The following is a 72,089-nucleotide window of genomic DNA, read 5'->3' as shown; positions in this document are numbered from 1 at the left end:
TCCCAGTGTAATCTTTACGTGCCTTAACTAAAGCACTCCTTCTGCTGAATCACCTCTAAATTATTTACACATTATTCACTTTGCTTGTTTTTAGGAATCCGCTAGCTTAGCGTAGCTACTAGCTCTTAGCCGATTTAGCATGGCGGCTTCTCCTGTCTCTCCCGCACTTTTCTGCTCTGGGTGTGAAATGTTTAGTTATTCCTCGGCCTCCTTTAGCAGTAACGGTACTTGTAATAAGTGTAGCTTATTCGTAGCTTTGGAGGCCAGGCTTGGCTACAGCCTGCAGCTAGCCAGGCCCCTGTAGTCGGTGCGGACCAAGGTAGCTTAGCCGCCGTTAGTTACCCCCTGGCAGATCCCGAGCAGCCGGGAAAGCAGGCTGACTGGGTGACTGTGAGGAGGAGGCGTAGCCCTAAACAGAAGCCCCGTGTACACCGCCAACCCGTTCACATCTCTAACCGTTTTTCCCCACTCGGCGACACACCCGCCGAGGATCAAACTCTGGTTATTGGCGACTCTGTTTTGAGAAATGTGAAGTTAGCGACACCAGCAACCATAGTCAATTGTCTTCCGGGGGCCAGAGCAGGCGACATTGAAGGAAATTTGAAACTGCTGGCTAAGGCTAAGCGTAAATTTGGTAAGATTGTAATTCACGTCGGCAGTAATGACACCCGGTTACGCCAATCGGAGGTCACTAAAATTAACATTAAATTGGTGTGTAACTTTGCAAAAACAATGTCGGACTCTGTAGTTTTCTCTGGGCCCCTCCCCAATCGGACCGGGAGTGACATGTTTAGCCGCATGTTCTCCTTGAATTGCTGGCTGTCTGAGTGGTGTCCAAAAAATGAGGTGGGCTTCATAGATAATTGGCAAAGCTTCTGGGGAAAACCTGGTCTTGTTAGGAGAGACGGCATCCATCCCACTTTGGATGGAGCAGCTCTCATTTCTAGAAATCTGGCCAATTTTCTTAAATCCTCCAAACCGTGACTATCCAGGGTTGGGACCAGGAAGCAGAGTTGTAGTCTTACACACCTCTCTGCAGCTTCTCTCCCCCTGCCATCCCCTCATTACCCCATCCCCGTAGAGACGGTGCCTGCTCCCAGACTACCAATAACCAGCAAAAATCTATTTAAGCATAAAAATTCAAAAAGAAAAAATAATATAGCACCTTCAACTGCACCATAGACTAAAACAGTTAAATGTGGTCTATTAAACATTAGGTCTCTCTCTTCTAAGTCCCTGTTGGTAAATGATATAATAATTGATCAACATATTGATTTATTCTGCCTTACAGAAACCTGGTTACAGCAGGATGAATATGTTAGTTTAAATGAGTCAACACCCCCGAGTCACACTAACTGTCAGAATGCTCGTAGCACGGGCCGGGGCGGAGGATTAGCAGCAATCTTCCATTCCAGCTTATTAATTAATCAAAAACCCAGACAGAGTTTTAATTCATTTGAAAGCTTGACTCTTAGTCTTGTCCATCCAAATTGGAAGTCCCAAAAACCAGTTTTATTTGTTATTATCTATCGTCCACCTGGTCGTTACTGTGAGTTTCTCTGTGAATTTTCAGACCTTTTGTCTGACTTAGTGCTTAGCTCAGATAAGATAATTATAGTGGGCGATTTTAACATCCACACAGATGCTGAGAATGACAGCCTCAACACTGCATTTAATCTATTATTAGACTCTATTGGCTTTGCTCAAAAAGTAAATGAGTCCACCCACCACTTTAATCATATCTTAGATCTTGTTCTGACTTATGGTATGGAAATAGAAGACTTAACAGTATTCCCTGAAAACTCCCTTCTGTCTGATCATTTCTTAATAACATTTACATTTACTCTGATGGACTACCCAGCAGTGGGGAATAAGTTTCATTACACTAGAAGTCTTTCAGAAAGCGCTGTAACTAGGTTTAAGGATATGATTCCTTCTTTATGTTCTCTAATGCCATATACCAACACAGTGCAGAGTAGCTACCTAAACTCTGTAAGTGAGATAGAGTATCTCGTCAATAGTTTTACATCCTCATTGAAGACAACTTTGGATGCTGTAGCTCCTCTAAAAAAGAGAGCTTTAAATCAGAAGTGCCTGACTCCGTGGTATAACTCACAAACTCGTAGCTTAAAGCAGATAACCCGTAAGTTGGAGAGGAAATGGCGTCTCACTAATTTAGAAGATCTTCACTTAGCCTGGAAAAAGAGTCTGTTGCTCTATAAAAAAGCCCTCCGTAAAGCTAGGACATCTTTCTACTCATCACTAATTGAAGAAAATAAGAACAACCCCAGGTTTCTTTTCAGCACTGTAGCCAGGCTGACAAAGAGTCAGAGCTCTATTGAGCTGAGTATTCCATTAACTTTAACTAGTAATGACTTCATGACTTTCTTTGCTAACAAAATTTTAACTATTAGAGAAAAAATTACTCATAACCATCCCAAAGACGTATCGTTATCTTTGGCTGCTTTCAGTGATGCCGGTATTTGGTTAGACTCTTTCTCTCCGATTGTTCTGTCTGAGTTATTTTTATTAGTTACTTCATCCAAACCATCAACATGTTTATTAGACCCCATTCCTACCAGGCTGCTCAAGGAAGCCCTACCATTATTTAATGCTTCGATCTTAAATATGATCAATCTATCTTGTTAGTTGGCTATGTACCACAGGCTTTTAAGGTGGCAGTAATTAAACCATTACTTAAAAAGCCATCACTTGACCCAGCTATCTTAGCTAATTATAGGCCAATCTCCAACCTTCCTTTTCTCTCAAAAATTCTTGAAAGGGTAGTTGTAAAACAGCTAACTGATCATCTGCAGAGGAATGGTCTATTTGAAGAGTTTCAGTCAGGTTTTAGAATTCATCATAGTACAGAAACAGCATTAGTGAAGGTTACAAATGATCTTCTTATGGCCTCGGACAGTGGACTCATCTCTGTGCTTGTTCTGTTAGACCTCAGTGCTGCTTTTGATACTGTTGACCATAAAATTTTATTACAGAGATTAGAGCATGCCATAGGTATTAAAGGCACTGCGCTGCGGTGGTTTGAATCATATTTGTCTAATAGATTACAATTTGTTCATGTAAATGGGGAATCTTCTTCACAGACTAAAGTTAATTATGGAATTCCACAAGGTTCTGTGCTAGGACCAATTTTATTCACTTTATACATGCTTCCCTTAGGCAGTATTATTAGACGGTATTGCTTAAATTTTCATTGTTACGCAGATGATACCCAGCTTTATCTATCCATGAAGCCAGAGGACACACACCAATTAGCTAAACTGCAGTATTGTCTTACAGACATAAAGACATGGATGACCTCTAATTTCCTGCTTTTAAACTCAGATAAAACTGAAGTTATTGTACTTGGCCCCACAAATCTTAGAAACATGGTGTCTAACCAGATCCTTACTCTGGATGGCATTACCCTGACCTCTAGTAATACTGTGAGAAATCTTGGAGTCATTTTTGATCAGGATATGTCATTCAAAGTGCATATTAAACAAATATGTAGGACTGCTTTTTTGCATTTACGCAATATCTCTAAAATCTGAAAGGTCTTGTCTCAGAGTGATGCTGAAAAACTAATTCATGCATTTATTTCCTCTAGGCTGGACTATTGTAATTCATTATTATCAGGTTGTCCTAAAAGTTCCCTAAAAAGCCTTCAGTTAATTCAAAATGCTGCAGCTAGAGTACTGACGGGGACTAGAAGGAGAGAGCATATCTCACCCATATTGGCCTCTCTTCATTGGCTTCCTGTTAATTCTAGAATAGAATTTAAAATTCTTCTTCTTACTTATAAGGTTTTGAATAATCAGGTCCCATCTTATCTTAGGGACCTCGTAGTACCATATCACCCCAATAGAGCGCTTCGCTCTCAGACTGCAGGCTTACTTGTAGTTCCTAGGGTTTGTAAGAGTAGAATGGGAGGCAGAGCCTTCAGCTTTCAGGCTCCTCTCCTGTGGAACCAGCTCCCAATTCAGATCAGGGAGACAGACACCCTCTCTACTTTTAAGATTAGGCTTAAAACTTTCCTTTTTGCTAAAGCTTATAGTTAGGGCTGGATCAGGTGACCCTGAACCATCCCTTAGTTATGCTGCTATAGACATAGACTGCTGGGGGGTTCCCATGATGCACTGTTTCTTTCTCTTTTTGCTCTATATGCACCACTCTGCATTTAATCATTAGTGATCGATCTCTGCTCCCCTCCACAGCATGTCTTTTTCCTGGTTCTCTCCCTCAGCCCCAACCAGTCCCAGCAGAAGACTGCCCCTCCCTGAGCCTGGTTCTGCTGGAGGTTTCTTCCTGTTAAAAGGGAGTTTTTCCTTCCCACTGTAGCCAAGTGCTTGCTCACAGGGGGTCGTTTTGACCGTTGGGGTTTTACATAATTATTGTATGGCCTTGCCTTACAATATAAAGCGCCTTGGGACAACTGTTTGTTGTGATTTGGCGCTATATAAAAAATTGATTGATTGATTGATTGATAATTATTATTATTATTATCATTTCAGCTGATTTCTCGTTCTCTCTCTCTCGCTGTGTATCTCTGCTCCTGGTGGAAAATGATGAGTGAAAAACATGAATTTGCAAAACCATTATCGTCGTACACACAGGTGGAAATGACACAAGCACAAACAGTTTGAGCATCTTTAATTCTGTTCTGGTTAAACAGAAAAGAAAAACAGCAAGACTCATTTCCTGTTATAGTATTTTGTGGAAATAAACATTTCACATCCTTTCAAAGTGCCAGCAGGATGTGCTCAGTGCAATTATTATGCCAATGTTATAAAAAGGAGATAGAGGCTTAAAATGATCTCTGTTTTTCCCCCTTTTGGACATTGTGTTGTGATGTTATTAATTTATGTCCTGCTGAGGAAAAAGGTTGCTTCACTGTCAAGTTATCATCATGTTTTCTAGCTCACTAGCTGCTCTGCAGGTCTCTCCTCCTGGCCATTAGCAAATCTATGTGAAAGGAACACATTTTCCATTTTATAATTGTTTAGCTTTTGTTTTTTGTGAGATGCACTCAGTACATGTTGTCGGGGAAGGTGCGCCATCTAGCGTTCAGGAGATGAAACTTCAGTCAATGGGTCTGTCTGCTCCATTTCGTTACGTTTTACCCCCATTTCATTATCAGTCCCCATTTTGTCCAATTTAGCTAAAAAAAAAAACCTTAATAAAAGTACTTAATTGAAGCATATTTGGAGTCAGTCTACTCCATTTCGCTACGTTTAAGCCCCGTTTTTTTAAATTATCAGTCCCCATTTTGCTCCATTTCGCTTAAAAATAATGAAATAAAAGTGATTAATTGAATCATATTTAATCATATTTGGAGTCAGTCTGCTCCATTTCATTACTTTCGACCCCCATTTCATGATTATTAGGCTTCATTTTGCCCCATTTCGTATTTTAGTATAGCGGACAAACTCTGCCATGAAAATGTCCTGTTTCCCTACTTGTATTTTCATGCTGACTCACATCGACTGCCAATACAAGTGAATAGTCAACGTAACGTCAGGTCGTCACTCAGACAAAATAATCCAAGATGGCGGAATATTGTAATATTATTCTCATATATTTTGTAGAAGTAAAATAAATAAATACACCTCTAAAGTGATTTACAAGACATCTTACGGAGATGAAGTGTGCACGTCACCGCCTGGAAACAGCCTTCAAGAGACAACGCTAACTGCGTGCTGCCATAGACTTTACCTGAGCCCCCTCTGGTGGCCATATTGGCCGACAAAAACATCACCGAACAATAGTCAATGCAGCCCGAGCTTGTTTTCATCGGGTGGCCAGTCACAGAAGTACGAAATCTCGCCTTTGGATTTGCCACTTTGCCCGAAGTGACGTGTCTCCACACCAACCCTCTCAGATAGTGTTATGTGTCGGACGCAGCTCGGAGAACCGACCAGCGTTTGAAGGACCCAGTATGAAATAAGCAGAGCACGGTACAAAGGCTAACTGAATTTAATACATAACAGTGAAATATAATAAAAAGGTGCGGCCTGGCGTGGTGCGCTCCCAGCAGCGCTAACGGTCCGGAGCCAGAAGCTGTTTCGGACCCAAGGACCCCGCCGACACCCCCCAGGTGGCCGCAACAACCGAGTCTGTGAAAGAAGGAACCATTATGTGAGTCCACACTCTACACACAGAACACTTAAGGGTGTACAAACAGCAAACACTTCCTGGCTTGATTACTGATCAGCTTCCCAACCTGCAGGCATGGAACCTCCCGTTCACAAAACTCCACTGCAGTGGAAGCTGATACATGACTAACAAACAGCTCAATACAATAAGGTGTGAGGGACACCACATTTACTGACTGTATAACTGTTAGTCACAAAATCTAACGTACCTCAGGAAGTGTGCTGACGAGCGTGAGACCTCACCCCCTCCTCTTTCACAGACTGTGCATCAAACCTGGACGTTCTCAGCATCCGCTGCTGATGAGATGGCTCCCGAGACGACGATCTCACCCGTCTGGTCACAAGGTCGAGTCTCTGGCAAATACACACTGTGCACTCCAGTCTTAAATGCCAACATGTTCCAATCCATCCAGATGCACTACAGCTGTGAGTCCTGACGAGTCGCAGGTGATCAGGGTGAGGTCCTGACAGCCTCAGCAACACAGCCACTCAGTCCCAAACGCACGCCACCTGGGAGGAAACCAAAAGACAAACAAACCGGCAGCCAGGCCCCCCCAGCCATATAACAGATAGTCTCCCATGTAACATGAGATCATCCCTGTCCCAAGAGACTTTTAAATCTTCTTTACAAACCTTTCTCAAGTGTTTCCTAAATAAGCGATTACATCTCTATTTCCTACTAATTTTACTCTTTAGTTTTACTTAGACTTTTATTTGTTTTATTGCCGATTGCAAATTGTTATTTTAAATGTTTTTATGTACGACTGGGGTAACTCGGTTCCCATTTTTAAATTTTTAATTATGTACAGCAATTTGGTCGACTGCTGTCATTTTAAATAAAGGTTGAGTTGAGTTGCTAATGTGACCGTAGCTTTACTAAAAATAAGTTTATCCAAATTTACAAACAGTATATCTCTCTTAAATAACAAATAAGCATGTGTACATTGAGTTTACGTATCATGTACACCACAGATTACGTTCCCCCCCCCAAAAAAAAACAAAACAAAAAAAAAAACAAATGTTTTGATGATTGGAGTATACTGAAATGTATGGAGAGAATTCTCTGTATACTTGCCGTATACTGACAAATATACGTACTTGTAGCTATAAGAAATAACTGTGTTCAGGTAACAGAGACATCATGTGCAGTAAAGCTGGACTTAATGATCTCATGTAAAATGTGACCAGAGAGTCCTTGGATTAAATTCAGATCAGACTGGAATGTCATTAAAATCCTTTGTATACAGGGTACTTTCATAACCAAAAAGGTGATCTAACAAGCAACTACAGTAGCACAGAGATGTTCACGTGCACTGTAAAAAAAACCACAAACACCTCCTCAGCAAAGCTCAGTAAAAACAAAACTGTACTCAAACTGTACTAGTCTCAGATTAAAGTATGATTTTATAAATTTAAGAGTTTGCAAATTTAGTTTGAAGGTATACTGAAATAGTACACTTATACTATGAAATAGTACAATTACACTATAATGTGTACTTCGGAAGTAAACTTATTGCTGCTTTTACAACCCCAATTCCAGTGAAGTTGGGACGTTGTGTAAAATGTAAACAAAAACAGAATACAATGATTTGCAAATCCTCTTCAACCTATATTCAATTGAATACACCACAAAGACAAGATATTTAATGTTCAAACTGATAAACTTTTTGTTTTTGTGCAAATATTTTTTATGTTTACCACTGTGTTACATCACCTTCTTACAACAATTAATAAGCTTTTGGGAACTGAGGACACTAATTGTTGAAGCTTTGTAGGTGGAATTCTTTCCCATTCTTGCTTGATGTACAACTTCAGTTTTTCAACAGTCAGGGGTCTCTGTTGTCATATTTTGCGCTTCATATTACGCCACACATTTTCAATGGGTGACAGGTCTGGACTGCAGGCAGGTCAGTCTAGTACCTGCACTCTTTTACTACGAAGCCACGCTGTTGTAACACGTGCAGAATGTGGCTTGGCATTGTCTTGCTGAAATAAACAGGGACGTCCCTGAAAAAGACATTGCTTGAATGGCAGCATGTGTTGCTCCATCTGTGATGGCACCATCAATGCTGAATAATTAAAAATATTAATGCAGTTCTTCTCAAATGTGAATTTGTATTTTATTGTTGACAGATAAAACTGCACATTTAAAAATGGAAGTACGAGGTCTGTTAGAAAAGTATCTGACCTTTTAATTTTTTTCAAAAACCTGATGGATTTGAATCACGTGTGCTTGCATGAGCCAACCTTGAACCTTCGTGCGCATGCGTGAGTTTTTTCACGCCTGTCGATTGCATCATTTGCTTGTAAGCAGCCTTTGTGTGAGGATGGGTGGAGTCTCTCTGTGTTTTTTCTTTGCAAGGAAACGACTGGAGCAGCGCGACTGCATCAAATTTTGGCAGAAACTGGGCGACAGCCAGGTGGAAACCATTCGGATTATTCAGACGGCTTTTGGTGACAATGCTATGGGCATCACACAGATTAAGGAGCGGTACAACCGGTTTAAAGACAGCCGCACAACGGTGCAGAGCAAGTCGCGCTCCAGTCGGCCATCAACATGCTGAAATGACCGGATCATTTCCAAAGTGAACGCTGTGATGATGTGGGACCATCGTGTGATTATCCGAGAAATTGTGGAAGAGGTGGACATCGGCACTTTTTTGGCACATTCCACTGTGACAGAAGATTTGGCCATGAAAAGAGCTGCAGCGAAATTCATCGGCACGAAGCTGATGGCGTAGCAAAAGCGCCACTGTGTTGAAGCCTCACACGACATGCTGTGACATGCCCAGCTCGTCCACAATTTCTCGGATAGTCACACGACTGAAAAGCCACCGAAAGCCGTCTGAATCTTCCGAATGGTGGAAGAGGTGGGCATGTCACAACATGTCCTGTCACACTGTTCCAGTTCGTCCGCCATTTCCTTGCAAAGAAAAAACGACGAGAGACTACACCCATCCTCACACAAAGGCTGCTTACAAGCAAATGAAGCAACCGACAGGCGTGAAAAAAATCACGCATGCGCACGAAGGTTCAAGGTTTGCTCATGCAAGCACATGTGATTCAAATCCATCAGGTTTTTGAAAAAAATAAAAAGGTCTGATACTTTTCTAACAGACCTCGTATATCAGTTTTCCTCTTTCTCAACATAATTTCTACACTTCTGCAGTTACAGTGACTTTATGAATTTTCACTGAAATCTTTCTGTTCAATCTGCAAATCATCATGAAACAAACTCTCTAAGTGGGTTGAGAATAAAAGGTCACCAACAGGTTAAGTTGGAGTTAAGGTGAAAACAAATGGTTCAAAAGGATGAATAAAGTATCAAGCGTACATCATTATTATAAGACATTACAGTGTCATAGACCTGTATGCGTTCACAATGTCTTTGTCTTGACATTTTTGACCCCCCCTTCCCCCCCCCTGTAGAATATTGCAAACCCACAGTAATACACTCAAGATTTAAATGTTTCTTTTCCATATAAGTTCCTTTAGCTTCTCCCTTTTTTTTCACTCGTGGTCACCACAACAGATCCTTCTCGGATCTGTTGTGGTGATTGAGCAGAAGTTTTCCACTGGATCCCTTTTCTGACACAACTCCACATTCCATGAAGAATGGGCACAAGTGGTCCCTTGAATCACAGGAGATCATGTGGTGACAGCATGAAATAACTGTCTCATCCTTTCAACCCTCTCAGATGTTCCTTGCACCAAAGACGGATTCACTGATGTCTTTGATTTCATTGATGGAATTCCCAGTGATTGGGGGTGAGTGTAAATCCAGTTTTTTGGAAACAGATACAGCAACAGCTTGACTGAGAACTTGCCAAAAGATTATTACAAATTCTGGTCATCAGATCAGGTCTTGGAATGCAGAAGAAGAGAAAAGCCTTTGGTCCTACATGTTATCAACCCAGGCAGACAAATGTTCCATCCACACCTGTTTAAAGTAACCATTTATCGACTGCAGCGATGAGAACAGTGGGCGTGTCCTTGGTCTTCTCCAGTTGGTGGAGAGTCTCCTGAAGTAAACATTCAGTTGACACATTACATTTCAGCTGTACCCAAATATCCCCTGAACACACCTAACACCAAAGAAAACACCAGGACACGAAAGAGTTGAACCTTCATTCCTCTGAGAAGATAACATCATCAAACACCTCTTGGCCTCTTGGCACTGACCTCATGACGCCTTAAGTTCTTCCCAGGCATCTGCTGATCTCAAAGTCTGAGAACCCAAAGACATGAATGTGACTGCAGGGAAACGTGAATGTCTCTACGAGTTCACCACTGTCACATGTGCTCAGATTGAACTACCAATTGAACCTACCAATTCTGGTGTTCTATGGCAAATGCCAATTGAGCTTGGTGCCGGCCAGTGAGCACAGGGCCCACTATAGAACATCAGACTCTCAGGCCACCCTCATGAAGTCTGTTTCTGATTGTTTGATTGGTCAGAAACATTCACACCAGTGGCCCGTGGAGGTTATTTTGCAGGACTCTGGCAGATCTCCTCCTGGTACTCATTTGAGAAAAGAGGAGATTCCAGTCCTGGTGATGGGTTAAGGACCTTCGACAGCCCTGTCCAGCTCCCCTAGAGTAGCTACCTGTCTACTGGAATATCCTCCATGCTCTTGAGACTGTGCTGGAAGATGCAGCAAACATTCTGGTAAGGACACATATTGATGTGTCATCCTGGAAAAGTTGGACTAACTGTGCAGCCTCTGTAGGGTCCAGGTATCACTCCATGCTACCAGCAGTGACACAGACTCAAGCCAAATGAAAAACCCATGAAAAATCAGACAAGATGAGGAGGGAAAAATATCAGTGGCCTCAAAACCATTCCTGTTTTGGGGGTCATCTCATTGTTGTCCCTCTAGTGCAAATATTGTTAATTTTATTAACACCAAAGCAGCTGGAACTGATCAGCCCCGCCCCCGCTATTTAACTGACCAGATCCATATCCCAAAAGTTGAATATACTCAGTGGTATACTATGATTTAAAAGTGTTCCTATAATTTTTTATAGTAGTGTATAATATGTAAGATAAGTCTGTCAAACACATAAATAAAATCAAAGGAAAAGCAATGGAAGTTCAAGTTCATGATGGATTTTCAAACACATCTTGAAAACAATTGTTTGTTAAAATAAAGCTCTGTAATTTGTGGAACTGACGGGTGTGAATAATCCAACAGATGAAAAAATGAATACAGTGAAATCATATGACTAAAGGAGTGAAATTGTTTATTGAAAACGCCAACTTAAGAACTGATATTTGTACTCCAATTTAAAAGTGAACACTCCCCATTTTTCCATTGTGTGATCCACCGCTGGACTGTTAGTATTGCGCACCGGTCATTTGCCCGCTGGCCTGATGGCCTACTGGCCTGCGGATTTTTATTTTTATTTTTTTTTTAATGCTATAGGTGGATACCGGTATATAAACCCTCCTATTGGTTCATAAACTGGTAGATTGGCCCTTTAGTCATGATTGATTGTGGCCTGGACCAATGAGGTGAGGGGCAGGCCAATTACCCCTCCATCTTGGGCCTCGGTTGGGCTACACAGTGCCTGCCAGACAGGGATAACGAACGATATGGATGGTGGCAAGAAGAGGAAAGGTGGCGCTGAAAGAGCCAGGGATCAGAAGAGAGTAGCCCTTCAGGCAGATGCTGCAAAATGTCTTAAAATAACAGACGTTTGCTTCACGTGGACGCGGAGCATCCACATCTGCGGCAGGCAGCCTCAGCAAGTGGCGGAGAAGAAGTTCAACAGGTGGATGAGACGGGGACCACTACGGCCATGACAGTAAGTGAAAGTTAACTTCAGCTATTAATTGATGAACAGCAACCTAACTTGTTCATAAATCAGACATCTGTGTGTGAGAGAGACATTCTGATCTTCTGGTCCAAAGTAAAGTGCTGTCTAACTGGGTCACTCAGATATGAATTAAGGTTGGATATTATTTTCGTTCGTGCTAACTCTGCCAGTCACGTAACCTAGCCTAGCAATGTAACCTGTGCAAATGGTGTGCACAATGTCTGCAAACAAGCTGGACACGTTTATGCTGATGGCCACTGAAAAGGACTTTCTCATGTCTCTGGATACTGATGTGGTCATTGACAGAGTAGCTGAGAAGAGTGAGCTGATGAAAAAGCTGCTTTTGTAGCCTGATGAGGTAAAATAAGACACTGACTTAAAACACTCATAATGTATCAGATCAGATTAAATTAAACTCTGTCATTGCACAAAATACATTGCAAAGAAAATGTTAAGCAGCATCTACCTTTAGTGCAAACGAGACCTTATATTAGAATCACTGTAATTTAGAATTAAAACATATTACGTCTGCACACACATTTATGTGTCACTGTCTTAGAACGTTTTTCTAGAGTAGAAATGCAATTACTATGATCACCTGTGTCATTTTTCCTCACCTTTCTATCTATCTTCTGTCTTTTCATTTTTTGAAGGTTCCCATGTTTAAGGAGTTCTGAGTGTTGCTGCTGGGAAGAGGCAGGATGGGACAGAATCTCTCTCACTTGTTGGTTTGTGTGTGTGTGTGTGTTTCACTGTCCATTTTATCTCATTGGTCTGCATGTAAGTTACCAGTTCCTGTTGCATTTTAATGTTTGTTTTATTGATATTCATATTCTTAATATATAATTGTGTATTTAATTTAGTATTTTATTTTGTACAAAGTAATTATTGATTCATTACAAAAATAAATGATAATCATATCTACAGATCTCTGTTGAACTTCTATTATTATGTGAATCATCCCTTTTTATTTTATACTCTAAATTAAATGGATGAAACAAATCCTATTCTTTCCAAGTCCTGGCATAATTTCACACACCTAACATTTTACTTTAAATTGAGAGTCATTCTCTAAGTTGATTAGCAATACAAATTGGTAATAAAAGAAATCCTTGATGTTACTTGTGGCTTGTAGTGAGACAGACAACTGTCTCCATCTTGTGGGCATTTTGCGTATTGCAGTTTCAAAAGTTCAACCTTTGTATCCAGTCATTGGTCCAGTCTTGCTTTATATGATGAATTGTATCACACAAGTAATGATATATTATTTGTCAATCAATCAATCAATCAATCAATCAATCAATCAATCAATCAATCAATTAATCAATCAATCAATCAATCAATCAATCAACATTTATTTATAAAGCGCTTTACAGCACTGACTGGTGTCCAAAGTGCTTAACATTAAAAACACAAATTCACAAAAATAAAACACATATAGAATTCTTCTTTGTCTTTCGGCTGTTCCCGTTAGGGGTCACCACAGCAGATCAATCATTTCCATCTCACCCTGCCCTCTGTATCTTCCTCTGTCACACCAACCACCTGCATGTCCTCTCTCAGCACATCCATGAACCTCCTCTTTGGTCTCCCTCTTCTCCTCCTGCCTGGTGGCTCCATTCTCAGCATCGTTCTACCTATATACCCTGGGTCCCTCCTCTGCACATGTCCAAACCATCTCAATCTCGCCTCTCAACTTGCTCTCTACTCTCACTACAGATCACAATGTCATCTGCAAACATCATAGTCCATGGGGACTCCTGTCTGATCTCATCTGTCAACCTGTCTATCACCACTGCAAACAAGAAAGGACTCAGAGCTGATCCTTGGTGTAATCCCACCTCCACCTTGAATGAGTCTGTCATTCTGACTGCGCATCTCACCACTGTCACACTATTCTTGTACATGTCCTGCACTACCCTAACATACTTCTCTGCCACTCCAGACTTCCTCATACAGTGCCACAACTCTTCTCTTGGCACCCTATCATAAGCTTTTTCTAAGTCCACAAACACACAATATAACTCTTTCTGTCCTTCTCTGTACTTTTCCAACAGTATTCTCAGAGCAAACATTGCATCTGTAGTGCTCTTTCTCGGCATGAAACCATATTGCTGCTCACAGATCTTCACCTGTTTTCTAAGCCTAGCTTCTACTACTCTTTCCCATAACTTCATGCTGTGGCTGATCAGCTTTATGCCTCTGTAGTTACTGCAGCTCTGCACATCACCCTTGTTCTTGAAAATAGGAACCAGCACACTTCGTCTCCACTCCTCAGGCATCCTCTCACTTTCCAAGATTTTATTAAACAATCTGGCTAGAAACTCTACTGCCATCTCTCCTAGACATTTCCATGCCTCCATTGGAATGTCATCTGGACCAACTGCCTTTCCACTCTTCATCCTCTTCATAGCAGCCCTCACTTCTTCCTTGCTAATCTCTTGTACTTCCTGATTTACTCTCACCACATCATCCAGCCTTTTCTCTCGCTCATTTTCTTTATTCATCAACTCTTCAAAATATTCCCTCCAACTTCTCAGCACACACTCCTCACTTGTCAGCACATTACCATGTGCATCTTTTACCACCCTAACCTGCTGCACATCCTTTCCAGCTCTGTCCCTTTGTCTGGCCAATCGGTACAAGTCCTTTTCTCCTTCCTTACTATTCAACTTCTTGTACAGCTCGCAATATGCCTTTTCCTTTGCTTTTGCCACTTCTCTTCTCACCTTATGCTGCATCTCCTTGTACTCCTGTCTACTTTCTTCATCTCTCCGACTATCCCAAAACTTTTTCGCCAACATCTTTCTCCTTATGCTTTCCTGGACCTCTTCATTCCACCACCAAGTCTCCTTGTCTTCCTTCCACTGTCCAGATGTCATACCCAGTACTGCCCTAGCTTTTTCCCTCACCACATCTGCAGTACTTTTCCAGTTGTCCAAAATTGCTTCCCCTCCAACTAGTGCTTCTCTCACCTGCTCGCTAAATTTCACACAACAGTCTTCCTCCTTCAGCTTCCACCATCTGATCCTTTATTGAGCTCTCACTCTCTTCTTCTTCTTTACCTCTAAAGTCAACCTACAAACAACCATCCTATGCTGTCTAGTGACACTCTCTCCTGCTACCACCTTACAGTCTGTGATTTCTTTTAGCTTGCATCTCCTATAAAGAATGTAGTCCACCTGTGTGCACCTTCCTCCACTCTTATATGTTACCCTGTGCTCCTCCCTTTTCTTAAAGTAGGTATTCACCACAGCCATTTCCATCCTTTTTGCAAAATTAACTACCATCTGTCCTTCCCTGTTCCTATCCTTGATACCATATCTACCCATTACTTCCTCATCACCTCTGTTTCCTTCACCAACATGCCCATTGAAGTCTGCTCCTTTCACGACTCTTTCATGCTTGGGCACACTCTCCACCACCTCATCTAACACACTCCAGAAATCTTCTTTCTCCTTCATCTCACAACCTACCTGTGGGGCATATGCACTGATGATATTCATCATCACCCCTTCAATTTCCAACTTCACACTCATCACCCTGTCAGACACTCGCTTAACCTCCAACACACTTTTAACATACTCTTCCTTTAAAATGACCCCAACACCATTTCTCTTCCTGTCCTCACCATGGTACAACAACTTGTACCCACTGCCGATGCTCCTGCTCTTACTTCCCTTCCACTTGGTCTCTTGCACACACAATATGTCTACCTTTCAACTCTCCATCATATCAGCCAACTCTCTCCCTTTACAAGTCATACTACCAACATTCAAAGTCCCCACTCTCATTTCCACCCTTCTAGTTTTCTTCTTCTCCCGCTGTTCATGGCAACGTTTTCCTCCTCTTCTTCGTCGTCTTCGCCCAGCAGTAGCCCAATTTCCACCAGCACCCTGTTGGGCAATAGCACCGGTGGCGGACGTTGTTAACCCGGGCCGCGACCGATCCGGTATGGGAATTCGATTCTGAGTCTGCATAGTTGGGTTGGCTTGTTTTATGCCGGATGCCCTTCCTGACGCAACCCTCCTCATTTATCCGGGCTTGGGACCGGCACTCAGAATGTACTGGCTGCACACCCCATGTGGCTGAGTTAAAACACATATAGAATAAAATTTTAAAACAGCACATAAAAACAGAACATGTCACCTCCCCACTAAGTGTTAAAGGCCAGTTTAAATAAATGTATAGTATAGCCTACAGTATTTATATAACAAATGTTTTTATATAATTTCTATTTCTAAATTTAAGTAACAAGGCTGAATGAAATGATGGCTTATTATGTCTAAAAAGTAATGTGACCTACTGTCAATAGATTGTACTTTTGATAAGCCTATGATAACTGTATTTTGGGAGAACTTTTCATAATGCTTCTTATAGTGTTAAAATGTATGTGTCTCCTGGTGCACATTTGATCGGTTAAGGGACCAAAAAAAAAAACCCATGCTGTCACCGCAGGCTTAATTTTTTTTCCCCTTCGATACCTGGTGGTGGCCTGGTCTTTGTAAAAAATACCCGGCCTGAAAAATTTCCCCAGTCGAGCCCTGGTGTGATCCCAAGTGAACCCAAGTAAATCAGTTTTAGGAAACAAATCCTATGGGAACTGATTTCAAATTGGACTACACTACAAGCTGGAAAATGATTTCAACTTAATCCCATTTGTTTATATTTTGTCAAAATGTGTCTTCCAATTCATTGCATTAAAGGCATCATGTTGCCCCTTGTCAACACTCCTGTGCGTGATGTTCAGGGACGGAATTTCAAAGCGCAGTCAGGACCAGAGGGTTGCCAGTTTGGTGATCTCAGAGTTGCATCTCTGCTATTTGCAGATGATGTGGTTCAGATTGTTATTTTAAAGCTGTGGGGATGGACTGGTTGTTTGCCTGGGTGGTTGCTGTTCAGGGCCCAAGGTGGTTCGGTGGTGTCTTGGATGTGGCAAAGTGTGGCACTGGTGCATACTTCTTGACTTGACTTGAGTTGACACAAAAATACAGATGTACTAAAAACAGTAAAGTACTTTCAGTGTTGGGTCTTCAGACTTTGTGATCAGGAGCAACCTGGGAAGATCTTAAGGCATCATGAAGTCCCCGCCAAAAGGCCAAGAGGTGATTGATGATGCTGATATCTCCTTAGGGGATCGAAGCTTCAAGACTTTCATGTCCTGGTGCTTGCTTTAATTTATTTTTCACAATTTTGAAAACGGTTTGTGAATTCATACATATGAGTGAAAATGGATTGTCTTTTAATTTTCTGTATATTTTGTATTTTATTTTCTCTTCTGAACTGTTTGAGCCTTTGCCCCAGCCTCAACTGTTGGTGACCTTTTATCCTGAAACCAGTCTGAGAGTTTGTTTCTTCAGGATTTGCCGATTGAACAGAAAGATTTCAGCGGAAACAAAGAAAGTCACGGTCACTGCAGAAGTGTCAAAAACGTGTTGAGAAACAGGGGAAACTGATGTACATACGAGGGCTGTCCTTAAGTATAGGTCCTTTTTATTTTTTTCTAAAACTATATGGATTTCATTCATATGTTTTTACGTCAGACATGCCTGAACCCTCGTGCGCATGCGTGAGTTTTTCCACGCCTGTCGGTGACGTCATTCGCCTGTGAGCACTCCTTGTGGGAGGAGTCGTCCAGCCCCTCGTCGGAATTCCTTTGTCTGAGAAGTTGCTGAGAGACTGGCGCTTTGTTTGATCAAAATTTTTTCTAAACCTGTGAGACACATCGAAGTGGACATGGTTCGAAAAATTAAGCTGGTCTTCAGTGAAAATTTTAACAGCTGATGAGAGATTTTGAGGTGATTCTGTCGCTTTAAGGACTTTTCACGGTGCGAGACGTCGCGCAGCGCTCTCAGGCGGCGTCATCAGCCTGTTTCAAGCTTAAAACCTCCACATTTCAGGCTTTATTGATCCAGGACGTCGTGAGAGAACAGAGAAGTTTCAGAAGAAGTCGGTTTCAGCATTTTATCCGGATATTCCACTGTTAAAGGAGATTTTTTTTCTGTTCTCTCACGACGTCCTGGATCAATAGAGCCTGAAATGTGGAGGTTTTAAGCTTGAAACAGACTGATGACGCTGCCTGAGAGCGCAGCGCGACGTCTCGCACCGTGAAAAGTCCTTAAAGCGACAGAATCACCTCAAAATCTCTCATCAGCTGTTAAAATTTTCACTGAAAACCAGCTTAATTTTTCGAACCATGTCCACTTCGATGTGTCTCACAGGTTTAGAAAAAATTTTGATCAAACAAAGCGCCAGTCTCTCAGCAACTTCTCAGACAAAGGAATTCCGACGAGGGGCTGGACGACTCCTCCCACAAGGAGTGCTCACAGGCGAATGACGTCACCGACAGGCGTGGAAAAACTTACGCATGCGCACAAGGGTTCAAGCGTGTCTGACGTAAAAATATATGAATGAAATCCATATAGTTTTTGAAAAAAATAAAAAGGACCTATACTTTACGGACAGCCCTCGTATGTTTCATTTGATATGATTGATATCATGTCATGTAACCCTCAAGTGACTGAGTGGGGTCATTTCTGATCCAGGGCATATACACTGAGGTAAATAAGTATTTGATCTCTGGACGTTTTCCTACCTATACAAAGAATGGAGTGCTCTGTAATTTCTATTGTAGGTACACTTCAACTGTGAGAGACAGAATCTAAAAAAAACAAACAAACAACAACAACAAAAAAAACAGAGAATCACATTGTTGCTGTTGTCCATTCAGCTGCTCCCGTTTTGTCACCACAGTGGATACAGCAGATCTGCATTGGTATTTGGCACAAGTTTTACGCCAGATGCCCTTCCTGATGCAACTTCAGTGTAACCTGGAGAAACACACACAGTCGCTGGTGTTCCAAAGAGGTCTCCCATCCAAGTACTAACCAGGCCCCTCACTGTTTAGTTTCTGAGATCTGATGGGATCAGGCTGACACAGAGCAGATCAGCTGCAGAAAATCACATTGTATGATTTTTAGCTAATTAATTTGCTTTTTATTGAATGAAAAAAGTATTTGATCCAAGAGAAAAACAGAATTTAATATTTGGTACAGAAATGTTTGTTTGCAGTTACAGAGGTCAGAGGTTTCTTGTCTTTCTTGAACATGTTTGTACAATGCAGGATGGATTTTGGTTCACTCCTCCATACAGATCTTCTCCAGATCTTTCAGGTTACAAGTTTCAGCTCCCTTCAAAGATTTTCTATTGGGTTCAGGTCTGGAGACTGGTTAGGCCACTCCAGGACCTTGAAATGCTTCTTACAGAGCCACTCCTTAGTTGCCCTGGCTGTTTTTGGGTCATTGTCATGCTGGAAGACCCAGCCACAACCCATCTTCAATGCTCTTATGGAGTGTGATTGATTGAGTGTGTAGACAGGTGTCTTTTATTCAGGAAATGAGTTCAAACAGGTGCAATTAATACAGGTAAAGAGTGCAGAATAGGAGGGCTTCTTAAAGAAAAACTAACAGGTCTGTCAGAGACAGAATTCTTGCTGGTTGGTAGGTGAACAAATACTTATTTCATGCAATAAAGTGCAAATTAATTATTTAAAAATTATACAATGTGTTTTTTCTGAATTTTTCTTTTTGATTCTGTCTCTCACCGTTGAATTGTAGGGGAAACCGGAGCACAGTGAATCACGGGGCACAGGAAATCAGTAACTATATCTGCAAAACTACATATATATTTGCAGCAGTTATGCCATATTTTTATGCATAAAGACATCCCCCTTCTAAATTAGTGTTTTGTTTTTGGATACATTAAGAGTAAAACTAAGTGGCAAGTGAAGTCAGTTATTTCAGATAAAAAGTAAATTTTGTGGATGTCAGTGTCTTTGTATTTATTTCTCACAACAGAGGAAAGGTGGCCCTAAACATTTTTAGTTAAAAGACTACCCCATCCAACTGGTGAGCATGTGTTATGTCTTCTCCGGACTATCAGCTATTTGATAACATGACTCGTGTGTCACATGCACCCGGGGCACAGTGAATCAGTCTAGAAAGTGATTTACTAAGCCCAAGTATCAAGTGGATCACAAATATTGCTTGATGAAGCTTATACGAGGTCTGTTAGAAAAGTAACGGACCTTTTTTATTTTATGCAAAAAATATATGGATTTGATATGTTTTTACGTCAGCCAAGCTTGAACCTTCGTGTGCATGCGTGAGTTTTTTCACGCCTGTCGGTTGCGTCATTCGCCTGTGGGCAGGCTTTGAGTGAGCACTGGTCCACCCCTCTCATCATTTTTTCATTGCGAGGAAATGGCGGAATGATTTGGGCTTTTTTTCCATCAGAATTTTTTCAGAAACTGTTAGAGACAGGCAGCTGGAAAACATTAGAAAAATTTAGACGGTTTTCGGTGAAAACGTTACGGGCTTCGCAGAGATTAAGGAGTGTTACTATCGCTTTAAGGACGGCCCACAATGGCGCACGGCACGCCGCGCTCCGAGCCGCGATCGACAGGCAGAAACCACCAGATCATTTCTAAACGGATGGCTGTGTGGATCCGGGACCGTCGTGTGCAATTTCTCTGGTTATCACAAAAGCTGGACATCAGCCATTTTCCAGCAGATTTCACTTTTAACAAGAGATTTTGTCATGGAAAGCCACGCGGAGGCTTCGCGCATCACAACGGATTCGCTGATGGAGTAAGACAAAGAACACCTCCTTTTCGGAGTGTCAAAGGACAAGTTGGGACATGCCTATCTCTGCTTTTGGTGCTTACCATTCGAGTGAGTATAAGAGAAATTGTGGAGAGCTCGGCATGTCCCAACTTGTCCTCTGACACTCCGAAACGAAACCCAACATTTGGCTGCACCTTTCGACCAGCCTCAGCCATTGTGAGGCCGTGACTGACAATGTAATTCACAAGTGCTGCCCTGATTTCCTCAGGAATCTGCCTGTAGTTGACCTCTTATTTCTCTTCTTCCCCGGTTCTGTCCCCTTCCTCCATGCATCCTCACCCCTCTTCCACGAGGCTGACCTTCCATATGTTGCCGAATTATAGATACAGTATGTACCTTGTGCCTATCACACCTCTTGGTTTATGCTTGTAAAGTGGGGGTTCATGGGATTCAACTTCACTATATATACATACATATATATGTGTGTATATATATATATATATAAGTGCTTGACACATTTTGACAGCGTGTTCAACATTTTTGAGTGGAATGAGTCAAGCAGTGAAATGAGGACTATCAGTTGTAAGGAGAATGACTATTCATCCTGTACTTGAATAGTTTATTTTGACGGACATGACAAAAACAAGTTAAATGTGATCAAACAGGAGAGAGTTGTATGTACTCAATTGCTACATGTCCAAAAGCATGTGCACTTTGATGAAATGAACATGAACAGGAAATAGGTTGTGCTCAAACAACTAAATGTTGTGGAGGTTGCACAAACTGTTGTGCAAAGTTTAATAAAGTTTAATAAATAAGAAATGCACCAAAACGAATGAGAAAAACTGTAAAACCTTCTGCAGTTAGAAACATTCAAATGAATTAGGTTGATCAAAATTAACAAGTAATATTTATGCCAACCTTTTAACTTAAAAATAATTTCTCCTATTGTTTGTAAGAGTTACAGGATTTGAGAATAGATGCCGAACATCTCAATTTTTGACCTGGCAATTTTTTTTTTTTTAATTTGAAGATGGTGAAAACTGTTTTTCTTTTCTCTTGTTTCTCTTGCTGTCTGTCACTGAGTGATGGAATATTTTAAACAGTCTTCATACACACAACAATACACACTAAAATGATGCATGTTTCAGACTCAACAGAATTTTATTCTGGTAATTGTTAAAAATATTTATATTTCATTGACTGAGTTGTCGCTGCTCTTCTCTGCTTTGGGAATCGATGGAGGAAGAACCATACTTGATAAAGATCAACAAGCTGAAGGAATTTGCGCAACTTTGCAGCCAATCAGGTTGAGTTGATAAATATTCATGATGTGATTGGTGGATGAACATCAGCTCGACAGCATGAACAGACTTAAAAAGGCGCCGTGACAGCAAGAGTTCAGTGGTTTGGACGATCGGTGACCACGATGGTTCAGCTGACACTTCTTCTCCTCTTGCTGTTCGCTGGTGAGTCGCTCAACAACTGTTTCAACTGCAGGTTATGATTCATGTATTAGTTTTATTTCATGTCATCACTCTGTATTTGGAAAGAATGGATTAGAATGTTTAAGGATTTTTTTGTCTTTAAACTGGTGTTTTGTGTCTCCTGTCTACTTTAACTCTCATTGATTGGTTGAAGGTTAATTGATGTCTGATTTTTCATTCTGTCAGTTTAACTCTGTTAAATAGGTTTTTGTACACAGAGTACAAACCACTGCTACAACAACTCGTACTTTTTGAACTGTCTTTGTCAGGTGTCACAGTGAGCTCCGTGGTGGATCTGCAGAAGAGAATTATTCATGGTGGAGACTGTGGACCAGGTGAACGGCACTACCACGTCAAACTGCGAATTTATGCTCATATTAGACAACAATTATGCGGTGGCTCGCTGATCAGTGACAGATGGATTCTGACAGCAGCTCATTGCTGGATACAAAACGGGTAAGAAAGTGAGAGTTTAGACATCTATCTATCTATCTAATCTGATTTTGTCACTCACACGTGGATCAGTGATAGAATCTGACCAAGAGTGGTTTTTTTTTTGCCCTTAACAGGAAATAAAAACTAAAAGTTGACTTGTTGTCTGCTGTGGTGTACACCATACTTAGTCATCAACATGTTTTTTTTGAAGGAACCATGTAAACATCTATCCAACCTTATGTACTTGTAGGACGATGTATGCATATTTAGGTCAACATACAGGACGAAGACAACCGCCAGTGCAGATCATCCAGGGAACGATTTTTAATGATGGACTCATACACCATGACATCATGTTGCTGAAACTACCAAACCCAACTCAGATTCACCCTGTCCGTCTTCCTCCGTGCAATAATCGCTTCCAAGGATCACAACCACGACCGTAAGTTCTTGTTCACACCACAGAAGAAAAGAAAACATTCGTTGACATCTGATGTCAGATGGTCTTGTTGAACACTCTTGTGGTCGAGTGGAAGCAGCAGACGTGTCTTCATGTCCAACTTTTGTCTTAAAGAAGTGATGAGAAACCATGAGCCATGAAGGCCAACAGTCTGCAGGTTTTCATTCCAACCAAACACGAAACTAATTTCTGGATTTCATTTAGATTTTGAATCTCAGTATTTTCTGATAAAATTCTGCTGATACAGTACAAATATTCAAATATAAATATGCCATAAAAAGCCCAAACTTGTGATTATACAACATGATCTCTCTTTATGTCACTGAATGATTTTTAACACTTAAACGGTGACTAAAACCCTTCCAGAAATTTAAGTGTTGATCAGATTTGGAGCCCAAATTTCCATTTTCTTGTCTTTTTTTTTTCTGCACATGCACACAGCAGACAACATGGACTTTTACCAAAAACTGGGAAAGTTCTGAAGGTAACTTCAAGAAGTGCAGTTGGTTCCAATAAAAGTTGGATTCTGAATTGTAGAGGTTGTTAATGGAGATAAATTTGATCTAAAGATAAAACCAAAAAAATTCCCTGTGATTAGCTTCCTGCCAAATTATAAATATGTTGAATTCAATTTGTAATTTTGCCAGTCGTGTGAAAATATGTCTGAGCTTTTCCTGATATTTATGTTTGTGCAGAGCTGGTGCTCCACATAATGAAGCTTTATTCTCACTGGAGTCATCAGAAAAACGTGTATCCAGACAACAAGACATCTTAAATCAAAAGGACGTGACAAGTTAGGAAAAGATAAATGTTGATGTTTTGATGGTTAGTAAACGGTGCACTGTTCGGTCAAATTTCATAAAGTTCGGCCAGGTTATTGTTTGTGACCACGGAATGTAAAAAGTACAAACCTTTGGCAGTAATGTGCAAAAACTTCCAAAAAGTGTGCATTTTTCAAAGAAGCATGCAGGAGTGCAGATACAGTCCTCTGGATTACAAATTGCCTGGGTCACGGTACTTTCACGCTTTAAACTTATGCAAATATTTCATGATATTTTCATTTATTTCTATATTTATTTATTCCTCCATTCATGCATTTATTGATTTGCTTATTTATTATTTATTTATGCTTCTTTCCAGAGGTCAGACTGTTCAGATGGCAGGTTACGGGTCCACTCAACATGATGCAAACAATCAAAGACGTGAGACCATTTTTAATCATTTAATGCACACAGAGATTCTTTTTTTTTGTTTGTTTTTCTAATTTTGTAATGATAATTTGGGGTTCTTTTGATTCTTCAAAATTTCTTTTTGCATTTATTATTTTTGAATCCTTGTTGGTCAGTGTTTTTATTTGTTCACATTCAATGAATTTCAGATCGTGTATAAATAGTGAGAATGTTTGTTTTAATATCTCCTGTTTTAATTCCTGTCCAGCTGGAGGTGAATCTCAGACTCTGCAGTGTGTAGACATCAATGTTGTTAACTGTCCGGCCTTCAATACACTTCGGATTGGGCATGAACCTTACATGCTCGATCAAGTGGTCTTCTGTGGTCAGAATCCTCCTCATCAAGGGGACTCGTGCATTGTGAGTTAGCATTTCAGCATGACTAAGCTAAAATCATGTTTAAATGTCAAAATATATTTTAAATAACAAATATTTGTTTCTCACAGGGTGACTCGGGTGGAGGAGTCATTTTCAACAATATGATTTATGGCGTCATTTCTTCAGGTGGTATATCTGCTTGTACTGAACCAGTGAAGTTTATGAATGTCTGTTATCCAGATTACTATCAGTGGATCCAAAACACAATCAGAACACCATAGTGTCTAAACTGTTTCAATGGTTAAAATATTTTTGAAATAAAGAATATGTGAGATTTCATCTCACCAACAAACCCAGTTTGATGCCTGTGATTTTTTTTTTCTAATTATTATTTAAACATTTGATGTCACTGGGTTGCACAGTGGCTTAGTGGTTGGCACTGTTGGCTCAGAGCAGGAACATTGTGGGATCATTTCCACCTACGGCCTTTTTGTGATGAGTTAGCCTGTTCTCCCCGTGTTATCATGGGTTTCCGCTGAGTGCTCCGGCTTTCTCTGACTTCCAAAGACACACAGGTTCGGTGAATTGGTGACTCTAAATTGACCATGGGTGTGCATGACTGTGGGAATGTGTGTGTTTGTCTATTTGTGGCCCTACAACAGACTGATGTCCTGTCCAAGATGTAATCCCCCACCCCCCCACCCCTAGTAAACAAAATAAAGTTCCCAAAATGTTCTAAGCACGTTTGTCAAATGTTATCAGAACATTAGCTGTAATGTTCTTAGAACGTTTTATGGAAAGTTTCTTTTTGGTTCCCAGAAGGTTTGGTCTAATGTTCATGCTTGGACTATATATGAGTAAAGTCCCTTCAGCTGCTCCCTTTGTTTCATTAGGTGTCACCGCAGCACATCCAAGGTAAATGATAAATGCACTGCATTCATATAGAGCTTTTCCATCTGCAAATAATGCCTCACATTCACCCCGATGTGAGGGTGTTGCCATACAAGATGCTCAGTACACACCAGGAGCAACTAGGGGATAAAGGACCTTGCCCAAGGGGCCTACGTGATTTTTCCATCAAGCTGGGATTTGAACTGAGGATCCTCTGGTTTCAAGCCCAACGCTTTAACCACTAGACCATCACCTCACCACGGTGGATCTGCATGTTAATTTGCCACAAGTTTCACACTGGATGGCCTTCCTGACACATTACATGGAGAAATGTGGCAGGAGTGAGGTTTGAACCAGGAAACCTCTGCACTGAAACCAAGTGCACTCACCATTTGGTCACCACCCCTGCGCACGTGTGTGTGCAAACCTGTGCTTTGCTATATATATATATACGAGGTCTGTGATAAAACTAACGTACCTTTTTATTGTTTTCAAAAACTATATGGATTTGAATCACGGGATTATATCAGACAACCTTGAACCCTCGTGCGCATGTGTGAGTTTTTTCACGCCTGTTGGTTACGTCATTCGCCTGTGGGCTGGCTTTGAGTGAGGACTGGTCTACCCCTCCTGTCGGAATCTCTATGTCTGAGAACTTCCTGAGAGACTGGCGCTTTGCTTGATCAAAATTTTTTCAAAGACTGTGAGGCACATTGAAGTGGACATCATTCGAGAAATTCAGCTGGTTTTCTGTGAAAATTTTAACGACTGATGAGAGATTAAGGACTGTTGCTGTCGCTTTAAGGACTGCCCACAGAGCGGGACGTTGCGACGCGCCCTGAGCCGCCGCTGTCTGCCTGTTTCGAGCTGAAAGCTTCCAAATTTAAGCCTCTGTTGACCCAGGACATCGTGAGAGAACAGAACTTTCAGAAGAGGTCGGATCAGCAGTTTATCCGGACATTCCACTGTTAAAGGAGATTTTATTAATGAAAGACATGCGGATGGGTCCGCACGTTGGGACGCAGCCGGCGCGGTGCGGTGGCACAGGAAAAACACCTCCGTGTTGATAACCATTTGTAAAAACCAGGCGGCTTTTGATGGCTTTCAGTTGAGTGAGTATTTGAGAAATTGTTTAACAGCTGGACATGCTCCTACTTGTCCTTAAGGCTTCCAATGGAGGTGTTTTTCCTGTGGCGGCACGCTGCGCCGGCTGCATCCCAACACACAGACCCGTCCGCACTTTCTTTCATTACACAAAGGCAGAAGGCGTGGACATCAGCACTTTTTTGTGAAAGTCAGACGACGTCCCGGATCAACAAAGCCTTCACGTTGGAAATGATCTAGTTGTTTCAGTGGGGTTTCAGCCTGTCAATCGGCGCTCGTAGCGCGGTGCGCTCTCAGCAGCTGTGGACGGTCTTTAAACCGGCTGGAGCACTCCTTAATCTGTGTAATCCCCATAAAATCGTCCCTGAAAGCCATATTAATTTTCCGAACGGTGTCCACCTGGAGGTCTCTCACAGTTTCTGGAAAAAATTGATGCAGCAAAGCTCCAAATCATTCAGACATTTATTTGCAATAAAAAAACGATGAGAGGGTGGACCAGTGCTCACACAAAGCCTGCTCACAGGCGAATGACGCAACCGACAGGCGTGAAAAAAGTCACGCATGCGCACGAAGGGTCAAGCTTGGCTGATGCAATCACACATGATTCAAATCCGTATGGTTTTTGAAAAAAATAAAAAGGTTGGATACTTTTCTAACAGACCTCTGTATTACTGTGGGTTTGCCATATTCTACACACTCCATGTTTTGCTGTTGTTCTGGGTTTGTTGGGGGGGAAGGTCAACAATTTACAGACTGACATAGTGAACTAATACAGGTCTATAACACTGTAATGTCTTATAATAATGACATATACTTGATACTTTGTTTATTCTCTTATGAACCATTTGTTTTCACCTTAACTCCAATTTATCCTGTTGGTGACTTTTTACTCTCAACCCACTCAGAGAGTTTGTTTCATGGTGATTTGCAGATTGAACTGGAAGATTTAAGTGAAAAGTAGATTAAGTCACTGTGACTGCAGAAGTGTAGAAATTATGTTGAGAAAGAGGAAAACTGATATACTTCCATTTTTAAATGTGCAGTTTTATCAGTCGGCCCCAAAATTACAAATTTACTTTAAATATTAGTAGAATCGTACTGAAGCGCATTGCATTCACTGGATTAAAAAAAAAAATCAACCACTGATCTCCTAATTATCAGAAAAGATCTCATAATTACATGAAAAGTTCTTATAATTATGACATCATGATCTTGTAATTATGAGAAAAGATCAGGTGTCTAAATTGTTTTATGTTATATACCCCAATGTTAACTTGACTACAAATTAGGGTTAGGGATGTAAGATCTACAGTCACAGAAAAATATCTAATTTAACACAAAATGTGCATGTGTTTTTGTAGGCAGGTGTGTGTGCAGCTGGACTGTGGTCATATTACAGTGAGGAAAATAAGTATTTGAACACCCTGATGTGGAGGAGCAGCGGCTCGACTCCGAGCTCCTCCCAAGTGACTGAGCTCCTCACCCTATCTCTAAGGGAGCGCCCAGCCACCCTGCGGAGGAAACTCATCTCGGCCACTTGTACTCGTGATCTCGTTCTTTCGGTCATGAGCCAAATCTCATGACCATAGGTGAGGATTGGAACATAGATCGATTTGCCCCCCTACTCAGCTCTCTCTTCACCACCACTGTCCGATACAGCGACCACATCACTGCAGATGCTGCACCGATCCATCTCACGCTCCATCCGTCACTCACCCGTGAACAAACCCCGAGATACTTAAACTCCTTTCCTTTGGGGGGGGGGCAGACCCACCTCCAACTCAATATTTCTCCCCCAACTTTAAAAAGGGTTCTGACTCCAAGGTGTTATCTGAGGTATACATGATTTAGACCTATTTTCACTACACATTAGAAATTTGGTCTTTCCGTTAATACAAAAGAACATAATTTGGGGGGTGGGGGTGGCTTCAATATACCTAGTACCTAGGGCCCAGAATTTGGTGCTACGCCCATGATTGTAGTGAATATTATTATTGAAAACATACACAGCAGACCTGCATGAGTGTTGTCTCACCTGTCCTTTATGGTCATTAGCTGTCAATATGCAGCATCGCAATGCCATTTGACCCCTGAAAGGAAAGTTGAGAAGGGGTTTCCCAGTGTGTTTGTTTGTTGTTGTTTGTGTTTGGTGTTTTGTTACTGCATTTTAACCCACATGGGTAAAAATCAAATTGTTTCTAGAACAAGTGAATTTTGAGCATGTTGCTACTATAAGCTGGTGAATCCTTTATTTCAATGCAAGAGAATAAAATTATCATTATCATAGTATTACTGTTGTCATACTCCCTTCACTCAGTCATTCGCTCTGTTGCATCACTCAGCATTTGCAAAAAATAGACTTCTCATCTACTTTGGTCCTGCCTAGCTGGTGGTGTAGTGACTACTTGTCTCTTGTCACTGTAAAACTGTCAAATGTCCACTCTGATAGAAAATGAATGGCAGCTGGTTGCTTTGCCTCCTTCTCTAACAGCATGACCAAGGGGAGATGGGGTTCCAACCCTGGGGATAGCATTTTAAACTATTCATTTGCTTCAACCTTTGATGGACAAACTATGTAATGGCACCTTTTCAAAAGTCAAAGTGTTTTTCGGCATTGTCTATTCTGTAAAATAAAAGTTTTCATATCTATAAAAAAAGAAAAACATTTTTTATGACCAGAAAATTTCTAAAGGGACTACCCCTTTTAAATACATAAAACATAAAGAATTAAGCAATTAAGCTACAGACTACTCAACAGTCATTGATCTGAGAGGTTTGTCTGCACCTAGTGTGCTTTAAATCAATGTTTTGTCATTTTCCTTAAAGGAATTTGAGAGGGTTAATGATTTGTCTGACACGAGGTTTCTGTTATGCAGCAGGGAGGAAGGCAGCCTTTTCAGACCTGATTATACGACATAGATGTGACAGTTAAGTCAGGATCAGTATGGATGTGTTACACCAAGACAGCTTTTTGAATAAATCCACAGTCAAGGACAGGGTGGTTTTTAAATATGGCATTCCTATTGTTTTAGTTTATTGATTTATTTATTTACTTTATTCTGCTGCTTTTCAGGAAAACAAATCAAGTTAAAATCAGGGTTACCAAAGATTTTCTTGAAGGGCTTCTTCTACCATTTCTGTTATAGTGGTACTGCAGAAATGTAAAGGCAAAGAATCACACAACTGTCTTCAAACATCAGTGATGTTTGGAGACGTATGGCCCAGCTCCAAACAGTGTTAAATCAAGAAGGTAATCGATCTTTTTCCATCCAGTGTAGATGTTCATAGCACTTTCCAGTGATTCCTCTCCAGTGTGTACCTGTATGAATGTCTGTCCCGTACGAATGTAGCTTGAATTGTGCTTATTTTTTACAATTCATGTGACTCGTGCAGCATTCGTGCTGTAGCGTGACGGGCCCTCAACCCTGTCTGACCCTTTTGTTTATGGGTTGATGTGTTGGTCCAGATTTGGGAGGAGCTCCTCCAGGACATCTGTCAACTAATGCCTATGGGGGGCCATACAAACTACTGTGGGCCATTTTGAGTTGCTGCAATGAAATTTCAGCAAAATGGACAAAGCTGCCACATTATTTGTTCGCTCTGGTTTTTGGGTTGTCTTTGAAATCAGTCAGAAAATCAAAACATTTTCATTTCCATCATCCGACATGGTATTCTTTCATTCCTAATACATTACCCAGTCCATATTAGGAAAGATATCCAGCAGGATTTTTTATCCCATTGAGATCATCTGATGCGTTTTTAAAGTGTTCAATTTGTTTGTAGTAAATTTGAAACAATCCCTTCTTTTAATGAAGCTGTGTGAATTCCATAATTACAAATATTAATGCGATTCTGCGGAAGCGTATTGCATTCACTGGAGAAAAAACAAAAATTGACCGCTGATCTCGTAAATACAAGAAAAGATCTCGTAATTATGAGATCAGGCTATTTTTATTTATTTATTGTGTGTGTGTGTGTGTGTGTGTGTGTGTGTGTAAAAGCTTCCGTACAATGTGCTTCCGTACTTCCAGTCCCTCGGTAAAGACAAGCGTAAGAATTCACGAGTCATATAGTCCATGAGCCAGTCATCAATTTTGACCGAATCGGTACCAAAATTATTATTATTTTTAATAATTATATTTTAATAATATTATAATTTAATAATAATTATTATTAAATTATTATGTCATAACAACACTTAGAATCCAGCCTCAGTGTGTCATGGCCTACAAAAAAATGTATGATAACCATCCAAGGGTGGTAGCTGTAGCCAGGTTGGGGTCAATGAAGAATTACATAGAGGTCAAAATTTTAAAACGCTCCAATCACGTTGAAAACTATATCATATTATTTGTCTAATCATAACAATTCCAAAAAAGGTATAGTTTGTACTATCTGTGATGGAATGTCCTGGTGTTATGGGGAAAAACAGCAAAAATGGTGACAAAGGTCAATTTCAGTTTGTACAGGGGTCAAAAGTTAAAGTTCCTAAAATTTAGTAAGAAATGATGCAAATTATTGTTTGGGTTAATAGGGTTCTAAAAATGAATAGTTTTCACCATCTGTCATGCTTAGTTATCATGTTACAGGGTAACATATGTCACATATCATAAAATCCAATAGATGTTGACCTTGTTTGACCTTTACCTTGGAGACCGAACATTCAACACAGTCGAAACTATTCCATTTATTAATCCTTTTATTTCAACCAATAATTTGCATCATTCTGTACTGAAATTGGAGCAACTTTAACTTTTGACCCCTATACAAACTGAAACTGACCTTTGTCACCATTTTTGCTGTTTTTACCCCATAACTCCAAAACACTCCATCACAGATAGTCCAAACTATACCATTTTGGAATCATTTTGACCAGACAAGTAATGTGATATAGTTTTCAACATGATTGGAGCATTTTTAAAGTTTGACCTCTGTGTAATTTTTCAATGACCCCTACCTGGCTACAGCTACCACCTTGAGATTGCTATCATACATTTTTGTGTGGGCCATGACACACTGAGGCTGGATTCTAAGTGTTGTTTAGCCACCTTAAGTGGTACCGAAAACCTGCTTGGCCCATGGACTAATAATCGAAAATCGGCCACTTTGTAACCTCCAACACTGCACTGTGATCCACACCACGCCCACGCAAAGTGTGGATTACCCTCTAAACTATTCTTGAATGAAAAAAACTCCTCCAGCGAGGTGGGGCACGGGGCCCACAGACTGGCACAGTGGAAGTGAGCCCTACTGTGTCCCTCAGTGGTCAGTGGGACTGTGTGAGTGAAAAGCTGGAAGACACCCCGTGGTCCTCCCTGGACATTCATCCGGGAGCACTTCAGGGGAAAATCTACACTTTGTGTTTAACTGCAGTGTGTTATCATCGGCTGAACTCACCCCACGTCTTTACTGAGGGACTGGAAGTACGAAAGTATAAACATAAAACAATTTACACACCTGATCTTTTCTCATAATTACAAGATCATGATGTCATAATTATGAGATCTTCTCTCATAATTACAAGATCAGCGGCCGATTTTTTTTTTAATCCAGTGAATGCAATACGCTTTGGTACAATTCTAGTAATATTTAAAGTAAATTTGCAATTTTGTTGCCAACTGATAAAACTGCACATTTAAAAATGGAAGTATATCATTTTCCCTCTTTCTCAACATAATTTCTACACTTCTGCAGTGACTGTGACTTAATCTACTTTTCACTTAAATCTTCCAGTTCAATCTGCAAATCACCATGAAACAAACTCTCTGAGTGGGTTGGGAATAAAAAGTCTCCAACATTACAGTGTTATAGACCTGTATTAGTTCACTATGTCTCTGTCTTTAAATTGTTGACCTTCCCCCCAACAAACCCAGAACAACAGCAAAACATGAGCTGTGTAGAATATTACAAACCCACAGTAACACAGTGAAGGTTTAAATGTTTCTTTTCCATATAAGTTCCTTCAGCTTCTACTCTTGTTCTTGTTCTTGTTCATTCTCAGACCACAACCACAAAAAACTTTCCTGTGAAACAGTCCGAGAACTTTACAGCTAACATTTTGATTTGATAGGATTTGACAAACGTTCTTATGTTTTGAAATGTTTATTTTGTCAGCTGGGTAGGGACCTTATTTTTGTAGAATGTTCTGGGGGAGTTTTTGAGAATTTCCATAATATGAATGCTTAATTGTTTGTTTAATTGCTTTGCAATATACAGTGAGTTCTCCCACTTAGAAATCATGGAGGGGTCTGAAATTTTCATCTTAGGTGCATGTCCACTGTGAGAGACGTAATCTAAAAAAAAAAAATCCAGAAATCACAATGTATGATTTTTTAAATAATTTATTTGTATGTTTCTGCTGCAAATAAGTATTTAAACACCTACCAACCAGCAAGAATTCTGGCTCACACAGACCTGTTAATTTTTCTTTAAGAAGCCCTCTTATTCTGCACTCTTTACCTGTATTAATTGCACCTGTTTGAACTTGTATAAAAGACACCTGTTCACACTCTCAATCAATCACACTCCAACCTGTCCACCATAGCCAAGACCAAAGAGCTGTTTAAGGACACCAGGGACAAAACTGTAGACCTGCACAAGGATGGGATGGAGTACAGGACAACAGGCAAGCAGCTTGGTAGAAGACAACAACTGTTATGATTATTTATTAGAAAGTTTAAGAAACACAAGATGACTGTCAATCTCCCTCGGTCTGGGATTCCATGCAAGATCTCACTTTGTAGGGTAAGGATGATTCTAAGAAAGCTCAGAAGTACACAGGAGGACCTGGTGAATGACCTGAAGAGAGCTGGGACCACAGTCACAAAGATTACATTAGTAACACATGATGCTGTCATGGTTTAATATCCTGAGGTCAGCAAGGTCCCCCTGCTCAAGCCAGCACATGTCCAGGCCCGTTTGAAGTTCACCAGTGACCATCTGGATGATCCAGAGGAGGCATGGGAGAAGGTCATGTGGTCAGATGAGACCAGAATAGAGCTTTTTGGAATCAACTCCACTTACCATGATTAGAGGATGAGAACAACCCCAAGAAAACCATCCCAACCGTGAAGCGTGGGGGTGGAAACATCATACACTGGGGGTGCTCTTCTGCAAAGGGGACAGGACGACTGCACCGTACTGAAGGGAGGATGGATGGGGTCATGTATTGTGAGATTTTGGCAAACAACCTCCTTCCCTCAGTAAGAACATTGAAGATGGGTGATGGCTGGGTCTTCCAGCATGACAATGACCCCAAACACACAGCCAGGGCAACTAAGGAAGGGCTCCGTAAGAAGCATTTCAAGGTCCTGGAGTGGTCTGGCCAGTCTCCAGACCTGAACTCAATAGAAAATCTTTGGAGGGAGCTGAAACTCCAAACCTGAAAGATCTAGAGAAGATCTGTATGGAGGAGTGGACCAAAATCCCTGCTGCAGTGTGTGCAAACCTGGTGAAAAACTACAGGAAACATTTGAGCTCTGTAATAACAAAGGCTACTATACCAAATATTAACATTGATTTTCACAGGTGTTCAAATACTTATTTGCAGCAGTAATATACAAATAAATTATAAAAAAAAAAATCATACATTGTGATTTCTGGATTTTTTTTTTAATTTAGATTATGTCTCTCACAGTGGACATGCACCTAAGATGAAAATTTCAGACCCCTCCATGATTTCTAAGTGGGAGAACTTGCAAAATCGCAGGGTGTTCAAATACTTATTTTCCTCACTGTATCTAAGAAGTCCCCCAAAATATGCAACAAAAACACCAGAACCAAGAGATGAACCTGTTAGTGCTGACCTTGCCAATGGCTGGTAAGATAGGGGCGGGTTCCGGCTTCATTCATCCCGCCCAGGTCACACAGAAGGTCACACCAGTGCTCCGCCTACACCCATTTATGGGTTAGTTGGGACGTGATGGGTGGTCCATCAGATGTATCATATTACCATGTGTTTCTGCATCCACCCACTCCCTTTTTTTGACATGTTTACAAGCAGAATATTCTGGGCGTTCCAACGTTCAGGTATGGTAAAGCACAAGACATTCTAAAAAAAAACAAACAAACAAACAAACAAGATTCATGTGGTGTCCAAAATTTAATTTCAGGAGACATGATAAATATACTAAATGTACTAGAAACAGTTTACACTCTGCTGTACTTATAGAAATGTATCAGTACACTGAAAAAATTAAGCATGACTTTAAATATGTACCAGGATATTGTGTCCAAAGTTATTTAGATTGTGATTATGTGCAACCAATGTACTTATTTAAATCAAGTCAATCCAACACACTTTTTTCATTGTACACAAAAGAGCCCAACACACAAATATATTTCAATAGTGCAGAAACTACATGTGATTTGCTTTTACTTATACTCCTCCTGCAGTCAGCTGCAGCTCTAATTTATGATTTATTCCTGATAAATTGTTGTATTTTAAAGAAAAGTCACTTCAGCTACAGCTCGGTTGACGAAACAGTATTTTGCAAACCAGTTTAAGTGTGCTGCAAAAAACAAAAAAACAAAAAAAAAACCTCTGCCATTGATTCATTACAACATCGAAAGTTATAATTATTATCATTTCAGCTGATGCAAATCCAGACGCGGTTTCCATTCAGAAAAATAACCACTTTCAAATCGCCTTTGTTCTTTTACCCCGCCAGTCTGGAGACACTTTCTCACTCTCTCACTCTCTCTCTCGCTGTGTATCTCTGCTCCTGGAGGAAAATGATAAGAGTGAAAAACATGAATTTGCAAAACCATTATCGTTGTACACACAGGTGGAAATGACACAAGCACGAACAGTTTGAGCATCTTTAATTCTGTTCTGGTTAAACAGAAAAGAAAAACAGCAAGACTCATTTCCTGTTATAGCATTTTGTGGAAATAAACATTTCACATCCTTTCAAAGTGCCAGCAGGATGTGCTCAGTGCAATTATTATGGCAATGTTATAAAAAAGAGGTAGAGGCTTAAAATGATCTCTGTTTTCCCCCCTTTTGGACATTGTGTTCTGATGTTATTAATTTATGTCCTGCTGAGGAAAAAGGTTGCTTCACTGTCAAGTTATCGTCGTGTTTTCTAGCTCATTAGCTGCTCTGCAGGTCTCTCCTCCTGGCCATTAGCAAATCTATGTGAAAGGAACACATTTTCCATTATATATATATATATATAATATCTATTGTAATGTTGATGTCAAACATGACAATGGCTGTTGCACACAACATCAGTTCTCATTAATTTGATTTATTTGATATGACTTGTCTACAACCAAAATGTTTCCAAAATAAATGTAGTCAAACTGTAAGATGATTTTTGGCTGTCAGCCCATCTCATTTTCACCCAAATTTAATTTCACAAATTAATAAAGAGTTGAGACATTGTTGCAAATTTGAGCAGCTTTGTCACCATCTTGTGGATGATGGGAGCATTGCAGGGCTTCTGATATGCTTACTTGAAACCAAAAATTCAAAATAATAATAATTAAAAAAAATTAAATGTCAGAAATATCTGATATTTATTTAGTTTTTTGGCAAGCTGAGTTTTGGCCTCCGAGTGTTAATGTATGATTTTTAGAGTTTTACCATTCTTGAGTTTTAGGACGTGGAATGTTTTGCCGTACAGATGGACTGAAGGATGGCCAGAAGGACAGCAATTTTTCTTGACAAGCACAATTTATCGTTGTGAATTATGGTTTGCTGAGAATGGAAATTATACTTAAAAGTGGTGATTGCCTGAAGATTTCAAAATATACTGCGGGGTCAGTCTTTATCTTAGATTAGATTAGATAGAACTTTATTGATCCTTTGGGAAGCCTCCCTCAGGGAAACTGAGGAAAAAACTGAGCATTGTACAGCAGCACACAGGGTAAGAAGCACACAGAGTATCAAAAGTGAAAGTAAAACAGAAAAACAGCTGCAGTTTATGACCCTTGACTTCTTAAAGATGGAGGGCAAGTGAGTTGTAATCATCAGTCACTTTTTAATCAGTCTTTTATGACTATTTTTACTTTACATGATAATATTTCTAGTCTTCCTTGCTTACCTTCCTTTACAAAAATCTGTAAATTATAATGAAACAAATGGCAAAAAAAGAAGAATGTTTACATATGTAAAGCATCATTTAGTCCAAAATCAGTGTGACGTTAAAAACTAATATTTTAACATCTTAGAAACAGTAACCAGTCAGCAGTTTCAACTGTCATAGTTGAATTCAGAACACCAAAATTCACAATAAAATTGCTCATTTTATCTCCAAAGCAGACAACTTCTGAAAAGCTGTAGTCCAGCTTGCACTCTTCCCTCACCGGTTACAGCAGCATGCACCCCTTCTTCTTGACCTTGGCGGGTTGAGGGCAGAGCACAGCTCGGATCGCCTCGTCAAAAACTGTCTTCAGTCCACGCTGGGTCAAAGCCGAACACTCCAAGTACTTCACTGCGTCTGTGGTTTGATTAATTAAACATTAATCAAACCCACATTCATCCCGAAGAGCATACGAACATACAACAAAACCTGACATGGCAACATTCTGTTTCCCTACTTGTATTTTAATGCTCACATTGACTGACAATTTGAGTCAATAGTCAGCGTAATGTCAGTTGGTCGCTCTGATAAAATAATCCAAGTTGGCGGAACACACTTTGAAAGAGCTGTGTTTCTGTATAAATGGAATATGTTTCTCATATATTTTGTAGAAGTTAGTGATAAAGAAACACTCTTGGGTTGCCCGATGACACCTCTGAAGTGATTTACAATCTTACAGAGATGAGGTGTGCACGCCCTGTGAACGCTCACCAAGACATAAAGCCAACGGCGTGACGCCGTCATTTGTAGCTAATGTGACCGTAGCTTTAGTTTATCCAAGTCAAAGGTATATCTCTGTTAAACTAAAGATAAGCACGTGTACTTTGAGTTTACGTGTCATGTAGGGGAATCCAGGCCACAGTGGATCAGAAATGATGTTTTGTGGCAGCATAAACACATTACGCATAGGTTTAGGTAATTCTATTGTGGATTTAATACAGCAAGTTATTGTTTATAAGACTGTTATTTATGTCTCTCCAAGTGTAATTTACAGGTGTTTAAAATCGATTTGAAAATTTTTGATTCACTGTGCTCCAGACACAAATTCACGGGGCACAGTGAATCAACTTAGATGAAATGAAATGAAAAAAATGAAATGACATGAAAAAACACAATTGTAAAGATTTCTTCAAAATTATTAAATATATGCTGATGCATATACAAACTAATCCAGAAAACCAGCTATCTAATGTGTGAGTGTCTTATATAGTGATATAAGTCCTTTAGAAACTATTATAAATACAACAGTCAGAATTTCTGTTCAAACATGAAAACAGTTGTTTATATATACAAATTATAGAAAGAATTCATGTAAAAAATGAATGTATAAGCTTCAACAAGTAATATTTGTCATCCACTTGATACTGGGGCTTAGAAAATCACTTTAGTAAATCACACACGAGTCATGTTATCAAATAGCTGAAAGTCTGGAGAAGACATAACACATGCTCATCAGTTGGATGGGGTAGTCTTCTAACTAATTACAATTTTTGGACCACCTTTCCTCTGTTGTGAGAAATAAATACAAAGACACTGATATCCACAGAATTTACTTTTGATAGGAAAAAACTGACTTCACTTAGTTTTATCCTTAATGTATCCAAAAACAAAACACTAATTTATAAGGGGGATGTCTTTATGAATAAAAATATGGCATAACTGCTGCAAATTTATATGTAGTTTTGCAGATATAGCTACTGATTCACTGTGCCCCGGTTTCCCCTACTTAGATTATGTTTACTAAAAGGTACACTGAAATGTATGACAAAATGCGGAATAATGTATGTATGAAAAATGTATGAAAATGCAGGAGAATCTCACTATACTTGCCGTATACTGACAAATATACTTGTAGCTATAAGAAACAACTGTCTTCAGGTAACAGAGAAATCACCTGCTGTAAAGTTGGACTTAATGGTCTCAGGTAAGCTGTGACCAGAGAGTTCTTGGATCAAATCCTGATCAGAGTGGAATGTCTTTAAAATCCTTTGTATGTCGTACTTTCATGTACTTTCATAACCTAAAAGGTTACTTGTACTTTCATAACCTAAAAGGTGGTCTACAGTAACTACAGTAGCACCAAATTGCAAAAACCTCATGGTCATTGTTCAGTAAAAACAAAACTGTGTACTCAAACTGTGCTACTCTTACATTTAGAGTGTAAAAATATGATTTTATAAACTAAGAAGTTGGCAAATTTAATCCTGAGACATATTGAAATAGCACACCAACAAGTATGCTTTAAAGTGTACTTCGGTAGTAAACTTATTACTACTTTTATTTAATAAAACAGACAAAGTGCTTTTTATTTTCTTTTTATTAAGGGTAGTACTCACTATCATGGTGCCTAGCCGTCTATCTAAACTAGCACAGATATTATAATTGCTCTCTATGCTCACCGGGATAATTAGCATGTAGCTATCTTAAAAAAAGAAAAGAAAATAATTTATTTTGTGAGCTGTGTTCAACATGTAATGTTGCTGCTGTTGGTTTGGGGTTTTTCCACTTAATATTTCTACATTTTATTTGTGGCATTATATATTTATGATGATCGGCTCATCAGGTGGCTTAGTGGTTAGCACTGTTGCCTCACAGTGAGAAGGTCCTAGGTTCTGACTTGGTGCTTTCTGTGTGTAGGTTACATGTTCTCCCAGACCCCGGCTGTGTGACTGACCTATCTCTTTAGCCAGAGCCAATCCCTGAGGGTAGGTGATGGGCGCTAACTTCTTCTCTTTCAGCTTCTCGATGGTTTCCTTCTCATCTCGCAGATCCAGTTTGGTGCCCACTAGGATGATGGGTGTGGAGGGACAGTGGTGGCGAACCTCTGGGTACCACTAGTGAGAAACATCCAAATGAACCAAAGAACTACATTTAAAATGGTCAATCAGAGGAGCAAATCTGTTTGTAATCCTGAAAGTGGCCACCAAGAAGATTAAAGCACCAAAAGTGCATGAAAAACATATATAGCAGTGCAGCTCAGACTATGCAGGTCTCATAAAAATTCTTACTTCTGATTCCTCACTCGATTCTCCCCTTTTCCTTCTTATCTTCGCCATCTTTCAATTTCCTCTCCATGCTCCTCTGCACTAAATCTTTTTTTACTCGTTCGCCTCGCCTATTTTCAGTCCAGCTATTGCCCCCATTGAGAAAACGAGTGACGGTATCTGCTGTAAGAGTCATTGTGTTCACATCACTTAGAAAACTGCACTTCAGCCAGACACAAAATATTTTTTTTCTTGTTGGAATAATCTGATGAATGCGTACCTTTTCTTCTCATCATTCCCATTTTTTCCACTCTCTAAGCAGCATGCTTTCTAGCAATATCTCGTCTTGGCGGAATCCTTTAGAATAACTTTTAATTAAATTTTATCTACAGTGTAATGTTAAGAAAGATTACATATTTTTCACAAACTATTTTTTATATAATTCTTGAAAGATGCCTGAATATACATCCTCTCCTGTCCTTTACCAAAAAGAGAAAAAAAAATGCAGCAGCACCAAAGGCCCATCCTACCGCTGAGACATTTCTAATTGAGAAACATCGGAAAATTGTGTTGTTTCGACACATTGGGAACACGTGCAACTCATGTACCCTATTGAAATCATCTTTCCTCTTTTCAGTGTACTTCGGTGATATGGATTTCATTTTATAGCTGCAGTGTGTACACTCACAGAAATATTTAACACTAACTTTTAAGATTTATGTAATTTTATTACATGACAAATTCCCATTTACTTTTTTAGATAATTTTAATACAAACCTACCAAATAAACCTTACATGATGCATATTCATTACTGTAATAAATCCTATTCATTTGAAATACATAATCCTCAGCTTTATGTATTTAGTATTAATAAAATATAATTACTCTAAATCAATAATAAAGACAGTATTTATTTAAAATACATAAAGTATATTGTTTGAATTGCATAATAATTATGTTGCCTATGCCATTTATCTTGTATAGGTAACATAATTATTATGCAATTCAAACAATATAGTTTATGTATTTTTATTTATTACAGTAATGAATATGTATCATGTAAGGTTTATTTGGTAGGTTTGTATTAAAATTATCTAAAAAAAAAGTAAATGGGAATTTGTCATGTAATAAAATTACATAAATGTTAAAAGTTAGTGTTAAATATTTCTGTGAGCGTAGGATTTAGTGTCATCTAGTGGTGAGGTAGCAGACTGCACTGTGCCATTGCCAGTCAGAATTTTGTTTCATTTCACATTTGTGCTTTTTTGGCAGCAGGGTTTCACGCTCCCCTTCCTTCTGTTGCAATAAACAATATGCATGATCCTCTGTTTCATAAAATGACGTGTACATCAACATGAGCAACCAGCAGAATTGTACAATGGAGCCACCGGTGATCCTTTTGTTTCATGCCTCTGCGCCCCGTTTTTTTTTTTTTTTTTTTTTTATCTTCTGTTGCAAAATGCAACTAGAGCACCGCATTCTTAAGAGAGCAAACCTTTTTCCAATTCTACAAAATTTTACCTTCGAAATAATTTTCAAGGTCAAAGTCTTAAGTCAAATGATAGATAGATAGATAGATAGATAGATAGATAGATAGATAGATAGATAGATAGATAGATAGATAGATAGATAGATAGATAGATAGATAGATAGATAGATAGATAGATAGATAGATAGATAGATAGATAGATAGATAGATAGACACACACACACAGTGTTGCCAAAGTAACTTTGAAAAGTTACTTCATTAGTTACTCTATACAGTTATATTTTACAGTTACTTCATTAGCAGCTGTGGACAAATTGTTTGCAGCTGCTGAATGTAATTAATAAAGTAACTCATAATCTAACTTGGTTATTTTTAAGTATTAGTACTCAGAAAAGTAACTATTAGTTACTTTGCTGATTAGTTACTTTGCTGATTTCTCAATCTTAAGAGTAACCAAGTTAGATTACTAGTTACCTTATTAGTTACATTACTTACTAGTTGCAAGTTTTTGGCAGCTTCTAATAAAGTAATTGCATAAAGCTGCTAATGAAGTAACTGGAAAATATAACTGCATAACGTAACTGTATAAAGCAACTAAAAAAGTAACTTTTCAAAGTTACTTTGAAACACTATATATATATATATATATATATATATATATATATATATATATATATATATATATATATATATATATATACATAATAATGACGATAACCAGGTATAGGTAGTACAATCCTGCATGCTTACCTTGGCTCTGACATTCTCATAGGATGCCGGACTCACCAAGGAGAAACAGATGAGAAAAACATCCTGGATGGAAAGCAGCAAAAAAGAGGGAGAGATCTATTTATGACCTGTTGAAGCTCTGAATGGTCATTGTTACAAATATGATGACAACATGAAATTTTAACCAAACAAACACAATTGATTCCTGGACTTCCTGTCAAAATTAAACATAAGGAGGAGACACTCAGAACAGAGGCTGGGTCTAAATTCTTGGATTAAAATGTTAGTGTGTTTAAACTAAATACTAGTGGGTTTTTGTTTGTGGTACTTGGCGAACATTGGAAGGAACACTCAAAGTTCCCAAACCCCTGAACTAAAAACAATAGTTTTAATTGTGATTTCCCCATTTTTTTCCACTGGAAAATTGCAATTTTAAAAGTTGAAACATGAGCCATTCAGCTGTCAAACATATGTTCTGCCGTAAAGCTGAATGCAGCATGCATCCTTCTGCAAATTTCAACAAATACACTTCTTCAAAGTGATGCTGTGTTGCCTTGAAGAATAATCTCAATATAGTTCATTAATGTTAGATTTCTGACAGGGAAACAGAACTGGAAGCTGTGGTTTTCTCCTTAAAAAAACTTTTAAGTTTCTTTCTCCGGCTGATGCATCCTCAGCCCACACTCTCACGTGTTCCCTGGTTACGTTGACACACACACACACAGTGTTTTGGTGCATGTTTAACAAGTGTTGTGTCTATGTTGTTGTTACCGTCTGTGGGTAGGAGAGTGGACGGAGTCTGTCGTAGTCTTCCTGTCCAGCTGTATCCCAGAGTCCTAGGTTGACCGGTTTGCTGTCCACCATCACATTAGCGGAATAGTTGTCAAAGCTATGAAAGGGTGTAGATGGTCAACCGAGTGAACATACGTGCACATCGTACTCCATTTCAACTGATACATTTCTCTGAAACACTGAAATATTACACTCAAAGTGATGAAACCTGTTGGATGCAGATGTTGCACCAGACTGCAAAAGTAAATATACAATAATGTACAAATGTATACACAACTGTATGAATATTAATAATAATAATGCAGAATTCCTTCTCTCACCTATGGTCATGAAGGTTGGGTCATGACCAAAAGAACAAGATCGCAGGTACAAGCGGCCAAAATGGGCTTCCTTAGGAGGATGGCTGGTGTCTCCCTTAGAGATAGGGTGAGAAGTTCGGTCATCCATGGGGAACTCAGAGTAGAGCCGCTGCTCCTTTGCACTGAAAGGAGCCAGCTGAGGTGGTTAGGGCATCTGGTAAGGATGCCTCCTGGACGCCTCCCTAGGGAGGTGTTCCAGGCACATCCACCTGAGAGGAAATCCCTGGGAAGACCCAGGACGAGATGGAGAGATTATATCTCCACACTGGCCTGGGAATGCCTCGGGATCCGCCAGTCAGAGGCGGTCAATGTGGCCTGGAGAAGGGAATTCTGGGGTCCCCCGCTGGAGCTGTTGCCCCCGTGACCTGAACCCGGGCAAGCAGTTGAAGATGAGTGATGAGCAGAATTCTGGAGTGGATAAGTGTTAAGTACTGCAGTCCATGACATTATTAACAAAATGATCAGAAGTCATTAATATGTGGCAGTGATGCAGAAAAATGACTGATGGAGGAAAGAACTCCGGCAAAGTACAAATTGCTGCTACTTGCAAGATTTGAATAAAACCTCGTTTGACTTCTGCTGCTTAAAACATCCAAATATAAGAAGTTATGTCACTGCAAATACATTATTCTGCAATTCGAATGTCATATCTTTTTTTTACTTATTTAGTTGGTTTCTTTGAATTGTGGTAGTCCTACTGTGGTGGTGCAGATTGTCTCTTGATCAATTCCGGATGGGATATCTACATCCAGGATTGATCTACAGATGCCAGTGCCTGGGTTTGTTTAACGTAGGAACGTGGTTCCATGCTGACACGGCCCTTGACAGATCCTTAGCCTGGTCCAATGGGCAGGAAATCCCAGGCAATTGGGGTCTGAAGACCTGCTGCAGCCTTCATCCACCTTCACAGCCATTGGGTTACAAGCCATCACCTCCTTCGCCTACAGCTGAGGACTTTTTGTTTCACCAGAGCCCCATTTACAGTCTTGTGTTCAGGGTTTCCCCACTGTATTTTACCCCAACAGACAATCTCCTTCTTGATCCATTATCCAGGTGTCACAGCATGGACGAGGAGTTGGGTTTTGACAGTCGTTATTTGAATAGGGGCCATTCATATTCAAGAACATCAAAACAAAACACAGGATACAACCATGCCAGAGTTAAAATTGCTATTTTTCATCCGCAATCTCCAGGCAGGTTACATAAAAACATATAAACATATACAAGCCATCTACACAAATTAGAGATGGGATGATAACAGAGACCAGAAAATACACCAAAACAAGACACACAATGACGAGGACAACGTAAAAGAATGCAGAATGCTCTGCCTGGGTCCAGTCTGACATAGCTGGATGTAGACACATACCTTCTGATTTTCCAGTAGCCACAATTTTAAATACGTGGGCTGTCAATAAAGTAACGGTCCTTTTTATTTTTTTCAAAAACTATATGGATTTCATTCATATGTTTTTACGTCAGACATGCTTGAACCCTCGTGCGCATGCGTGAGTTTTTCCACGCCTGTCGGTGACGTCATTCGCCTGCGAGCACTGCTTGTGGGAGGAGTCGTCCAGCCCCTCGTCGGAATTCCTTTGTCTGAGAAGTTGCTGAGAGACTGGTGCTTTGTTTGATCAAAATTTTTTCTAAACCTGTGAGACACATCGAAGTGGAAACGGTTCGAAAAATTAAGCTGGTTTTCAGTGAAAATTTTAACGGCTGATGAGAGATTTTGAGGTGATTCTGTCGCTTTAAGGACTTCCCACGGTGCGAGACGTCGCTCAGCGCTCTCAGCCGCTGTCGTCAGCCTGTTCAAGCTGAAAACCTCCACATTTCAGGTTCTATTGATCCAGGACGTCGTGAGAGAACAGAGAAGTTTCAGAAGAAGTCGGTTTCAGCATTTTATCCGGATATTCCACTGTTAAAGGAGATTTTTTTAATGAAAGACGTGCGGACGGGTCCGCGCGTCGGGACGCAGCCGCCGCGACGCTCCGCCACAGGAAAAACACCTCTGTTGAAAGCCTTGAGGACAAGTTGGAACATGTTCTGCCTGTTAAACAATTTCTCATATACTCACTCCACTGAAAGCCATCAAAAGCCGCCTGGATTTTACAAATGGTTATCAACACGGAGGTGTTTTTCCTGTGCCGCCGCACCGCGTCGGCTGCGTCCCGACGCGCGGACCCGTCCGCACGTCTTTCATTAAAAAAATCTCCTTTAACAGTGGAATATCCGGATAAAATGCTGAAACCGACTTCTTCTGAAACTTCTCTGTTCTCTCACGACGTCCTGGATCAATAGAGCCTGAAATGTGGAGGTTTTCAGCTTGAACAGGCTGACGACGGCGGCTGAGAGCGCTGAGCGACGTCTCGCACCGTGGGAAGTCCTTAAAGCGACAGTATCACCTCAAAATCTCTCATCAGCCGTTAAAGGTTTCACTGAAAACCAGCTTAATTTTTCGAACCGTGTCCACTTCGATGTGTCTCACAGGTTTAGAAAAAATTTTGATCAAACAACGCGCCAGTCTCTCAGCAACTTCTCAGACAAAGGAATTCCGACGAGGGGCTGGACGACTCCTCCCACAAGCAGTGCTCACAGGCGAATGACGTCACCGACAGGCGTGGAAAAACTCACGCATGCGCACGAGGGTTCAAGCATGTCTGACGTAAAAACATATGAATGAAATCCATATAGTTTTTGAAAAAAATAAAAAGGACCGTTACTTTATTGACAGCCCTCGTAGATTTCAAAAGCGTGATATGTAGTGCAGAGTCTTATTGATAATGGTACGTTTATCACCCTTCTGTCTAAAAGTGGTACACCTAAAACGGTACGACACAGTCTCGTTTGGTAGAGGCCCTCATACCACCACAACTCATGTAGCGCCTCATATATAAAACAGTCATACTTGAATTTTTTTTTTTATAATTTTCAAAGCTACAAAGCTTGAGATTTCCAGGATGCTGCAGTGATGACATTTTTTTTAAAATCATAGATGTTTTTATGCCTTTTTTGAAACGAGATTCTATTGGTTTGGGAGTAGTCCTACTAGTTAGACACTGAAGCAACATCTTAAGTAACACTGTCCTCATGTGGTCCCACAGAGGAATTACAGCCAAACCTTAACTGAATGTGTGGTTTGAATTTCAACACATATTCAGTTTGTATCTGTTGATGCCCTTTCATTTGTGATGGACATGGATTTGTGATGGATATATATATATATATATAAAACCCATAATTGGATTCCATTGTACTGTGAAGCAATGTACTTAAAAAAAGGGTACCAACCAATATTCTATAATTTTTACTATTGTGCTAAAACAGGTAAAATGGTCATTCAGTCTCTACGGGTCACCAAAAGTTTTTCTTACATTTGGAAATGAGAGATGCAAGAAGTGTAATATTTTGCCTTTTTGTGGATTTCTGACACATTTTCATTTGGTCATTAAATATGGCTATTGGGTATTGTGAAGGTTTTGTGTCTGTCTGTCTGTCTGTCTGTCTGTGCTCAGCATAGGTCCAATCTTATTACTGCCAGTCTTCAAATTCACAGGGAACATTCTTGGGACACAGACCTTGGACAAGTTCAAATATGGCTAACCTTGACCTAGTTTAAGAGGTATTTTAAGAGGTTTAAAAGTTACAATCTGTTTCAATCTGTTCAGTTTTGTTTTTGAGTGGTGGAGGTGAGAGCCAATCAGAGTAGAGCTGCAACATGACGTCAGTGGGTGGTGTCTTCAAAACCGCTTTGTTTTGTGTGTTTATATACGTTTCTCATATATTATGTAAAAGCTAGCGAGATATAAACACTTCTAAAACTGAAAACACTGTTTTTGGAACCTAATAACACCTCTGAACATAATCATTTTGTGGACATTAGTATGGCTTCCTTGAGTAGCTAGCTTCTACCAACTTCATTACAGGTATATTATGAGCGAAGGCAAAGCTCGCTCATGGTACACTGAGTCCCAAACAGGAAGTGCCACATTTTGAGTCCACAGTGAAGCAGGAAATGTCAAATGTTTAACACTTCCTGGATTGACAAGACAGGAGATCTCATGGGATCTCGTGGGAACTCAGTGACAAGTTGAACCTGAAACAGGAAGTGCCAAATTTTGAGCCCAAAGTGAAACAGGAAATGTCAAAGGTTGAACACTTCCTGGGTTGATATTATATGACTATGGCCCTCTTAAACAGTTAAGAGGGCCATAGTTGGGGGTCCCATCTCATATAATATCATTATAATAATAATAATAAATAATAATAATATAATATACCCAGAAGCTGAAGGTTTTTGGCCCTGCTTATGCTTCCCAGAAGCATTTACTGAAAATAAAGTGTGAAGGACCTAAATGACATGGTGAGTGTCTGAAGAGCTTCACTTGTTCATTTCCGCAACATATACATTTTATGTAAAAGCTAGAGAGAACTAAACACTTCTAAAACTGAAAATGCTGTTTTTGTAACCTGATACCACCTCTGGGGTCATTTACAAGACATTTTGCAGATGTTAGCATGCACGCTATCTTCAACTAACTCAAAGCTAACTTCCTATGGAGTTAAATTTGTCTCATTAATATGTGAAAATGCACAGAAGGTGATCTACAAATATTCCTCGATTTGGACAAATTCCGCTCTTGACAAAAGCTCATTTACACACACGCACACACACACACACACACACACACACACACACACACACACACACACACACACACACACACACACGCGCGGCCTCCTGCAGATGCTGTTAAAACATAAATGTTTTTGATTGAGTGATTGAACATGTATATTTTACTGAACATGCATAACTTGTACGTAAGACTATAGAATCTTAATCATTAATTAAACATCTGCAAATTATGAAAAAGACGATGCTCATACGGCTGAGTTTATTTTAGCATTGCGTTATACGAGCAAAGCGTCACTCATGAAGTTTTTTAGCCATACTTATGCTCCCCAGAAGCATTTACTGAAAATAAAGTGTGAAGGACCTAAATGAGATGGTGAGGACTCTTTTTTCAGGCATATGATTTGCAAATAAAGAAAATGCTTAAAATGGCGGCAGTTAAGAGGGCCGTAGTTAGGGGGTCTGGGAGCCCCCCCAGATGGTGAAGTTTTTTGGCCATGCTAATGCTCCCCAGAAGCATTTGCTGAAAAAAGTCTGAAGGACCTAAATGACATGGTGAGATGCTGAAGAGCTTTGCTCATTCATGTCCGTGACATATGCATATTATTTAAAGTTACACTCAAATGAGAGCAGCCGATACATGTAGTTTTTTTTTAATCTCAATCCTGAATACTTGTGCATTTCTCGTGTGTTTTTTTTTTTCTTTTCAGTATATTTGATATTGTTGTGGTATAATTTGGGTTCGATGGAGCCAGCGTGTGTCCGTGTGCGTCATACTCACACAGTAGGGATGTACTCTCCGGGGAAGGCGTTGGTGGTGTAGCTGATGAGAAGACATGTTTTACCCACAGCTCTAAACAAACAAACAGTAAAACATTATGAGAAGAAAACAAACTTTATTTATTACACGTGTGACAAAGAAGGACAAAGAAAAGGAGAAGTGGAAGGTGAGATTACTTTATTACTGCAGTTAATGGAGGGAACTTCAGTCTTGTGTTCTAGATGTCCGTGAGATTCCTGTCACATTATAATGTTTTCATTTGTAAACAGCTTTAAACATACACATTAATTTATGCGAAAAAAAGGCCTTGAAGGTCTGTTTTGTATGTGAATGTTTTTGGAGGCCTGTGGCTTTAAAATTTGTAAAGACAGGCAGCAGGAACACTGGATGTTGTCTGAACATCCGCAGTGATGAAATTGCGTGCCTGCCTGCCAGAGATGATCAAACAAGTACCAACTGGCCCTGCTGCGTTTTGCTGTGATCGCTCCCCGCCTCCGCCAGCAGCACACGCAGAGTTACTTCAACCTCACTGAGTTATTCAAGCAGGCATTGGTCACCAGGCAGCGGAAGAAGGTTCCTCAGACGTGATGTCGGGTTATACTGGTGGAAAGGCTCGTCACTTTTTTCATACTTGTGATCCATTGTCATTATTGTTGGCTTGTATGTAGAAAAAAGTGCTTTTGGGGTGCAAAAACAAAACATACACTAGGCTTCCAGCCCCACCACCACCACCTTATAATGGACCATTCAGGGTGTGAAGGCGTCCTGACAGTTGTCCTAACGTTGTCCTAACATTGTCCTTGTTATTATGTCATCACCTGCGTTTGTTTGTTTGTTGGTTAGTTAACAGTCTCACAGTCACAGTTCTGCATCTATCATCATAAAATCTGGACATACAGTTCAGATAATCCTAGAATAGAGTGAGTTCATTTTTCAAGGTCATAGCTCAAGTTTCAAGGTCAAGGTCACGCAAATGGTGAAAATCGCATAATCAGCCATAACTTCGGAACTACTCACCAGAGAAAATTCTAGTTTGGATCATTTTGTTTCTTTTTGGGAGATGATTTCTGATTGACCTTGGCCTATGACTTTGACCTTTAAAAGTTCAGTCAAGGTCAAAGTTGACCTGAAAAATTAATATTCTGTATTTACATCTGATGTGTGAAAGTGGTGCATTGCTTCATAGTGTGACATCAAAAATAAATACTCTGGTGGTGGAGGTACTTGCACTCTGTGAGCGCAGCTGTAGTTAATTATGCTGTCGTTTTAGAAACTAACACAACAAAAAATAAGAAAACCAAATAGAAAAAAAAAAAAACAGTTCTGAATCTGTCCTTTGATCCTGATGTATCCTTGATACATACACCACCCTTATGAACATCTTTCATCAGGTTTATGAGTAATCTTGTTGACAACCAAACTACAAAATTGCTGGACCCACCCTTGGATTCTATCTTTGCCCAAATGTAATAAAGGATCCCATTTCAATTATTTTTTTTAAACATCTCAAGACGTCCCCAAGAACACTATGTAAGCTTCTTATCAGCTTATGGCATAGTGGATTTGGCTTCCTCCCATCATGGATGAATTTTTACAAAACAGTGATGGAGCTGATCAACGGAGCAAAACACAGAGGGCCAAAATTCACGGATTATTTCTCTACGCCGTGTGTCTATGCTGTAGTGTTTAGTGCAGCAACCACTGCACCTCTTATTTCTTCACCTTCAGTTTTCCATTTGCGCTGCAAAATAATTCAAACAATAAGAATGTCCCTTTTAGGCTTCTGTATCGATGTGGCAGTGCAACATGTGCGGCCACACGCACGTAGATATGACGCACAGCTCCTAAACTCATGAAAACACTTTGTTTTGATTTGTTGTTGCCTGTAATTAGACACTAATGAACAGGTGTGTTATTATGAATACTATAGTCCATTTTTGTGACTATATCTCTAAATTCTGCACACTGCAGCTTTAAGCCTCTATGAAGTTAAACTCGCCTGAAGTCTCCAAATCTTACTGTGTGTGTGTGTGTGTGTGTGTGTTGTGAGAACATGTGAGTCAGAAAGGAAGTGATGTTTTTAACAGAGGCCTCGTTTTGTACTGTAAAGAGGAACCAGACAAAATGAACTGTTAAAAAAACAGAAAAGAAACCGATGTCTACTTCTGATCTGTTACTCTGAGTTCTTAATCTGGTTTTCCATCAAGGTTTCTGTCCCTACATTTGGTGTTAACACGGTAAGCTTGTGGTTGTGAGGAGACATGTTAGTAAGCCGCGTGGCTTTAACTTCACCAAGACAGAATGGCGCCAAATAAGACCTATAAATGAATGTTTTTGTGTGTTATGTTTGTGCATTTTTAACAATTAAATTTTTGAAAATAAATCAATAAATGAAAGGCAGCAGAGGTCTGATACACACCCTGTACACTTTACATACCATTATATAACACATGTGTTTTTGAGTATGTATGACCTCATCATGTGACTTAGCTGTGACAGAATTATTATTTACACCAAGCAATCAAGAATATTTTTCTGATCGATATCCTCTTTAGATGATCCATCTAGGCTTTTTGGTTCTTGAGAGGTATAAAAAAAGGTGTTTTTCTTGACCTTGACCTCTAGAAATCACCTCTAGATATCAATCTAAATAATGTTCCCACCAAGTTTTATCCATTTAGGCATCTCGGTTGTTGAGATGTACAAAAGGTTTTTTCGTCAGACCATGTTTTCCTTGAATTTTGATCTTAGACCAAACTACTCTGAAGTCTAATCCAAAAAATAATTTAAGTTTGATCTATCTAGGCTTCTTGGTTGTTGAGATATGCAAAAGTAGGTCTTCATGACCAGGTTTTGCATGACCTTGACTTTTGACCAAACTTCTCCAGATTCTACAACCCCTGGCAATAATTATGGAATCACCGGCCTCAGAGGATGTTCATTCAGTTGTTTAATTTTGTAGAAAAAAAGCAGATCACAGACATGACACAAAACTAAAGTCATTTCAAATGGCAACTTTCTGGCTTTAAGAAACACTATAAGAAATCAGGAAAAATAATTGTGGCAGTCAGTAACGGTTACTTTATTAGACCAAGCAGAGGAAAAAAAATATGGAATCACTCAATTCTGAAGAATAAATTATGGAATCATGAAAAAGAAAAGAATGCTCCAACACATCACTAGTATTTTGTAGTTTTGTATTGTAGTGTTTTGTATTTTGTATCTTTATAAATGTCATTGGAATGGCACCAAACAAAAGTTCCAGCATCATCACCTTGCCCAATGCAGATTCGAGATTCATCACTGAATATGACTTTCATCCAGTCATCCACAGTCCACGATTGCGTTTCCTTAGCCCATTGTAACCTTGTTTTTTTCTGTTTAGGTGTTAATGATGGCTTTCGTTTAGCTTTTCTGTATGTAAATCCCATTTCCTTTAGGCCGTTTCTTACTGTTCGGTCACAGACGTTGACTCCAGTTTCCTCCCATTCGTTCCTCATTTGTTTTGTTGTGCATTTTCAATTTTTGAGATATATTGCTTTAAGTTTTCTGTCTTGACGCTTTGATGTCTTCCTTGGTCTACCAGTATGTTTGCCTTTAACAACCTTCCCATGTTGTTTGTATTTGGCCCAGAGTTTAGACACAGCTGACTGTGAACAACCAACATCTTTTGCAACATTGCGTGATGATTTACTCTCTTTTAAGAGTTTGATAATCCTCTCCTTTGTTTCAATTGACATCTCTCGTGTTGGAGCCATGATTCATGTCAGTCCACTTGGTGCAACAGCTCTCCAAGGTGTGTTCACTCCTTTTTAGATGCAGACTAACGAGCAGATCTGATTTGATGCAGGTGTTAGTTTTGGGGATGAAAATTTACAGGGTGATTCCATATTTTTTCCCTCTGCTTGGTCTAAAAAAGTAACCGTTACTGACTGCCACAATTATTTTTCCTGATTTCTTATAGTGTTTCTTAAAGCCAGAAAGTTGCCATTTGAAATGACTTTAGTTTTGTGTCATGTCTGTGATCTGCTTTTTTTCTACAAAATTAAACAACTGAATGAACATCCTCTGAGGCCGGTGATTCCATAATTATTGCCAGGGGTTGTAATCACCTCTAGATATCTAACCAAACAATACACCCACTGAGTTTGAAGACATTCCTTCCAGACATTTTGACTTATGGCCACAGACACACAGACGCCAGTGAAAATAATATCCTGCTGTTGCTGCTTCACCAACATGTAGGGTAACAAACAAACACACAGTGTGGCCATATATTATCAACACTGTGTGAGCATATTCTTTTACCCAAAGGCCATGACAGACTTCCCTCTAATCTAAGTCCAAGTTCCTGTCTCTTATCTATTTATGGAAGTGTTATATCTCTTTTTGGACTTCTGGCTTTGTCACGTAGACTGTCAAACTCATACTGTCCACACACAAACAAAACCCCAAACCTTCTCCGCAAGCTGCACCTGTGCAGGTTTCACCTTCTGTGCAGCTAAAAGTCCAGTCAGATGACAAGTACAAAAAAAAAAAAAGGAAAAAAAAAAAGAAAAAAGATGTTTGCAACACAATGTGGCAACAGCATCCGCACCTGTCGTAAGCAGCCGGACAGTTTTCAAACTCATGGCAGGAAGTCATTTTGTCTCAAGAAAAGCCTTCAAATGGCAGCTGATTCTGATCGTATGAAAGGTACTTGTGTTGTGCTACAGAACTGTCTTGGATCCTGGATGGCAACCACACAGAGAAACAGCCAGCCTATCCCCACCTCTGGAAAGTAGCATCTATGTACCATCTATGTATCCAGAGATGGGTGTGGTATCTGTTCCAGAACCATCCTGTGCACTGGCAACATTTCCTGTATATTCATTTGTGAATTGTTCTGTAATTTATGTTTGTAGCATGGCCCAAGCAGAGGGTCACCCCTTTGAGTCTGGTCTGCTTGATGTTTCTTCCTCAGAGGGAGTTTTTCCTTACTACTGTTGCTCTGGGGGTTGGTAAGGTTAGACCTTACTTGTGTGAAGCGTCTTGAGGCAAGCTTGTGATTTGGCGCTATATAAATAAATGAAAATGAAATTAAATTAAATGAAAAATGTACCCCAGTCAGATAGAAAGCCAGAGAGCTAATTATCCAAAAGAGCACCCGATTTCAGTTTCTAGTATTTCTAACAACACTACAGGTGTATTTGGATTGCATTTCAGTCCTTTCGATGGCAGATACATGATTTCCAGTTTTTTGCCTGGTTCCTTTCATGTCCATACCTAATTAACACAAATTAGCATATCATAGCCCCTCCACCCCTTCTGTTTTTCTCTGTTTTTAATATGTATTTCTCTGCATCGTATATAAATGATGCAGAGAAAGAAGAATACCCTACAGCTATTATATACCCTACACCTGTCCAAATGCTCACATATCTATGGCTTGCTAGTTGTCAAACTTGAATAACATAACCACTTTTTATAAAATCTAGACAAAAATGCACTTGTTGGATGAGACTCCTGTCAACTGCATACACAGTTTTTTTTTTTTAAATATTTGTCTTTGGCAAACAGATAATATGACCGATGGCTAGTATCTAAATGGTAATCAGCTTCATTACCTTCTGTGCTCAGTAAGTAACAAACATCATCAAGTTGTAGTTTCAGTCTTGTCAGACATCTAATGGAAGGCTGTGTGTCAGACGACATGAAACCAGACTGTTACATTTTCATTCTGTGGTAAAGAGCCATATGCCTTGATCCTTCTTCTTTGCGGGGACCGGATATGAAGTAGATCCACCAAACATTGCAACTTTTTGCACTATTTTATTGGTTAGACCTGAACACAGTCAATTTTACAGTGTTAAATTAACACTGCATTGAGTGCATGCAGTCTAATTAAAAACAGTCTCAAATCATCTCTCTCCTATTGTTAAATCTACCCAGTCATAGGTGTAAATTAACGCTAATAGTGTTATCAATCTGATTTAACACTGTAATGATATAGATTTAACACTGTGATGGAGTTGATTCAACAGTACTTTGAATGGGACCATCTGTGCATGTAGTCCCAGTCAAAATAGTCTCAAATCATCTCTCTCCTAGTGTTAACACTTTCCAATCATAGGTGTAAATTAACTCTGATAGTGTTATCAATCTGATTTAACACTGTAATGATAAAGAATAAACACTATAATGATGGAGTTGATTCAACAGTACTTTGAATGGGACCATCTGTGCCTGTAATCCCATTCAAAATAGTCTGAAATCATTTCTCTCCCAGTGGTAATTCCACATTGCTATAGGTGTAAATTAACTCTGTTGATGTTGATCAATTTGAACTGTAGCACTGTAGATTTAACACTGTGATGGAGTTGATTCAACAGTACTTTGAATGGGACCATCTGCGCATGTAGTTCCAGTCAAAATAGTCTCAAATCATCTCTCTCACAGTGTTAATTCTACGTTTGTATAGTAAATTAACTTTGATGGTGTTGATCAACTTGAACTGTAGCAGTAGCACTGTATATTTAACACTGTTCAACATTGCTTTGAGTGTGAGCATCTGCGCTCGCTGTAGTGTTAATTTAGCATTGTCTCATTCAAAATAGTTTTAAGTTATCTCTCTCCTAGCGTTGAATCCACTACATCATAGGTCAAAATTTACTTTGCTGTTGTTAATCAACTTGCTTTAACACTGAAATACTGTGTAGCTTTAACACTATGATGGAGTTAATTCAACACTGCTTTGAATGGGTCCATCTTTGCATATACTCCCATTCAAAATAGACTCAAATTATCTCTCTCCCAGTGTTAAACTCACTCCAGTATAGGTGTAAATTAACTCTGTTTGTGTTGATCAACTTAGATTTAACACTATGATGGAGTTGATTCAACATTGATTTGAATGTGACCACTTACACTCACAGCGGTGTTAATTTAACACTGTCTCATTCAAAATAGTTTCAAATCATCTCTCTCCTAGTGTTAAATCCACTCCATCATAGGTCTAAGTTAACTTTGCTGTTGTTAATCAACTTGCTGTAACATTTAAATACTGTGCAGATTTAACACTATGATGGAGTTAATTCAACGCCACTTCAAATTAGGCAATCTGCGCTCACTGTGGTGTTAATTTAACACTGTAAAATGTACAGTGTACCTTCCCTTTGTAGCAACCATGGTTTCCACTTCAGTATTTCCCTCCTTTTTTAACACAGAATATTGCATCACCTTCAAATAAAGCTACTTAAAAAATAAAGAAAAGTTGAACAACTTTTTGGTGTTGCTCTTCAAACATCAAAACATCTGAACAAAATGTGAGTTAAAATCAGAATTTCAGTTTGTAGAACACATCTTAAAGGCAGAAGCAGGTCTTCCTGACTGTTCATGAGCATGCACATGCGCTTGCCGCGCTCTCCTCAATGCTTTGCAGCCTTTTGGTTCATGTTGCGGCCTGCGCTGCTCTGCCATCACCTTCACTCTGAGTCAGGGCTGTCAAATGTACACCCGGGAGTCATATTTGCCTCAACACACACACACACACACACACTGGTGCATGGTGTTAAACATTACTGAGAGAAGCCCACATCAGCAACACCACCAACACCCCAGAGGAAGTTGCCCAAACAGTTACATCAGGAAGTCTGTGGCACATTTCTGTAGAACCTGTTCTGTTCTGTTTGGTTCAAACTGCCTACAGTCAGATGTTACATTTCATCATTCACAAGTGTCACTGCAGAGTCAGCTCAAGTTTTGAAAATGTAAAAGTTAAAGCGTACCCATCTCCTACCACCACACATTTGATCGCCTGCATCCTGTTTCTCTCAGCTTCGTCTGCACTCTTCAGTCGGACACAAACTCAGACTGGAAGGTTCATCGTCACCTCACAGCTACAGGAAACTATTACACACCTCCTTCCCTCCCTCCCTCTCTGACTCTTTTGCTCTCTTTCTGCCCACTCTCATTTCTCCTTCCTGTTTTTTTTTTTTTTTTTTTTTGCTTCAACTTGACTGAAACTGTTTAGCAAATACTGCAGAGCTCAATGCAAATGTGATGACTGATTTTCTCTTCTAAAGTTACTGCTGCAATATTTATGAGGTGATATAAAAAAACAAAGGTCTTACAACAGTAAAATGAGATTTATTTGGTTTCTGCACATATTTACATAGAAAAGGAAAAGAGCAAGAATGTAGCTTAAGTTATGTTATTTTAGGTTTTGCACAGTGATAAAAACTGGAATCACAGTGATCATAACATCACAAACACGTGGTAATAGCGTAATAACATTTAGTGCGCTATGTATTGCCAAGCACTAGGTGGCAGTGCAACATAATGTTTTTTTTTAGTGTGTTTGTATTTGTAGTGTATTTAGCATTTTTAACTCATGTACATGTTTAAGGATTGTAGAATTTGGCAAGTGGTGCACAAAAACAGATAAAACCAAATGCAGTCTGGATGGAACAGCTGGATAAAGCATCTGGAGCACCTTTGGACAAAATCATGAGGCAAAATCATTAGGTTTTTTGCCAACTTGCACTCGGCCAAGACGGACGCATGTTCTCTTCTCTCCCTCCCTCCTTATCTTTCCTGCTTCTGTGGCGTGTTGTCTGTGAGGCTCCAGTTTTTGCTCTTCTGAAAGGCGACAATAATGGATTTGTTAAAGTGGTCTGTGAACGCAATTGACACTATTTTTTCTACAGGACATTCGGGGGCGGAGGACCCAACCTGTCCTGCTGGGACGCATGTGATGGGCTACGTGATGGACTCCTGGAGGAGATGGCAGGTCATGTGCCTTTACACGCTGTCTGTGGAGGACGTCGAAGATGTGTATCTATTTGGCTTGGGAGTGACTGGCTTTCTGCTGTGTGGCGCGGGCATAGCGCTGGTTTACTGAAAAATTAAAAAAGTGGAGGCTGTTTTGATTGGGCCGTCCAGATTGCCCCACTTGATTGAATCGATTGGAAGGACAGTGACTGCTCAGTTGGCGGGTGTTAACCGCACATTGGAAACCATCTCTGGGATTGCAGTGCTGGAAAACCGCCTTGACCGTCAGTAATGACCACATCCTTTCTACATTCAGATGCATTGAGAGCCACTTTGTTCTCAGAACTGTGGAATCTTTCAGGCGTCTGCTAATCAGACATTCATTTGGCTTCCCCAAGACAGCTGCACTTCAAGGCCACTGACATAAAAAACCTCCAAGAAGATTAAACACTCAAGCCTCGCTTCCCCGGTCTCCCCCTCCCTCAGCTTCTCCAGCTCTGACGTTGACTGTGAACAGTGACTGCTCAGAGCTGAACCCCCCCTCCCTTCCAGGATTCAGTCATGGCCGTTGTTTAGCACCAAAAAGGGCTGCTACTGGAGTGTTCTGATAAACTGGACTTTCAAATCTTGGCTGTCGTCCTGTGTTCTTGTTTGTCTGTGTGTTTACTGTTCTCTGTGCTGATAAGAGTTTTTTCCTCGTTGTGGCTTCTCGAAGGCAGCAACCTTGAGGGTTTTTTTCCCTCTTCCTTACCTTGTGTGTGCTTTTTTATATGTTTATGTACCGGGCCGGCCTATGTGTGTTGTGTGTTATGTGTGTCGTTTGTTATGGGTCGGTCTTGGTTTGCTCAGCCCTGGTTTGCTCAGCCCTGCTGTTGACCAAGGCAGGGATGTACATCTGGAGCTGGTCCCCGGGCGCCTAATGGCGACTTCTGCTCCTACTGGCAATTAGGATGGGTTAAATGCAGTAGACACATTTCATTGTGCAGGGAACATGTTCTTCTGTGCATATGACAATAAAATTCTTTTGAATCCTTTTGAATCCTTGAATTGAATCCTAAAGGTCACCTTTCGAGGAAAGTGAAGTGTTGGGCGAAGACATGGGCGGTGAAGGGAGTGCAGGAGAACAAATGGGTTGTGAGAAAGAAATGAGAATGCCGACTTGGAAAGCAACAACTGGACAAAAACCTGGAACCGTTGTGTGTTGACTGTGGGGCAACAAGCCCAGATCACAAGTATATGGACATCAGCAGCTTTGAAATGTTGTCTCTTTTGTCCACCAACTCAACAGACCTGAAATAAAACAATTAGACATTCTTGTAGTGTTGAAATGGAGCATTAATTCAAGGATTTCAGCAAAAATATATGAACCACTTTGGAATTCCACCCGTTTGTATACACATTCCTTCCAATTTCACAGCAAATCATCACTTTTGCACCCAGTTTTCTTCAGACGAGTCAAGAGATGGACACACGAACATTTCCAGGTCAATGAAAATGTCTGGATTTAATTTATATAAATCACAAATAAATACAAAGTGCATAGTGCTTCATGGTAAATGTGTATAGCATAGGAAACAAATGAGGGAACCCACCAAGACACTCTCATAACTCTGAAGGAGATATAGGCTTATGTGTGTTGGGAAGGTGTCGTAGCACAGACCCACAACAGGGGGCGCAAAGGAACGGACAATGAATAAGCCAATAAGTAATAATTTAATGTTGTGACAACACACAACTAAACACACAAGATCTGTAAAGTCAATTAACACCAGGTGAGGTGTGGGCAGGCTCGAAGATAGAAGACCCCCGACGAGAGATGAGCCGCGTCCCACACGGCTTCCACCACCAACGGCCTGAAGAACACCGGAGCCCCCAGGTGGCCTCTGTCTTCGGCTGTCGACCCTGGTACTGCTGGCAGAAAACAAAGACAAGATGAATGAGTGTGAATCCGCACACTCAGTAATCCACAGTCTGCACTCAGTTAGGAGGGAGCACCTCCACCTCCAATCACACACTCGTGCAGCTCCTGTTTAACCATTTATCTGATTGGAGTGTGAAGCGAAGCCGTCGCTGTCACACCAAAAGCCAATCCCACAGATAAGGCAGAACACCACAGGATAGCGGCTGCAAAAGAAGTTCAGATTATCACTCAATGATTTGAGTCAGCAGAGAAAGTTACCTCTTCGGTAGTTGATTTCTCGGCGAGGAGGTGGAGTTGCAGTCCGGCCTTTATGGTGATGGTGATGATGAGGAATGAGTGACAGCTGGAGCTGAGGATGAGTGACAGCTGTCACTTCTTCTGGGTCTGGCGCCCTCTCGTGCTTGGAGCCCGCACTCCAAACAGGGTGCCCTCTGGTGGTGGTGGGCCAGCAGTACCTCCTCTTCAGCAGCCCACATAACAATGTGGCTGTGACTGGAGAGACCGTGCACAAAAAACATATCAAATCTAGGCTTCAATCTTCAATGTAGCTGAAATTTTATACTTTTAAGAAAACTATTTTACTTCATCATTAACCTTTACTGTATAACTGGTGAATATGAGCTCACATTGAGACAATTCCACCCCTTCAAATGGTAACAAACAAACAGTTGAATAAATGAAAATACCCATCAGACATCAACTTCTTTTCTCTGCATCTGAGCCTTTATCAAGTTCAACATAAAACTGAGTGAGTAAGGACATTAAACTATATATATATATATATATATATATATATATATATATATATATATATAGTAAGGACATTAAAACTATATATATATATATATATATATATATATATATATATATATATATATATATATATATATATATATATAGTTTAATGTCCTTAATCACCCTTAATCACTCAGTTTTGAAAAAAAAAAAAAAGATTTGCAGGAGAATAATAGGGGTCCAAGCACCTCCTGCATCACCACAGATCCAGACTTATCCCAAGCAGACTTATCCCAGACTTATCCCAAGACTTGTAAGACTCCAAGGCAAGATCAACATGAATTTTGGAGCATGCCAGCTCCATCCACAATATAAAGTTTTCCTTTGCGTGACTGATATTTCACAAGTTATTAGAAGTTGTTTTTGTCAAAACATATTTATTATTATTTTATTTTTTATTATTATTTTATTATTTTTTATTTTATATTATTATTATTATTATTATTATTATTATTATTTATAGCAATTCTTAGCAGACATTTTCTGGATATGGCTAGGTTGTTCTGTGATATACATAAATTCCGAATTTCATGCCATTTGGTAATCCGATTAATGAGAACACCCATCATTAATTAAAGAGCATCACATATGGTCAAACATGAAGTCAAGAAACCTGTAAACAAAGTAAATTCAAGGTTTCCAATCCAGTTTTGCAAAGTCACACTCCAGAGAATGTTTTGACACCAATCTGGCCTTTATGCAAAAATCACAGACAGAAATCTTCTTAAAGGTATGGACAAACTCAGGAAATCATCTTCTTAAAGGTATAGACAAACTCAGGAAAACGTCTACTTAAAGGTGTGGACAAGCTCAGGAAATCTTCTTCTTAAAGGTATAGACAAACTCAGGAAAACATCTTCTTAAAGGTGTGGACAAACTCAGGAAAACGTCTTCTTAAGGGTGTGGACAAACTCAGGAAAACGTCTTAAAGGTGTGGACAAACTCAGGAAAACATCTTCTTAAAGGTGTAGACACACTCCAGAAAACGTCTTCTTAAAGGTGTGGACAAACTCTGGAAAACGTCTTAAAGGTGTGGACAAACTCTGGAAAACTTCTTCTTAAAGGTGTAGACACACTCCAGAAAACGTCTTCTTAAAGGTGTGGACAAACTCTGGAAAACGTCTTCTTAAGGGTGTGGACAAACTCAGGAAAATGTCTTAAAGGTGTGGACAAACTCAGGAAAACATCTTAAAGGTATAGACAAACTCAGGAAAACATCTTCTTAAAGGTGTGGACAAACTCTGGAAAACGTCTTCTTAAGGGTGTGGACAAACTCAGGAAAACGTCTTAAAGGTGTGGACAAACTCAGGAAAACGTCTTAAAGGTATAGACAAACTCAGGAAAACATCTTCTTAAAGGTGTGGACAAACTCAGGAAAACGTCTTCTTAAGGGTGTGGACAAACTCAGGAAAACGTCTTAAAGGTGTGGACAAACTCAGGAAAACATCTTCTTAAAGGTGTAGACACACTCCAGAAAACGTCTTCTTAAAGGTGTGGACAAACTCTGGAAAACGTCTTAAAGGTATGGACAAACTCTGGAAAACTTCTTCTTAAAGGTGTAGACACACTCCGGAAAACTTCTTAAAGGTGTGGACAAACTAAAGGAAACATTCTTCTTAAAGGTGTAGACAAACTCAGGAAAGGTTCTTCTTAAAGGTGTGGACAAACTCAGGAAAACGTCTTCCTAAAGGTGTGAACAAACTCAGGAAAACGTCTTCTTAAAGGTGTGGACAAACACAGGAAAACGTCTTAAAGGTGTGGACAAACTCAGGAAAACATCTTCTTAAAGGTGTAGACACACTCCAGAAAACGTCTTCTTAAAGGTGTGGACAAACTCTGGAAAACGTCTTAAAGGTGTGGACAAACTCTGGAAAACTTCTTCTTAAAGGTGTAGACACACTCCAGAAAACGTCTTCTTAAAGGTGTGGACAAACTCTGGAAAACGTCTTCTTAAGGGTGTGGACAAACTCAGGAAAACGTCTTAAAGGTGTGGACAAACTCAGGAAAACATCTTAAAGGTATAGACAAACTCAGGAAAACATCTTCTTAAAGGTGTGGACAAACTCTGGAAAACGTCTTCTTAAGGGTGTGGACAAACTCAGGAAAACGTCTTAAAGGTGTGGACAAACTCAGGAAAACGTCTTAAAGGTATAGACAAACTCAGGAAAACATCTTCTTAAAGGTGTGGACAAACTCAGGAAAACGTCTTCTTAAGGGTGTGGATAAACTCAGGAAAACGTCTTAAAGGTGTGGACAAACTCAGGAAAACATCTTCTTAAAGGTGTAGACACACTCCAGAAAACGTCTTCTTAAAGGTGTGGACAAACTCTGGAAAACGTCTTAAAGGTATGGACAAACTCTGGAAAACTTCTTCTTAAAGGTGTAGACACACTCCGGAAAACTTCTTAAAGGTGTGGACAAACTAAAGGAAACATTCTTCTTAAAGGTGTAGACAAACTCAGGAAAGGTTCTTCTTAAAGGTGTGGACAAACTCAGGAAAACGTCTTCCTAAAGGTGTGAACAAACTCAGGAAAACGTCTTCTTAAAGGTGTGGACAAACACAGGAAAACGTCTTAAAGGTGTGGACAAACTCAGGAAAACATCTTCTTAAAGGTGTAGACACACTCCAGAAAACTTCTTCTTAAAGGTGTGGACAAACTCTGGAAAATGTCTTAAAGGTATGGACAAACTCTGGAAAACTTCTTCTTAAAGGTGTAGACACACTCCGGAAAACTTCTTCTTAAAGGTGTGGACAAACTCAGGAAAAGGTCTTCTTAAAGGTGTAGAAAAAACTCTGGAAAACTTCTCGTTAAAGGTGTGGATAAACTCCGGAAAATGTCTTAAAGGTGTGGACAAACTCCGGAAATCGTCTTCTTAAAGGTATAGACAAACTCTGGAAATCGTCTTCTTAAAGGTATAGACAAATTCCGGAAAACTTCTTCATAAAGGTGTGGACAAACTCCGGAAAACTTCTTCTTAAAGGTGTGGACAAACTCGGGAAATCGTCGTCTTAAAGGTATAGACTAACTCCTGAAAACGTCTTCTTAAAAGTGTGGACAAACTCCGGAAAACGTCTTAAAGGTGTTGACAAACTCAGGAAAACATCTTCTTAAAGGTATAGACAAACTCCGGATAACATCTTCTTAAAGGTGTGGACAAACTCAAGAAATCTTCTTCTAAAAAGTATAGACAAACTCAGGAAAACATCTTCTTAAAGGTATAGACAAACTCCGGATAACATCTTCTTAAAGGTGTGGACAAACTCAGGAAATCTTCTTCTTAAAGGTATAGACAAACTCCGGAAAACGTCTTCTTAAAGGTGTGGACAAACACAGGAAAACGTCTTAAAGGTGTAAACAAACTCAGGAAAACATCTTCTTAAAGGTGTAGACACACTCCAGAAAAGTTCTTCTTAAAGGTGTGGACAAACTCTGGAAAACGTCTTAAAGGTATGGACAAACTCTGGAAAACTTCTTCTTAAAGGTGTAGACACACTACGGAAAACTTCTTCTTAAAGGTGTGGACAAACTCAGGAAAAGTTCTTCTTAAAGGTGTAGACAAACTCAGGAAAAGTTCTTCTTAAAGGTGTGGACAAACTCAGGAAAACGACTTCTTAAACGTATGGACGAACACAGGAAAATGTCTTAAAGGTGTAGACAAACTCAGGAAAACATCTTCTTAAAGGTGTAGATACACTCCAGAAAACCTCTTCTTAAAGGTGTAGACACACTCTGGAAAACTTCTTCTAAAAGGTGTGGACAAACTCTGGAAAACTTATTCTTAAAGGTGTGGACAAACTGTGGAAAATGTCTTAAAGGTATGGACAAACTCTGGAAAACTTCTTCTTAAAGGTGTAGACACACTCCGGAAAACTTCTTCTTAAAGGTGTGGACAAACTCAGGAAAAGTTCTTCTTAAAGGTGTAGACAAACTCAGGAAAAGTTCTTCTTAAAGGTGTGGACAAACTCAGGAAAACGTCTTCCTAAAGTTGTGAACAAACTCAGGAAAACGACTTCTTAAACGTGTGGACGAACACAGGAAAACGTCTTAAAGGTGTAGACAAACTCAGGAAAACATCTTCTTAAAGGTGTAGATACACTCCAGAAAACTTCTTCTTAAAGGTGTAGACAAACTCTGGAAAACTTCTTCTTAAAGGTGTGGACAAACTCAGGAAACGTTCTTCTTAAAGGTGTAGACAAACTCAGGAAAAGTTCTTCTTAAAGGTGTGGACAAACTCAGGAAAACGTCTTCCTAAAGATGTGAACAAACTCAGGAAAACGTCTTCTTAAAGGTGTGGACAAACACAGGAAAACGTCTTAAAGGTGTGGACAAACTCAGGAAAACATCTTCTTAAAGGTGTAGACACACTCCAGAAAACTTCTTAAAGGTGTGGACAAACTCTGGAAAACGTCTTCTTAAAGGTGCGGACAAACACAGGAAAACGTCTTAAAGGTGTGGACAAACTCAGGAAAACATCTTCTTAAAGGTGTAGACACACTCCAGAAAAGTTCTTCTTAAAGGTGTGGACAAACTCAGGAAACATTCTTCTTAAAGGTGTAGACAAACTCAGGTAAAGTTATTCATAAAGGTGTGGACAAACTCAGGAAAACGTCTTCCTAAAGGTTTGAACAAACTCAGGAAACATCTTCTTAAAGGTGTGGGCAAACACAGGAAAACGTCTTAAAGGTATGGACAAACTCTGGAAAGCTTCTTAAAGGTGTGGACAAACTCAGGAAATGTTCTTCTTAAAGGTGTAGACAAACTCAGGAAAAGTTCTTCTTAAAGGTGTGGACAAACTCAGGAAAACGTCTTCCTAAAGTTGTGAACAAACTCAGGAAAACGACTTCTTAAACGTGTGGACGAACACAGGAAAACGTCTTAAAGGTGTAGACAAACTCAGGAAAACATCTTCTTAAAGGTGTAGATACACTCCAGAAAACTTCTTCTTAAAGGTGTAGACAAACTCTGGAAAACTTCTTCTTAAAGGTGTGGACAAACTCAGGAAACGTTCTTCTTAAAGGTGTAGACAAACTCAGGAAAAGTTCTTCTTAAAGGTGTGGACAAACTCAGGAAAACGTCTTCCTAAAGATGTGAACAAACTCAGGAAAACGTCTTCTTAAAGGTGTGGACAAACACAGGAAAACGTCTTAAAGGTGTGGACAAACTCAGGAAAACATCTTCTTAAAGGTGTAGACACACTCCAGAAAACTTCTTAAAGGTGTGGACAAACTCTGGAAAACGTCTTCTTAAAGGTGCGGACAAACACAGGAAAACGTCTTAAAGGTGTGGACAAACTCAGGAAAACATCTTCTTAAAGGTGTAGACACACTCCAGAAAAGTTCTTCTTAAAGGTGTGGACAAACTCAGGAAACATTCTTCTTAAAGGTGTAGACAAACTCAGGTAAAGTTATTCATAAAGGTGTGGACAAACTCAGGAAACGTCTTCCTAAAGGTTTGAACAAACTCAGGAAACATCTTCTTAAAGGTGTGGGCAAACACAGGAAAACGTCTTAAAGGTATGGACAAACTCTGGAAAGCTTCTTAAAGGTGTGGACAAACTCAGGAAATGTTCTTCTTAAAGGTGTAGACAAACTCAGGAAAAGTTCTTCTTAAAGGTGTGGACAAACTCAGGAAATGTTCTTCTTAAAGGTGTAGACAAACTCAGGAAAAGTTCTTCTTAAAGGTGTGGACAAACTCAGGAAAATGTCTTCCTAAAGGTGTGAACAAACTCAGGAAAAAGTCTTCTTAAAGGTGTGGACAAACACAGGAAAACGTCTTAAAGGTGTGGACAAACTCAGGAAAACATCTTCTTAAAGGTGTAGACAAACTGTGGAAAATGTCTTAAAGGTATGGACAAACTCTGGAAAACTTCTTCTTAAAGGTGTAGACACACTCCGGAAAACTTCTTCTTAAAGGTGTGGACAAACTCAGGAAAAGTTCTTCTTAAAGGTGTAGACAAACTCAGGAAAAGTTCTTCTTAAAGGTGTGGACAAACTCAGGAAAACGACTTCTTAAACGTATGGACGAACACAGGAAAACGTCTTAAAGGTGTAGACAAACTCAGGAAAACATCTTCTTAAAGGTGTAGATACACTCCAGAAAACTTCTTCTTAAAGGTGTAGACACACTCTGGAAAACTTCTTCTAAAAGGTGTGGACAAAGTCAGGAAAAGTTCTTCTTAAAGGTGTAGACAAACTCTGGAAAACGTCTTCTTAAAGGTGTGGACAAACTCAGGAAACGTTCTTCTTAAAGGTGTAGACAAACTCAGGTAAACGTCTTCCTAAAGATGTGAACAAACTCAGGAAAACGTCTTCTTAAAGGTGTGGACAAACACAGGAAAACGTCTTAAAGGTGTGGACAAACTCAGGAAAACATCTTCTTAAAGGTGTAGACACACTCCAGAAAACTTCTTAAAGGTGTGGACAAACTCTGGAAAACGTCTTCTTAAAGGTGTAGACAAACACAGGAAAACGTCTTAAAGGTGTGGACAAACTCAGGAAAACATCTTCTTAAAGGTGTAGACACACTCCAGAAAAGTTCTTCTTAAAGGTGTGGACAAACTCAGGAAACATTCTTCTTAAAGGTGTAGACAAACTCAGGTAAAGTTCTTCATAAAGGTGTGGACAAACTCAGGAAAACATCTTCCTAAAGGTTTGAACAAACTCAGGAAACATCTTCTTAAAGGTGTGGGCAAACACAGGAAAACGTCTTAAAGGTATGGACAAACTCTGGAAAACTTCTTCTTAAATGTGTGGACAAACTGCTGAAATCGTCTTCTTAAAGGTATAGACAAACTACTGAAAACTTCTTCTTAAAAGTGTGGACAAACTCCGGAAAACGTCTTAAAGGTGTGGACAAACTCCAGAAAACATCTTCTTAAAGGTGTAGACACACTCCAGAAAACTTCTTCAAGGTGTGGACAAACTCCGGAAATCGTCTTCTTAAAGGTATAGACAAACTCCTAAAAACTTCTTCTTAAAAGTGTGGACAAACTCCAGAAAATGTCTTAAAGGTGTGGACAAACTCAGGAAAATATCATCTTAAAGGTGTAGACACACTCCAGAAAACGTCTTCTTAAAGGTGTAGACACACTCCGGAAAACTTCTTAAAGGTGTGGACAAACTCCGGAAATCGTCTTAAAGGTGTGGAGAAACTCCAGAAATCGTCTTCTTAAAGGTATAGACTAACTCAGGAAAACATCTTCTTAAAGGTGTAGACAAACTCCGGAAGTCGTCTTCTTAAAGGTATAGACAAACTCTGGAAATTGTCTTCTTAAAGGTATAGACAAATTCTGGAAAACTTCTTCTTAAAGGTGTGGAGAAACTCCGGAAAACTTCTTCTTAAAGGTGTGGACAAACTCCGGAAATTGTCGTCTTAAAGTTATAGACAAACTCCTGAAAACTTCTTCTTAAAAGTGTGGACAAACTCCGGAAAACATCTTAAAGGTGTGGACAAATTCAGGAAAACATCTTCTTAAAGGTATAGACAAACTCAGGAAAATGTCTTCTTAAAGGTATGGACAAACTCCGGAAAACATCTTCTTAAAGGTATAGACAAACTCCGGAAAACATCTTCTTAAAGGTGTTGACAAACTCAGGAAAACTTCTTCTTATAGGTGTAGACACACTCTGGAAAACGTCTTCTTAAAGGTGTTGACAAACTCCGGAAAACCTCTTCTTAAAGGTGTGGACAAACTCCGGAAATCGACTTCTCAAAGGTATAGACAAACTCAGGAAAACGTCTTCTTAAAGGTTTGGACAAACTCCAGAAAACTTCTTCTTAAAGGTGTGGACAAACTCCAGAAATCGTCTTCTTAAAGGTATAGACAAACTCCTGAAAACGTCTTCTTAAAAGTGTGGACAAACTCCAGAAAACGTCTTAAAGGTGTGGACAAACTCAGGAAAATATCTTCTTAAAGGTGTGGACAAACTCCAGAAAATGTCTTAAAGGTGTGGACAAACTCAGGAAAATATCTTCTTAAAGGTGTAGACACACACCAGAAAACTTCTTCTTAAAGGTGTAGACACACTTCGGAACACTTCTTAAAGGTGTGGACCTACTCCGGAAATCGTCTTAAAGGTGTGGAGAAACTACAGAAATCGTCTTCTTAAAGGTATAGACTAACTCAGGAAAACATCTTCTTAAAGGTGTAGACAAACTCCGGAAACATCTTCTTAAAGGTGTGGACAAACTCAGGAAAACTCATGTGGCAAGAAAAAAAAAAACCCCTGAGGATTATCTTAATAATAAATGAGTACACTTCTTAGAAGTGAAATTTCAACCCCAAAACAGGATTCAACCAAAATAAGTCTTTTCTTCTACCCAAAAGAGTTCAAAACCCAGAGACAGGAGTTAACTCAAAAAGTCTTTCCTTTTGAGTGAAAGATTACAACTCCAGAACACAATAAACAATTCTATACCTACAACTCAAAGTTGACATAGAAAACACCAAAGACATGAAGCCGTTGCAGGTGCAGACGCAAACAGATAGAACGCGAAACAGAGGGCAGCAAAACATGCAGACACAACATGAACTGAAGATAATACTTGGAATAAAAGATGATGATGCACATGCAGAGAATAATGAAAAAAAACAGAGGAAAAAAATAATGAAAAACCAGAGAAAAGAAAAAAATGCCAAGATGTGATTCTAGATAGGAAGCTGGGAAATGCAGAAAATAATAGAAGCTGGGAAAATACTACGAGAACATAAAGAGATGAGAACAGATGTGAAACAGTGACTAGCAATAAGGAGACTAAACCAACTAAAACCCCCACACAGACAGAAGCACAACAAGTTACTTTGAAAAGTTACTTTATTTGCTACTTAATACAATTACTTCATTAGCAGCTTTATGCAGTTACTTTATTCAGAGCTGCAACAACTTGTTTCTAATAAGTAGTATAACTAATAAGGTAACTCGTAATTTAACTTGGTGACTCTTAAGACTGAGTAATCAGCAAAGTCACTAATCAGCAAAGTAGCTAATAGTTACTTTTCTGAGTAATCAAGCTTAAAAATAACCAAGTTAGATTACTAGTTACTTCATTAGTTACATTTAGCAGCTCCAGAGAATTTGTCCACAGCTGCTAATGAAGTAACTGTATAAAGTAACTGTAAAATGTAACTGTATAAAGTAACTAATGAAGTAACTTTTCAAAGTTACTGTGGCAACACTGTCCACTGCTCAGGAACAACCATCTGGCTCAGGCTCAAGTTGAAGATATCCTGGATAATCCCACACAGCCGGATCGAACATCCCTTCAGCACTCTGGGGGTGAGGCCATCAGGACCAGCAGCCTTTCCTGGACACAGGGGACTAAATTCTCTTCTCACATCTTCAGTAGTGATAGTGATGGGAGGCGTCGAGGAGAATGAGGGAGTAGTGGAGTGAGGGTGTTTTGGCTTACAATCTGAAAATAAATGGATAAATAAATAAAAATCATACATTGCAGTCCTTCAAACACATCAAAAAGAAGAAGACTAGATTATTATTAGTCATCCATTGTCTTTCACTGATTGCTTCACCGGATGCTAAACGAGCTTCCTGTCTTTCAAAATTCACTTCCTGGCAAAAACTGTTTCATAATAAATTTACACTTTTCAGCAAATACGGAGGATGGAGACATGATGGCAACAAAACCATTATTTATTTTTCATTCATTCTTGTTGGACACTGGGTTTGACTCAAATTTTGTAGCCTTCAGTTGTCAATACTGGCAGTCTCTTTTCCCCCCCTCTCCAATATTTCTATAACATTCAACTAAAAACTGACATTTGCTGCTATATTTTCAGTCTTATTTTCTCACCTCTGATTCAGTCTGACAGCACTCGGATCAACTGAGCAAGTTCACACCACTCATACAGTTCAAGATGTATTTGGGTTTGCATTGATTTACTAGAATGACCTAAAAACATACGGTTTCCTGGCCCACAATCCAGAACCCAATGAATCTAAGAAGGAAAAAAGATGCCCTGTAACCTCCAATAGCAAATTTGATTGCATTGGTTGTCGATCCATATGATACAGTTCAAGTATCACGAGTTGGTGCTCTCACCACTTTCATCAAGAAAAATTACTTTATTTTAAAAATTAAATTAACATCCTGCATCGATTTTGTTCAAGTCAATGCCTTCTGTAAGCATTTTATTTTGAAGGAGGATGTGCTTCTCTTTTATTCTTGATGCTGACGTGAAGCTGACATAGTGATTGACAGGCGAGGAGGTGGAGTTAGAAGTGAGCATCAGCTTCTTTCAGCTTTCAGTGTACAGTCTGCATGGAATAAACCCAGTTCTACAATTTGACTTTATTTAACAGTTTCGTTGTAACACTGTTCATCCTGGACATCCATGACTCATTTCAAAATGGGTAAGACAACTTTTAATAACATCATCACTTTTATTGTCAGTCTTGAGATTTAAAATAGCATCTGATGTTCTATTTTCAATACGTTGAAGAAATCTGCTTTCTCATATTTGAAATTCAGAAATAAATGTGTGTTATTCCACGATATTACAACACATCATTCATGTGTATGATGACAACTTCAAATAATATTGTTAAAGAACTTGAGAGACAGGAAGCTTCATGTATTCTAAACATTCTACTTGGGAATTAGTAAAATAAATGTGAAATTAAATTTGAACTATAATGTAGTTTTGATGGTTTGCAGTGTGACCTCACACATTGCATGAGAAGGTACATTTTTAAATCTTATAGTACAGTGGTGCAACAGTTCTAGTTGTACCATTTCTCAACATATGACAGTGGTGGCAACAGCTGTTTATTTTGGTGGGTGGGGGATTTGCAGTAAATGTGTAAATATGCATTCTGAATAAATTTTGGAGTGTTAGTACATAGATGTGCATTAATTCACACAAACAACTGTACAATAAAACCACCAACAGCAATTTATATTTAAAGACCATAATTTCAGTCAGTCTTCTAGGTGTAAATGCGGAGAATTTGTAAACTGTATAGGCAGAATAATAGAAAAGATTTTAGAAAATTGTGAAATTTGATACCTGAGAAAATAACTCCCAGTACACTCACAGTCACCTATATGTTCAGTTACCTGTACATATGTGTGTGTGTGTGTGTGTGTGTGTGTGTGTGTATATATATATATATATATATATATATATATATATATATATATATATATATATATATATATATATATATATATATATATATATATATATATATATATATATATATATATATATATATATACGTGTATATACAGTGATGCCGGTAACTTAGTAACGCGTTACTCTAATCTGACCACTTTTTTTAGTAACGAGTAATCTAACGCGTTAATCTTTCCAAATCAGTAATCAGATTAAAGTTACTTCTCCATGTCACTGTGCGTTACTATTATTTTTCATTGTGGGTCGATAACAGCATTAAACTTGGTCTGTGGGCAGGAGGTCGGGGTTCAACTGAACTGCCCACTTTAAGCGAGCTGTGAGCTTTTCATCCGCGTTTTTCTGCAGCAGCTACAACTCGTCCTCACCTCTTACAACACACCTGCACTGAGCTTTACAAAGGCATTTTTATACTTTTTTTCCTCCTTTATTTAGAGCCGAGCTGAGCCGCTCTGTATCTGCACGTTAAAACAGCTGATCCTCCGCGACGCGTCAACAACTAACACTATTTTCCACTCAAATGCACCTAAACTCTCTTTCTGAGGACCACATGATGTGAAAACACAATAAAACTTTCTTACCTGTAAATCTGGTCACGTTTTCTGCATAAATAAATGTTATCCATTCTTTGTGCTCAAACGCCAAAGCAGGGGCGAATCCAGATGGAATGGGGGCGTGGGGCAGGGATGTGCCCCCCTCACAACACCCCTAGATTAAAGTTCCAGTTTTGAAGCCTTTTTTTTACTACAACTACTAATACTACTTAAAATAATATTAATTTCGACAAGTAAAATATTTAGAGAGAATTTAAATGTTAGAAAAATGCTAGAATGAATTTAATAGTTACATTTATAAACAATGTAGGTTCGAAATTGCAAGTTTTACTGTTACAGTGCTGTCAACAGTTAAATATGAGGTCAAGAAAGAGGTCTTTATTTTACTTTTTATAAAACAAGTATTTATTTTCATTGAAGTCAAGAAAGGGTGACTATAAAGTAACTTTTGGCAAAACAGGTATCATTGTCATGTTGAGGTGGCAGAGGGTTGTTGTCGGCAGCTGGGAAAAGTAACTAAAAAAGTAACTAGTAATCT

At 39.5% G+C, this 72,089-nt stretch overlaps 3 protein-coding genes across 3 annotated transcripts in view; 2 read left to right on the top strand and 1 right to left on the bottom strand.

Annotated features, from left to right (window-relative positions):
• Window positions 1–21,993: 21,993 nt before the first annotated feature.
• LOC117526481 (anionic trypsin-like) lies at window positions 21,994–24,871 on the top strand. Its single transcript, XM_034188552.1, has 6 exons — window positions 21,994–22,068; window positions 22,356–22,542; window positions 22,772–22,963; window positions 24,122–24,183; window positions 24,419–24,570; window positions 24,657–24,871. The coding sequence occupies exons 1-6, from the start codon at window positions 22,029–22,031 to the stop codon at window positions 24,807–24,809; spliced, it is 786 nt and encodes a 261-aa protein (XP_034044443.1). The 5' UTR covers window positions 21,994–22,028; the 3' UTR covers window positions 24,810–24,871.
• Window positions 24,872–34,605: 9,734 nt separating this feature from the next.
• Window positions 34,606–56,280, bottom strand: rac2 (Rac family small GTPase 2). Its single transcript, XM_034188335.1, has 7 exons — window positions 56,146–56,280; window positions 48,380–48,451; window positions 42,586–42,703; window positions 41,836–41,898; window positions 39,286–39,445; window positions 36,835–36,968; window positions 34,606–35,246 (listed from the first exon to the last, which is right to left on the bottom strand). Exons 1-6 carry the CDS (start codon window positions 56,178–56,180, stop codon window positions 36,838–36,840), a joined length of 579 nt encoding a protein of 192 aa, XP_034044226.1. The 5' UTR covers window positions 56,181–56,280; the 3' UTR covers window positions 34,606–35,246; window positions 36,835–36,837.
• Window positions 56,281–70,100: 13,820 nt separating this feature from the next.
• cyth4b (cytohesin 4b) overlaps window positions 70,101–72,089 on the top strand; it is a 36,149-nt gene continuing 34,160 nt past the window's right edge. The window contains exon 1 of the mRNA XM_034188618.1: window positions 70,101–70,215. Coding sequence (XP_034044509.1) covers window positions 70,197–70,215 — 19 coding nt within the window. The 5' untranslated portion in view covers window positions 70,101–70,196. The remainder of the gene's footprint in view (window positions 70,216–72,089) is intronic.

Source organism: Thalassophryne amazonica, chromosome 15, assembly GCF_902500255.1.
Source record: "Thalassophryne amazonica chromosome 15, fThaAma1.1, whole genome shotgun sequence".
NCBI lineage: Eukaryota > Metazoa > Chordata > Actinopteri > Batrachoidiformes > Batrachoididae > Thalassophryne > Thalassophryne amazonica.
The sequence above is the reverse complement of the archived record's forward strand: the minus strand, read 5'-3'. Positions and strand labels throughout refer to the sequence as shown.

What these genes read in the sequence shown, in the direction of transcription:
- LOC117526481 (XM_034188552.1), top strand. Translation starts at nt 22,029, where the DNA reads ATGGTTCAGCTGACACTTCTTCTCCTCTTGCTGTTCGCTG. An exon ending in TGATGCAAACAATCAAAGAC is followed by an intron (nt 24,184 to 24,418) that starts GTGAGACCATTT and finishes ATTCCTGTCCAG; the next exon opens with CTGGAGGTGAATCTCAGACT. An exon ending in ATCAAGGGGACTCGTGCATT is followed by an intron (nt 24,571 to 24,656) that starts GTGAGTTAGCAT and finishes TGTTTCTCACAG; the next exon opens with GGTGACTCGGGTGGAGGAGT.
- rac2 (XM_034188335.1), bottom strand. Translation starts at nt 56,180, where the DNA reads ATGCAGGCGATCAAATGTGTGGTGGTAGGAGATGG. An exon ending in TGTGTGGTGGTAGGAGATGG is followed by an intron (nt 48,452 to 56,145) that starts GTACGCTTTAAC and finishes TTGTTTGTTTAG; the next exon opens with AGCTGTGGGTAAAACATGTC. An exon ending in GGAGAGTACATCCCTACTGT is followed by an intron (nt 42,704 to 48,379) that starts GTGAGTATGACG and finishes ACCCTTTCATAG; the next exon opens with CTTTGACAACTATTCCGCTA.